This window comes from Sapajus apella, unplaced genomic scaffold (assembly GCF_009761245.1).
Source record: "Sapajus apella isolate SASKATOON/1434 unplaced genomic scaffold, GSC_monkey_1.0 scaffold4, whole genome shotgun sequence".
Classification (NCBI taxonomy): Eukaryota; Metazoa; Chordata; class Mammalia; order Primates; family Cebidae; genus Sapajus; species Sapajus apella.
Window position 1 is genome coordinate 11495135 of NW_022436944.1, and position 72089 is coordinate 11567223.

Below are 72089 nucleotides of genomic sequence, written 5' to 3' on the forward strand. Positions count from 1 at the left end.
CAGGGCCATGCTCCCTCTGAAGACTCTAAGTCCCCGCTTGCTTCTTCATAGTTTCTGGTGGTTCCCAGCAATCCTTGGTGTTCTTTGGCCTGTGGCTGCATCACTCCGGGCTCTGCCTCTGTCTTCATGTGGACTTTTTCTCCGTATGTGTATGTCTTCTCTTCTAAGGATTCCAGGGCCCAGTATGGATACCCTAACCCAGCATGTCCTCATCTTAACAAACTACATCTGCAGAGGCCCTTATTTCCAAGTAAGATTACATTCTGAGGTTCTAGGTGGACATGAATTTTGGGGGGACACTAGTCAACCCTTTCCAGTGATACAAGAAAAATAATAACCTGAAGTGGACTTTTTAAGAAATTTTCATTTTGAAATAATTTCAGATTCACAAAAAAGTTGCAAAAATTGTGTGATGAATTTTTATATATCCTTCACCTAGATTCACCAGATGTTAACATTTCAACACACTTGCTTTTTCACTCTTTCTCTCTGATGTCTTTTCTGCGCTGTTTGAGAGTAAGTTGCAGTCATTGTTTCTTTACCTGTAAGCACTTCAATATATATTTCTTAAAAACAAGGACATTATCTTGCATATCCACAATATAATTACCAACGTCAGAGAATTAACATACTGACCAATACTATAATCTATGAACCAGATATGCCAATATTGCAAATACTGATCTATTGATCAAATATTGCCAATTTCCCTATTAGTGCCCTATTTTCTGGTCCAGGATCCAACCTAGAATTATACATTGTCTTTAGTCGTAATCTTTTTAGTCTCCTTTCATTGGAGTAGTTCCTCAATCTGTCTTTGCTTTCATAACCTTGACATTTTTATTTTTTAATTTATTATTATTATTATTTTTGAGACTGAGTCTCACTCTGTCACCCAGGCTAGAGTGCAGTAGCACAGTCTTGGCTCACTGCAACCTCTGCCTCCCAGATTCTCCTGCTTCAGCCTCCCCAGTAGCTGGGACTACAGGCACGTGCCACTACACCTGGCTAATTTTTGTATTTTTAATAGAGATGGGGTTTCACTATGTTGGCCAGGCTGGTCTCCAACTCCTGACCTCGTGATCTGCCCTCCTTGGCCTCCCAGAGTGCTGGGATTACAGGCCTGAGCCACCGCGTCTGGCCAACCTTCACATTTTTAAAGAGTGTAAACCAAACTTGTCCAATCCATGGCCCATGGGTCACATGCAGCCCAGGGCGGCTTTGAATGTGGCCAGACACAAATTTGTAAACTTAAACATAATACTTTTTTGGGATTCTTTTTTTTTTTTTTGCTCATCAGCTATTGTTAGCATAGTGTATTTATGTGTGGCCCAAGACAATTTTTCTTCCAATGTGGCCCAGGGAAGCCAGAAAACTGGACACCCCTGTTGTAAACTGACGATTTTGTAGAATATCTTTTAATTTGAGTTTGCCCTATGTTTCTTTGTGATTAGATTTGGGTTTTGTGTATTTGGCAGGAGAAATACAATAGAGGCCAGGGTGTGTCCTCAGTGCCTCATTAGGAGGCACACAGTGTTAATTTGCCCCAGTAACCAATGGTGTTAACTTTGATCATTGGTTAAGGTGCTGTCTGCCAGTATTCTCTATTAAAATGTTACTATTTTACATTTTGTAATTAACAAGTATCTTTTGGGAGAGATACTTTAGATCACATAAACTTTTTTTGTTTTTTATTTATTTTTTTGAGACAGTGTCTTGCTCCAGCTCCTAGGCTGAAGTGTAGTGGCACAATCTGAGCTCACTACAACCTCCGCCTCCCTGGTTCAAGCGATTCTCCTGCCTCAGCCTCCCAAGTAGCTGGGATTACACATGCCTGCCACCACATCGAGCTAATTTTTTTGTATTTTTAGTAGACATGGGGTTTTGCCATGTTGGCCAGGCTGGTCTCGAACTTCTGACCTCAGGTGATCCACCTACCTCAGCCTCCCAAAGTGCTGGGATTACAGGCGTGAGCCACTGCACCCAGCCTAGATCATACGAATAGTACTTCTTAATTAACTTCTGCCTACTAATTCTAGCATCCATTGATGATTTTTACCTGAAATAATTATTGAAAATGATTTTTAAATTTCAGCATTCACTCTACATTTATTAGTTGGAATGCCACTGTAAGAGCTTTCCCTTCTCCTTCATTTATTCATTTGTTTATATGTTTCATTATGGACTCATTCTATGAAGCTATAATCCATTACTGTCATTATTTTGTTACTCAAATTCTCCTAGATGTGGCCAATGGAAACTGCTTTAAGATAGTTCCTGTGTCCTTTAAAATGAACATTTTAAAGGCTTTTCCTACATGTGTACCTCTCCAAAAGGTTCACACCATTTGTGCTTTCTCTAGACATGTATAACCAGAAGCTCTTGCGAAATGAGCTCTTGAGAACATCAGCACTGGCATTAGAAGGGATGAGGTAACTTTCAAAGATCAAGATAACTACCTTGCCAATGTATAGGGATTCTCATGGCTGGAGTTACCAGAATAACTTTCCTTTTGGTCCAGGATAATCTTCCCCATTGCTATGATTTGGATATGGTTTGTTTGACCCTGCCAAGTCTCATGTTGACATTTGATCCCCAATGTTGGTGTCAGGGCCTGGTGGAAGGTGTTTGGATCATGGGGTGGATCCCTCATGGCTTGGTGCCATGCTCGAGGTAGTGAGTGAGTTCTCGCTCTATTAGTTCCTGGGAGAGCTGCTTGTTAAAAAGAGCCTGGCATCTCCTCCTCTCTTCTTGCTTTTTCTCTTGCCGTGTGATCTCTGTACACACTGACTCCCCTTTGCCTTCTGCCATGGGTGGAAGATTCCTGAGGCCCTCATTAGAAACATGATGGGTGCCATGCTTCTCGTACAGCCTGAAGAACTGTAAGCAAATAAGCCTCGTATTCTTTATAAATTACTCAGCTTCAGGTATTCCTTTATAGTTACACAAACAGACAAAGACATCCATGCACCATCAGTTTCCATGCTTTCCTTGAGAGTCATTCAGTTTGCATAGTCAGTAGTAAGTGCGTAGGCCACTAGAGGTCACTCTTTGGCTATATGAGATACAAGATTACGCTCCAAGTTTCACTTCAGCTGATTGGCAAACCTTATTCGGAACACAATAAAGACTTGCCTGTTTCCAAAGGAACACTAATGTCTTTAGATACATCCGTTTAAGCTTCATTTAGACCCTTAATCCAGACTTGAACCTTTGGTAATAACTAAAGGTGCATGGCTTTGCTAGGCTCTGCTGGCAGAAGAATAAAGATAGCAACCTTCATTTATATAAGGACTATGTGCCAGATACCATTCTGCTTCCCATATATTAACTCATCTGACCTCTCTCAAAAACCCTGTGGTTGGAGAGAAATCCATGAGCTAGTGATTTCACACAGCTAGTAAGTGGTTGAGCTAGGATTGTTTGTTGTGGAGTCTGTATACTTAACCACAATATGTATCAACCTGCAAGGCTTTGCTAGAGACTCTCTCCCATTTTTCTTTTTTTTCTGAGACTGGGTCTCCCTCTGTCGCTCAGGCTGGAGCACAACAGCATGATCTCAGCTCACTGCAACCTCCATTCCCAGGTTCAAGCAATTCTCTCGCCTCAGCCTTCTGAATAGCTGGGACTACATGTGCTTGCCACCACACCCGGCTAATTTTTTGTATATTTAGTAGAGACAGGGTTTCACAGTGTTCACCAGGATGGCTTCTATCTCCTGACTTCGTGTTCTGCCCACCTCGGCCTCCCAAAGTGCTGGGATTACAGGTGTTAGCCGCCGCACCTGGCCTAGAGTCCCATTTTAATCTAATCTTCCCATGCAAACCTGGGCTCACTGGTCTCCTTATAAAGCATCCACATAATGAGGTTTGAAATCATTAAAAGTCTTTTAAAGCTTGGCAGTAGATGCTGCTTGCCAGGTGTGTGCTATGGGCAATGGTCCAGCAGAGTCACGCACATGCCCACACCTAAGCCCAGCCTGTTCCTTGTGGTTGCAAGCTGTCCAGGTCCAGAGATCAACTCCAGTAACCCAGTGGCTCCACCTGTCATCCCATTCAGTGTTGTGCTGAAAGAACCTGAGGGCTTCAGCTTTCCCCTGCTTGGCTATTGCTTCCTAGAAGCAGTGCCAGCTTGCTTTGGAAGCTGCTTCAAATTAAGCCCCAAAGTACCTGATAAGAGTTGAGGCCTTTTCTCCTTGGGAGGGGGTGGTGAAAGACACATGGGTTCTGGGGCCTGCATTAGAAGTCTAGTCCTCTTACTCAGTGGCCATGTGGCCTTGGACAGAATTGCTTAACCTCTCTGAGACTGAGTTTCCTCATCTGTGGGTTGACAATGAAGAACATTTCCCTTGTGTGATTGTTGCGAGAGTCAGTAATGTATATAAAGAGACACTGGCACAGAGTAGGAGGTACTTGGTACATATTGCTATTATCTCTCCCCTAAAGGCACAGCTCAATTCCTAGCAATCAGAAAGGCTGACCTGGTATCTTGTCCTAGGTGGAGCTCTCTTTTCCTAAACACTAGTGCCCCTTATGGCCTGTGTTATTCCTTGAGCAATTAAAACACGTCTCTCTATGCTGACAAGTGTCATTTATTGTGCTTGGCCCGATTCTCCAAGTAGACTCCAATCAGAGCCAGAACTGTCCGTTATGCTTCCTTGTATCCTTAGACTTAACCAGGGATCAAAAACCGTAGGTGCTCAGTCAATGACTATTGATGACAGTTATTAACTGAAGTCAGTTAACAAATATTTATGGAGTATTTACTATGTGTCAGGCAATGGGCCAGATTCCAAGAATACTGAGGTAAAAGAAACCCAGCCTCTCTCTCAGGGAGCTCCTGCTGTGGCTAAAACTTTTTGCTGACATGAAAATCTAATTCCCAGGGAATGACTTTATTGAAGTAATCTGGTTCACTGTGTCTCAAACAGAAGGCAAAAGCCACGTATGCAGCCAAGAACATTTTTACACTGGGGAGCACATAGCATAGCATTTAGTATCCAAGGACGCTGGGGCCATTCAGGACCCTACAGGCTGTTCTTACCTCCTGCTCCTGAAGACTAGCACCAACAGCTCTCATTCCCATCAGGATAACAGGCTGTGAGGGTAGGGGACAACTTGCTGCTCTCCTCACCATGAGAGGTCAGTGCAAGACCTTGTACAAACCCAGTCAGTGATGGATTCCCCTTGTGAGTCATTCTAGCAATACATTATCTGAATGATTTGTTCTGGGGTGGAAAGGATGAAAGGGAAAGAATGGGTTGGAAAAAAGGAAACCATTTGTTGAACTCACGAGTGTCACAAGTCATGAGTTCAACCAATGTTTGACTGACAAGTATTTTTAGCACAAATAAATAAGGTAATTTGAGAGTTTCAGAAAACCAGTGCTGTCTGGAAGCCCAAATAATAATTGAAGAAATAGTACACAGTAGCAAAAAGCTTTACTCTCTCATTTGCAAAAGCAAAATGACATTTTTTTTCCCAGAATAAAAGGAAGTCTTTCAGAAGTTAAAAGAAATGCAGTTTACTGACTAAACACCCTTCTGCAACAGAATAAAGAACCTTCCCTCTTATCTGGGTTTGAAACTAGCAAGCAATCTCGATGTGGGCACTTCATAAATATTCATTGATGATGAAAATGTCGACAGTGCAAAGGAACCATTTTGTCATTTCAAGAACCCTTTTGAAATGCCAATGATTGAAGTAGGATCTTGACTATCCTTTGCAAATCTCAAACAAGAAAGGCCCAGTTCAGCTGGTCACATGGAATGAAACAGAACAAGGACACCGGATTAATCTCTACTGGAGTCTCGGGTTGTGACTGTACTTACAAAGAGCAGAGCAAACTGAAACAGTGGGTAGGATTTTTAAATAACCACGCCCAGACATACAAGCAACTGACATTCAGCAGCTCCACTTTGTGGGCAAAAACCACCTTGTTTCATTTTGCATTGGATGTGAAGGCTGTGCATATAAACAGAAATAGTTAAAGCATGAGCAGGGTGTGGCAGTTCATTTCAGCCACCCTAGACCATCCCAATTATGCCGTATCAGTCGAGCTGAGGGACATTCAGAGAGAACGTGGTGAAACCAATGCACTGGTTTGTTGCCTGGTCAAAGTCTGCTTGTTTTGGCCCTGGTACACCTGGCCTTGGCCCATGGAATCTTGATAAACAGAAATGAATGCACCTTAGTAACCACTGCCCATACAGCCTGTGTTGGTGAAGCCAGGTTATGGCTGAACTGGGCCAGTATGGCCTGGGGACCCTCCATCGGAGGCCTGGGCTATATCTGGCCCTACAGAGAACTCTTTCTGGGTTCTAAGAGACAACTTCCATTTGCCAGTGGTTGACGCAGGCCAGGGCAGGGGTGGGACAGCCACTACTTTGGTGTGGGTCTGGGCTATCTTAGGCCTGGAACAGAACAGCCCCATTTCCTCACACTAGCCGCTGGCATCCCACCATCCACCCCCACACCACAGCCACCATCAAGGAGTAGCCTCAAACCTTTCACTGCACTAGAGGGGGTTGTCAAGGTAATGCCTCTCTGTCCTCTGTGCTGCTTCTAGTGACACACACACATACTGATGTCATGAGCCATTCTGCAGAGTTTGGTGCTGGTCTTCATCTGGGACTCCAGGCCTTTGGGTGAGCTCTGAGGCTTACATCATGTTACAAGGGGCAGGAAGGCCTCAAAACTCATATCATGGACTCAAAGCCCCCAGGCAGCATAGTGGCATCTCAGCGTCCAGGAAAACCACCGCACTTAGCCTCAGCCCTCCGACAGCCTTCTATAAACACTTCTTATTCTCAGTCTCCCCTCACCTCCTGCCACTCGCCTGATCAAAGTCTGCCCTTTCATTCATTCTTCAGACATTCACTGAGCACTTACATGTCCAAGGCCTACCTTTGCTGAAAGAGGTGGGCTGGAGTTGTCTACTCACAAATGAAAAAGGCCAGGGAAGAAAGGAACATTAATTGAGTCCTTGCTTTGTGCCAGAAACTTTAGATGCATGCCTCCCTTAATCCTGCCTTCATACCTGAGAGGAGGGCCTCATTATTCCCCTGAGTACCAGAATGGTGTAGAGGTGACATGCAGGGACATTGCTGCCTGACTGCCTCACTTCAAAGTCCAGCTCTGTGACCCTGGGCAGAGGACTGGACTTACGTGCCCACTGCACTGGCAAAATGGGAACTGGGCTGTTGTGAGCATTAAAGGAGTTAACTTATGTACAGAAAGCATTTTGAATCACTAGAGGGAAATATTAGCTATTCTTATTACAGTATTAGCTGTTATATGTCAGAGGTGAGAAGACAGAGGATTATTGCTCGTGTGTAAAGACTGGGTTCCACTGTGCTCCACAGCAAGTGCTCCCCCGAACTCCAGGCTGCTTCTCTCCCACTGTAAACCTTCCAGGGATGGTTACATTTAGCTTATGGCCAGGGCCTTAAAAGAGTTTTAGACCAGTGTGTGGGAGAGAATTTGGGAAACCACCTGAGTCTTGTTTGGACCCCAGAAATTATGTCCTCATACAAGAGGGTTGCCAGTGACCAGCGGTAGGTCCTGACTGTTCTGGAGAGGGCTGGTGGCATAAGGCAGTGGCCCTGGCGCCTGCGCCCTCCTCTTCTCAGAACTAGGATGAGGGCCCATGAATCTGACCCTAACTTCCTTTCTGCCTTTCCTTGTCCCTATGCCCATCCTAGAATCTGGGTAGTTTTTCCTGAAAATATGGCAGAGGTAGAATTTAAATCCAAGCCTGCCTGGCTCCAAAGCTTACGTTCTCTCTGTTCTTGGTCAGTTGCCCCACAGCTGCTGAGACATCTGTGGCAGACAGACGAATGAGGCCATAGGGACTGACACAATCATGACTTGGCCTTTGTGTGTGGTGGACGAAGGGGGCAGAAAACTGGCGCAGTGGCCAACTCTGGGTGCAGGCATATCCATGCATAACCAAGTTACCTGATCACTCAATTTATAAGTACAATCAATGGAATGATCATATACACTCACGTAAAGTGATGCAAGGGACTCCCTTCCGCCCCAAAGCAGAAAAGTGTCCAGAGGTGTCCTTGGTGAGGCAAACCATAGTTTCAAGGGTGTAACATTTTCTGGAGCTCACATCATGCCCTGAATCTCCTAATTAGCTTTGTGATCTTGGGCAAGTCTGTTAACCTCTCTGAGCCTCAATTTACTAATATGAAAAACAGGGCAAATAATCCTTACCTCAGAGGATTTTCCACGTTTATGAGATGATGTATACAAAAATGCCAGGGACTGGTACACAAAAGATGTTTATGAAACATGAGTGTTCCCAGACAGTGTGAGAACCCAAGCATGATCTCACTTAGTGTACCCCAGACATGGAAGATCGGGAAGAAGGCTTTCTGCACACTGGCTCAGGTCCTCGTTGGTAAGAAAGTGAGCCTGTGTGTCACTTCATTGCACTGTGAGTGTTGGAAACCCTTCTCTACCCAGTATTTTAGAGGGGGTGTCCAACTGCCTTCTGGGGTGCCCTAGGCTTCTGTGCCTGTCCACCTGCCCTTCCTCCACTGCCAGATCCTCACAAGCTCTTCAGTGTTGTGCTCATTGGTTTCATCAAAGCAGGACAATACTTGGCACTAAGTCGACAAAATTCTCAGTTTGGCAGTGAGTCTCTAGATGTCCACGATCCTGCCTTTTCGGGGCGGGGGCATGGGGCTGGAGGGACACAAAGGGCAAGGCTGCATCCTAGTTACAATGCCAGGAAGCCACGTCTGAAAGAAAGCTCCTCAGAAGCCTGGGCATAGGCTGTCAAGGAGGTAAAGAAGACATCTGGAGAGATGAATATTCTGAAGGAATCTCTGCCAGAGGAGAAGGGAAAAGGAAAGCAGTTATCCAGGTCCAAGGGCATGAGTTTTTAAGAGATTATTCATCATGACTAGAGGATGACTGTTGACTAGATTTATTCTACAGGTGTGGAAGGAAAAGCCTTGATACATTTTTTTCAGCATTTCCTGCTCTCCATATAGGCTGTCTCGTTCTGCAGGGCTGGGGCTCACCCAGTATTTACCGCCAAGCCCTTGAGGTAGTAAAAGGAGCGAGGGGGCCGGACGTGGTGGCTCATGCCTGTAGTGCCAGCACTTTGGGAGGCCAAAGCAGACAGACTGTTTGAACTCAGGAGGCCGACCCCAGCCTGGGCAACATCGTGAAACCCTGTCTCTAATAAAAATAAAAACATTAGCCAGGCATGGTGGCGCATGACTGTGGTCCCGCTACTCTGGAGGCTGAGGTGGTAGGATTGCTTGAGCCCAGGAGTGTGAGGCTGCTGTGAGCTGTGATCACACAACTGCACACCAGCCTGGGTAACAAAGTGGCAGACCCTGTTCCTTAAAAAAAAGAAAAAAGTGAGGGGTTTGAAATCAGAATCCCTGGTTCAAGCTGTTGCTCCATCTAACCAGCATATGACCTGTCATATCCCAAGTTCCTTGTCTGAAAACGAGGATAGTTCTGCTTCAGGGTTGTGGCGAGTGGTTGGCGAGATTGTGTCTGAGGAAGGAGACTGTAATGAGGAAACACGGCAGTTATTACTCACTTATTTTTCAATATGCAGGAGTTCTAATTTCTCTTCAGACAACCGGTCCTATCTCAGTGAAGGAAAAGATAGCTATTAAAGTGTTTTGTAATCTTGAGGGACCTGAAAAGATTTTAAAGAGCTGAGGAAGAGCAGCCAAGTGCTTTCTTACCTGTTCCTCATCCGGGCCCCATAATGTTGGTCAAATAGGCCCTTTTAGGGGAGCTTCAGCTAGTGGCTGCCGTTGGGCCTCGGGCAGGCCCCCCCTGCAGGCATACAGGCGCCGCCAGCAGCTGGTTGGCAGTGGGGAAGGGCGCCCTCGGCGCCACGCTCACCTTGGGTCTGGGCCCACATTAAGCACTTTTTTCTTCATGCGCCATTTTCCTCCATCAAAAAGTATTAAAATTATATTTTATGGCTGAGTTGATGAAAAGTGAATGTATTCCAGTCTGAGTTCATGACTATATATTCATTATTATTAATTACTTTCATTATTTATTTTTCCTTACGGTAATAGAAGTGTAATTTAGTTTCACAGCAAGGCATGATGAGGCGCATTTTGGCCACTAGGGGGTGGCATGAGGTCACTCGATGCTCACGGGAAATGGGCGGGGAGGCGGCTGGTAAACAGTGGGGAAAGACAGCAACAGCCACCACCTCTGACTCACAAAGGGCTCTTGCTTCTCACGGCTGTTCCTCAGAGAGTGTTGTGTTTGCGCCTCGCCACATGAGGCCCAGAAAGCCAGCGGGTGGGGCAGGAGTTATTGCCCCACTCAAGGGCCAGGAAAGGGAGGCTCCCCCTGGGAGGGTCAGTGTCATGCGGGGTCACACGGTGGCAGAGGCAGGCGGACCAGAATCTCCTGGCTCCTGCTGCAATGCTCCTTCCTCTGAGCCCCAGACAGCCCGGATACTCTCAGCAGACGGGACAGGGACCAAGAAGCAAAACCTCTCCTCATAATGCTGCCCAGCTGAGCCCCTCCATGAGTGCCCCAAATCATCGCGGGGGAGCCCCGCAGACCCCAAAGCACCGCTCGACGTTCCACCTCCGGGTAGAATAGACCCTGCATTCCACGCCCGGGCCTCACCCCAGCCTCCCTCGGGGCCAAGCACGCCTTTGTTCGCTCTCTTCCTGACCACACGCACGAGCCTCTAGGTGGGAGAGACGAGACGCTCAGTTCCCTCCTTTGGCATATGCAGGAGCTGAGCAATCACATCAAAAGGCATACAAAAGGCAATTCACTGTGCAAAGGGAACAGAAAGAAACACATGCTGTATGAGCTCTGAGCTCTCGGTCAGGAGGTACGGTAAAGAAGGAAAGGCCAGAAACAAAACACAAGGCATAAAATGATCCGATCTCCGGGAGGCAGTTTTCTACCTCCTGGGAGGAACACCCAGCGTGTTGCCTGGCAGAGTGTACTGGGCACATCAAGAACAATAGGCCTTTCTCTCCAGCAGCCGAACACATGCCCAGGAGAAAAGGAGCCCCATCTTAGGAAGGCTAAGTCCACGCAGGAGCAGGGGCAGTGTAGGAAGCTAGTTTATAACACAGATGCTTGCATTGAGCCTCTTCCTGAAAAGGTGAGGGGGGTACATAAACCCATGTGAAAAATAAAAAGAAGACTTTTCTTATTGGAAGAGAGAAAAAAGATCGTTGAGTTTTTTTAGGGGAAACATAAGATGCCAACTGTCCCTGAAATAGATGTGTCAAAAGGCAACCTGGGGCGGTTTGTTCTCTTACAAGGAGAACTTTTGTGGTCCAGAAGGTGCCAAAAACATCCTGGGGATAAGCAGTCCTTGGTAAAGTGGGGCCAGTCCTGAGGTGGGGGAGGTGGCCTTACACGGAGGCCTTGGAGAAGTGAAGCAGGTAGGTGGGGGCCCCTGGGTGCTATGGGTGCTCCAGGGACAGAGGTGACATCCGCCCACTGAGCAGGGTCACTGGATAGGCAGGAATCCTTCCCCACTCACACGCAGACTGACCTGAGTGCTGGTCTGGTTAGGCAGGCCCGACTGGAAGAGGAATGACAGACCTGCCACATGGATGAGGAATAGAGTCACAGTTCCATTTCTGTCTCTCCTCCATCCCACCCCTGACTCCTCCATGGGATTGGTGAGTAGAGGTGACAGTCTAGTGTAGATTGGGAAGAGAGAGACTGAGAAACCAGACCGAGAAAAGGGAGGGCGCCCTTGGCAGAATGCCTGGCATTCCTGAGGCTGTGGATTCTGTAGCTTCCTGGGAGGAGGAGAGGCACAGCAGTCACAAGCCACGGTTATCCCCAGCAGAGCCAGCCTGGCTGTTGGCAGGAACTCTGGTAGAGGATGGCTGACTTCAGAATTGAAGAGGACTTTTAGGATAATCTGATCTTCTCCTGTTAGTACTGGAAGGGACTCTGGGGAAAATGCAGTAAAACCCTGATGACTCCCAAAGAGATGATATGACTTGCTGAATGCTCCATTTCTGTCTGATTGGAGGACAAAAGCAGGAAGCCCTGGTTTCTTGATTTATGGCTCAGAGCTCTTGCTGGTAGATGACACTACCTCAGAAATGGACAATAAAGGTAGCCTGGAGGAGTCCTGAGGGAGTTGGACCCACAGGGTTGAGGGGCAAAGTGAACCTTAATTTTAAGGTCAGACCAGAGACGGAGCTGGACCACCCAAACAATGTGATTTATCAGAGTAGTTGGAAAACAAAACACAACCAGCCCGAGAGGTCACAGGATAGGGAGGTTGATGAACAGGGTTTATGACATTGTGTCTCAGGTTCCTTTCAGCTCCAGCGTTCTGAGACAGGCTCCTCTGACAGTCTGAGGCTCCAGGGAGATCAGAGGGAGTCTATGATGGCTTGAGAAGAGTAGGGCTGTGAGGGCCTGACCATGACTCATTCCACTGAGGCTTCCCTGGACCACTGTGTTAGCTCTGAGTCAGCAGCCATTTCTGTGGTTCTGGTTGGCACAATTGCCCAAGGCCTTCAGTGGTGACTCAGCAGAAAGGGACAGGACAACTCATTGCCCTGGTGGAGAAGCCTCTCAACCCGAACCTCCCACCAGTGCCTTCCTTGCCTCTCTTGCCCCTTGGAGAAAGCAAAGGGCTGCTTGCCTTACTCAGATGCATCCACCATTCAGCTGTCAGAGCTCTCTTGCCCCAGGGATGGTGGAGGCCTGGCAGTGTGCATTAGAAGATCAGTTGGGGTTCTTGAGATAGCCAGATTTCTTCAAATGCTTATTTTGCCAAAAAAGAAAAGGAGCATAGTGCTTAGATTTGGAAGGGACTTTAGGGACAGCTAAGGCTATAATTTCACAGATGAAGAAACTGAAGTATTAGCAGATTGTGTGCTTTCCCCAAGATTACACAGAACCTCTTTCCTCTCTGCCACCATTATCCCTGGCTAACCCACCTTCTCTCATAGGTGAATCACAGGCCCAGCTCATGCACCTGGGCCCCTCCTATGAAGGCAGAGGATGGGTCCCCCAAAGACATCCACTCTCCAATCGCTGAAACTTGTGAATATACAGTATTACTCTGTATAGCAAAAAGGACTTTGCAAATGTGATTAAGTATCTCAAGATGAAAAGATTATTCTGGATTATCTGGATTACTGGGGGAGTCCAACGTCATCACAAGGGTCCTTCTATGTGAAAGAGGGAGGCAGGAGAGCCAGTGTCAGAGAGGAATTTGAAGATGCTACCCTGCTGCTGGCGGGGAAGGGGCCATGAGCTGAGAAATGCAGGTGGCCTTTGGAAGCTGGAAAGTAAGGAAACAGATTCTGCCCTAGAGCCCCGAGAAGGAATGCAACCCTGCTTCCACCTTGATGTTAGCCCAATGAGACCCAAAGTCATCTTTGTGTGACTGTCTATCCTGATATGCTGAGCTTTGTTATAAGATTTGTTATAGCAGCAATGTCCCTGCACCTCCCCACCCCACTGCTCTCTAGTTTGTGGTTTTAAAGAATATGATTGAAAACTAAGTCACCACCCATCCCCTGATTTTTGCTTAATGAAATATAAGAATAAACGATTTGAAAAATTACAGGAAAGACACTGAGTTCCTTTCATTCAATAATGAAAGCAGTAGAAAATTGATTACATTGGACCCGGTTTGATACAAAAAGTAAGCAACTTAATTCTCTCTTATTGACCTCTTTTTAAGCCCACTCTGTTGAATTATTCTTCCACTTTTCTGGATGAAATGCCAGGCATATCCCAAAGCTTTTCTGATCTGGAAAATTCAGTCCAGACTCCCATCAAAGCTTCATTGTCTCATCCAATATAAAGCTTTTCTTTTTCTGCCCTAATTTGGGCCTGATAAAGCCCCCAAACCTACAGAAGTGAAGAGCGGGTGCTGGGCAGCAAGGTGGTCAGCTTCCTGACTAGTTTCACTCCTTATTCTTCTGTCACTCACTCTGCTGCCTTTGAGAGTAGGAAAGGGTAAATGGAAGGGAGGAGAGGTAAGGGGCAGGTAAGACTTTATTGACTCAGCGTGTGGCTCTTCACTCAGGGAGCCTTTCAGAGACATCCAACCACAGACTTCACTGGCAGGCCCCTAACAACTCTCCCCTCAGTTCCTACACCAATAGTAACCCCTGCAAGAACCCGATTTTCTGTTGGTGTTATCTCACTTCAGCAGCTAGTCTTCTTAGGTGGGGACCCCTTCGAGATGACTCACCCAAAGCCTTTCCCTGACCCATGGCAAGCTCCTCTCTTTGCTGTGCTCAGCTCTGCAGTGCTCACCACACTCAGTCAGCCCCACTCTTCACTCCTCCATCCCAGGTAGCTCCAGCCATCTCTCACCTTAGATTTTTTTCAGGTTACTTAGCTTCAGCGTGATGAGCTGTCCTATGTTGTTTTGGTCAGCCAAGACCATTGGATTTTTTGTGATAGATAATCGTAGCTGCTACTATGTAGAAGGAAGATGAGGGTTGGTCATTCCTCTATAATTCTGCTATTGGGTTATCATGAAAGATCCTCTCTCCTTGCATGAAAGGTTAATTGAGGGCAAATATGATGATAGTGTAAAGGCAAGATTCAAATAAACTGGAGGGTTAGCATCAGACAGCCAGATTCCTTTGAATCAGTTGCTGGTTATAGGACCATTTAAGGATCAAGCCTTGGGTGGCTTTATGGGTTTATGCTACAGTTTATGCTTTAAGGGTTTATGCTACATACATAAATCTATGCCCAATTCATGCAAGTGTGAGGAGAGTCTTTCAAATATTTTGAACACTGCTTATTTCACAACATGAAACCTATTCTAAGTATTCCTTATGCTAATTAGCAAAGCTTCTGGTGTTGCTCAAAGGTAAAGATAACCTTATACATCCTCAGAGTAGCTGCCTCTGGAGTGTGGGTAAGAGTGCAGCTTAGCAAACACACACAGTATCACCCTGTCTGTGTTGAAGCATGTCAGATTACATCACAGGCATCATAAAACTCAGCCTCCAGTCTTTGTTTTCCTAAACTCCTGGGACACAGGGAGTGTAGGACAGAGAGTTCTTAGCCCTCCTAAGAACCCTCTGCCCACATTCTTTCTTTTCCAACTTTTATTTTACAATCAAGGGTACATGTACAGATTTGTTGCAAAGGTATATTGTGTGATACACCCCTGAGGTTTCGAGTAGGAATGAATCTGTCACCCAGGCAATGAACATAGTACCCAGTAGGTAGTTTTTCAGCCCTTGCTCTCCTCACATTCTGTCTCAGTCCTGTGATGGCTTAAGGCTGAACTGTTTCCAGGGCTCTGAAAAATCCAGCCAGGAAGCAAGCTGTCAGTATCACCTCCTGGGAACCATCCTACCTTCTCTGAGTGGCTCTGTTCACTTGGATTAAAGAGGATGATTCATGTTCTCAGTATACTGACAACTCTCTTGAAATAAATCCCCTCCTCTCTAGTCCTTATCATCCCCCGCCTTCCCTCTGTTGCACACCCCTGAGGTAGGTGATGGGCTCCGGGTCACTGCTCTGCACAGGGTCTGTGCGGATGGTCAAGCACCCCTGCATAAAATGTGTAGTGGGCACATAACACCCCTTGTTTTTAGTTTTGAGGAATCAACTGAAACTCTGCAGCAATAGGAAAAGCCCCCCTTAACATCCTGCTATGGAGAAGTGGAATTTGTTGTGTTTCCCTTTTTGCCTTGATCACCAAGGCTGAGTGTAACACTTGCCTGCATAGCTTCTCCTTACCCTAGATTTCAGAACCTACCTTCCCTCCTTGCTAACTAACTCACATCATCTCTCCCTTCTGCTTCCTCTCCCACTTTCATGATCCGCGGTTGTTCTTTTGCCCTTGTTTTGACGATTCTTTTGCTTGTTCAGTTGCTGAAAGCTATGCAAAGTTATTTATAAGTACATTATGAAAAGAATTTGTGAAGTTTTAGTGTAGATTTCCTGGAGGGTAGTTACATGCAGCCCACTGAGGAAAGCATCAGTGCTTTTTTTTTTCTGTGAGAAGTTAAAATGCAAAGACACAGAGATGGCATTTGTTCCACTAGAAGCTACAACAGTGTTTCTCTTTAATCACACGAAAGATAGATTGTGTGAGCTTAAAAAGTTCCACATAATTTGGAGAAACACTGAAGGTAAATGTTTAACGCCAAATTTCTTTATTTTCAAAAGAGAATATTGATGGTTGAAGGAAGCAGGAATAAGACTCAGGTGCTCATGTGAGCACTATGGGGAGTTCCTCTATAAGACAGAGGGGGAAAGAGACACCGCTGCCTCTGAGAATGTCGGAGCCTCACATCAGGGATCAGAGCAGAGTTACACAAAGTCACCTAGAAGGTGCAGAGTGTCTCTATAGCTTAGAAAAATCAATTTAAACCTCCTTAAGTATATAATACAAGTGAAAAATTGTGCTGATTATGCAAAAAGAGGCAGGCTAGTGGGAGCAGAGAAAATGGAGCATAACCAAGGCAAAGGACAGCTGGTATCTTTCAACATTTAATAACAAAACTTCTGATGAGGACCTGGCTTTCCCTGGGGCCAGGAGAGGATGCACTAATAAAGTCACAGCATATTATACTCCTAGGGGACACTAGCATACTGGAGCTATACTGCCCCATGTAAATGAACAGATAAGCCCTTTAGGTTGGCATCAATCTTTATGCCTTGGGTTTAGGATGAGACAGTCTTGCAGGGCACTGCCTTCCTTTAGAGCAGTGGCTTGCAGACTTTCTTGGACATCAGATGACGCAGAGGACTTATTTTGCTGTGCTCTATTCCCAAAGTATCTGATTCACTAGGTCTGGGGTGGGGCCTGGGTATTTGTGTTTCCAGCAAACAAGCTCCTAGGTGATACTAAGGCTGCTGCTCCAGGGATGCACTTTGGGAACCACTAAGAGCATTTAAAAACTTCCTTCTCCTACATGCCTAGGAGACCAACTGAATCAGAATCTCTAGGAGCAGAACCCAAGCATCAATATTTTTATAAACTGTACAAGTGATTCCAAAGATGGCCCCACTACCAGGTCTACCATTCCAAGTGAATGATTTACAAGTGATAGGCAATGTAAAAGCACCACCATTTGGGCAAGAAAGCAGCATTTTTTTTTTTTACCCTGCAATAAAATAACAGTGGGATATAAATGGGTAATGATAGCTAACAGTTGTTGAATACTTATATTGTGCCAGAATTAACTGATTTGCTCCAAACAACTATCCCCATCTTAAAGGTGATGAAACAGGAACCCCATGAAGTGTAGTAACTTGTCCAAGTTCATGCACTAGTAATAGAGCTGGAATTTGAATCCAGGCCTTGCAGCCTCAGAGTCCCTGCACATGGCCTGAACTATAGGGTGCCCTATGTAAACAGTCTGAGGGAGTCTCATTCTCCCTGGGCAGTTTCTGTAGTGAACATGGAATGAGCCCCATCATCTATCCAACTTGGCAAGAATCCAGGATTCACCACTTAATAGTTGCTATGGTTTAAATATTTTTGTCTCCTCCAAAACTCATGTTGAAACTTAATTCCCGAGACAACAGTGTTGGGAGGTGGGGCCTAATGGGAGGTGTTCACGTCATTAGAGCTCTTCCCTCATGCTTCTTCTGCTGTGTGAAGAACAGTGTTTCTCCCTTACAGAGGATGCAGTGTTCAAGGTATCATCTATGAATGGAGACAGCCTTTATCAGACACCAAACCTATCAACATCATGATTTTCAACTTTCCAGCCTCCAGAACTGTGATAAATAAATTTCTGTTGTTTATAAATTAACTTGTCTTTGGAATTCAGTTACAGCAGCACAAAACGGACTAAGACAACAGTGATACAATTTGAGCAGCTCTTTTGCCCTTCTGAGCCTGTTTTCTCATGGGGAAAATGTGTATGAATGTGTCTACATCAGAGGCCTGCTGGGAAAGCTAAAAGAAATTTGCCAAGGAATAGGTACAGTGCCTAGCACAGAGCTGAGGTTCAAGAGATATTCATTCCCTTCCTCTTTTCCATCAGCTTATCCTCTAGGGTCCTCAGAACCCAAGGGAATTTTTCCCAGTTGCTTCTTGGGCATATTTGTAAATACAGCTTTCTTCGGAATTGGCAGACACCTTTGACTGAAGAAATAAATTTTGGGGAAATAAAGTTTTCCTGCTGGATGAAAGGAAGCACAGATGTTAGGCTTTGTTGAAAAATGAGTTCAGCTCATGACAGTTGAAAGTAAGGAAATCTGTGCTGCTACTTGAAGGAAAATAAGAACTGACTCATGAGCTGTGATGTCCCAGCATATCTCAGAGCAGCTGCATTGCACCGACCGGGGTTCTGGGTATCAGGTGGGGCTTTCACAGCTGCAAGGTGTGCTGTGAGTCAGTTGTTACTAATAAAAAAAAGTACTAAAGCTTGTGAGTGACTCACAAAATAGTAATGCGTTAAACGAGATATGCATTGCTGTTTGAGTACTTTTGAGAGGGGCAGAGCCTCAGTGGCTGGCATTGTACACAATTCTTGTTAGGCCTTTGGTAAGGTAACTTGCAAGTGAATGTCAACTGAACCAAATGCCAAAACTGAGAATGATTGTATATGCTGTTTAAAAGCAGATTGAAAGAACATTTTGAGGAAGTCTAGAATAAATTTTATATCCTCCCACTTCTGGGACCCTTTTAGGGGAATCATAAAAAAATTTTAGGTACCTTAAAACAAAGATGGGATAAATAACTTAGAGGAAGAAAAATCCGATGGTGGTTGGGGGAAAGGGAGATATAGGCTGGGAACTATGTCAGAAAATGTAGGCTAAGGAGGATCCTCGAAATTAAGTTCTGATTCCTAAGCATAAAGAATGGTCCCGTGCATTCCACAGGTTTCATTAACTGATAAAGAAAACATAGGCAAACTTCATTCTAGTACTAAAGTCCAAGTGGAAATTGGTTGCAAGGTATTTTTACACTAAGTAACATAATGAATATCTATGGCCATTTTACAGATAATTTAAAGTAGTTATTCACCCAATTATTTCTTAAAATGACACTGGGTAAAAGCTAAGGGGCATAATGGGAAATGATGTAAGCAAGCACTGTATTAAGTACCAGAGTAACTGAATCCAGGAGGAGACTTTTGTGACTCCAAGGAGGAAAAAGTTTAGAGAACTGCAAAGTAAACTACATGCTATTCTTGCTGTTTGGGCAGCATCTAGACCCCTTTTAAAATGCAAAGATAAACTTTAAGAGCACCATTTAATAACTCTTTAATAAAACTCTGTTTAACCTGAATAAGTTGGTGTGTATGCAAGATACTGGAATTGCCTTCTGTGGAAGGAAAGGCAAGTACAACTTTGTGCTTCTACTTGGATAAAAGATGTTGAAGTGAAAGGCATTTGCGCAAATTCTGAACAGATTTTCAAGTCTAGAAAAACAAAAATCTCAACTGTGGATCAGGTTCTATTTTGTTAAAAAAAAAAGTTGAAATAATTTGCTTTAATTTCAGAAGTTAAAAAATCTTTTTTAACAGCCAAAAAATGACCTGTTTTGAATTTAAAAGAAGTAGAGTGAGACAGGTTAAGAACAAAAGAATTATCATCATCTTTCTAATATTATTATTGTCGTAATTGTCATTAATGTAATACACATTAAGTGTATTCGTCTTTCTTAAGGGTAAAGAGAGCTTTCTGATGGCCAAAATGTACTACTAGTCACTTAATCGTGTCCCAGGACACCCTTCAATAAAACTTGGCGTAAAGAAGCTTCAAGTTCTCTTGAGAGTCGAGGGCAGAGTCTGGGGTTCAGCCCAAGCCACCGGCATCCCCGAGGGGGCAGAAGGGCTCCTGACTCCAGGACCTCCTGGCATCCGGAATGGATGACCTCTCATGCTTGCTGCAGCACCTGCAATCTCCCCGGGGCTGCTTGGATTGCTGAGCAAACACTTGCTATTTGCGAAAGTACAAGGTTCAGTCTGTCAAACAGGGAAAACCAAACACCGAAGCACAGGAACAGCTAAGGGGGCCAAAGCTGCGGGACTCACGGGTGAGCGGAGCCCAGGGGCGGGGCCCGGGCCTACCCAGCGCCTGGTGGCTGAGGTGCACCTGTGCAGGCCACGCGGTGCGGGCAGAAGAAAACAGCTGCATAGGGCGGGAAAGCTCTCTCGGCCGCTGGGCCGCCCTTTCTGGCCGGACACGCTATTGTGAGCTGCGCGGCCGACGACCCGCCTGGAACCCCTTCCTGCCTCGGCCTTGGGGGGCCAAACACATCCCAAGCGCGGTTTCCACCTTGCAGATTCTTGCAAGTTGCTGGTCCTACCTTGCTTCCCACGGGCTGATAGCCCACAACGTTCCCAGTGGGCAGAGGGCTTGCCACCTGCTGCAGAGCTGCACTGCAGGCCTCCCTCGCCTCCTGCGGGACGTCCAAGCCCAGAGAGCAGAGGGGCCTTGGGCCCCCTGGTGCTTCCGCCGGGAGTCACTCCATCTGACACTCATTTTTCTCTTCTGCAAAATGGGACTGACACCAACAATCATTTTCTTACCACCTGAGGGAGTCTTGAGATTCCGTGAAATACTGGTATGAAGATACTTTTAAAGTGGAAATCTTGGTTGTTACTCATTTGTGAACCCCACTTTCTTCTTGATTCTTTTCTGAAGAATTGATCATTGTCACTGGGTTGTTCTAGCTACCCCTCCCTTGACTCTAATTTTAAATTTATCTGTGCTTCTCATTGCAAAAATAAACAAAAAAAATCACTTGACCTGTGGTTTTATACATGAACAAAAATTCTCTGAAAAGGAATTTAGAGGAAATAGACTTTATTCTGATGAACAGTTTACAGACAAGAAAACATAGTCCTAAGCGTAAAATAAGAGAAAATCCCTACCTGGGTTCCCAATCAGGTCCACGTATGCAAATGAAAAATTCAAACTGGCTTGGTTCTGATTGGTCAATTCGCTGAGTCCTGATTAGTTGATGGAGGTGGGGGCACAGCCTATTCGTTGGTTCAGGCCACATGAATGGGAACAGTCAGCTATGAAATCCCCAGTGTTAAGCCAGCTGTGGGTTTTCCGGGAACTCAGAGTACTGTGTAATCCCTAGTCAGTAAGTGGCCGTTTGGCTCTATATTAAATTTATGCTCAATTAGCCACTCAGGATTCGACTTGAGGGATTGTCTCTTTCAGATTCACACATGTTTCAACTCTGCTGCTTATAAGTCCTCTATCTGTTTTACAGGCCTAGAGGTCCCAGGGCCAGATATAAATTTCTCTGGACAGAGCCTGCTCCAGAACCACCTTCATATGCTGTTATTCAAACATATAGAATTGGGTCGATGGTGAAAACAATTTTAGGTACTTTAACCCAATTCTAAATATTCTAATTTTAGGTATTTTAACCTTAAAATAATATAATTTTTTTTCTTTTTTCCGTGTATAAAAAGGCATACGTAGTTGATATGACACTATGTAATGTAACTCACAGGTTCCCTATGTAATTTTGTACCCTGTATTCATTCAGCATTTTAACATGTATTAATATTTTCCATATCATTTAACTCTGTATGTAAAAAACATTTGCAATAAGCATTTTTCCATTTAGTAGGCTACCTCATATTTTATTAAATTGGTTTATCTCCTTAAAATAATTCTGGATCAGAGGTTATGAACATTTTTCAAAACACCTTTGATGTCATGATGGCAGTAAAATAGTTTGGAGCAATTGGGATTTCACCCAAATAGCCATAGTTATATGTGGAAAGACAGAGAAAATAAGGCCATGGGAATCTTTCTAGGGCTTTAGGGCCTTGTTCTGATAAAATATATATATATATATAATATATATTATATATACACACATATACTATATATGTATATATAGTATATGTGTGTGTGTGTGTGTGTATATATATATATATATATATATATATATGAAAGGAAAATAAATCTAGGGGCCCCAAAATCACTAAGGGAAAAATCAAGCTGGAAACTGCTTAGGGCAAACCTGCTTCCCATTCTGTAAAAAGTCATCCCTCTGCTCACTGAGATAAATGCATATCTGATTGCCTCCTTTGGAAAGGCCAATCAAAAACTCAAAAGAATGCAATCGTTTGTCTCTCAAGTATCTGTGACCTGGGAGCCCCCTCCCTGCTTCCAGGATGTTCCCTGGTGACATCATCTTTGAACATGAATATGCGTGTTACTGAGGCATTTTGAAACTCCACTTTAAGTTGGTGTTCATCAGAACAGTAAAGCCATATTTCACAGAGATTTATCTCATTTGCTGAATATCAATTTGCCTCCTATTTTTAGTTCTTCAACTAAAAAGAAGCCTATGTTTATTCTGCTAAACCAATTGCTTATGATGGAACTCTTGCTAGAAACAAATGTTACATTTTTACATTACATAAATGTATGGAAGTGTTTGTGTAACTTGTATAATAAGCTAAGGATATAACAGTTAAATTGTCCTTCAAAAATTTGACATGAAAATTTTAAGAACACCCCCCTGTCCTGCCTAACAATGAGCTATTTCACTTTTCACTGCTTTAACCCAAACGTCTTTAGCCTATTTTCTTTCTCCATCCTATGTTAGACAGAAGAATTAGTGAGAACTGGATTTGGTTTCAGAAGACCTGGGATTGAGGCTTGGCTCTGTCATTCACTGGGTGTAAGCCTTGGATGATCATTCTTCTTTGCCCTTGTGCCTTCTCATGAATACAATGAGGGCCTGTGTAGCATGACATGACTTTATCATGAAGTGCATTTAAAACTGTGATGCTGACCAAACAGGATATGGTTATTTAACCATTATTAAGCACCTCCTGTATGTCCAGCCTTCAGTAGGAAACCTTGTGGGAATTATAAAGCCCTGAGACTTTTGTAGAATAACTTGGAGTCTAGCTAGAAGATATAAATCTCATGCATGAGGAATGACTAGGACCAATTTCCACCTGGGAGCTGTAATAAGTCCAGCCCAACTGACTCATGTAGGAAATAAATGGGAACATTTAAGAAATGGCAATCATGGAGAAATGAAGGGGGATTGAAATTCAATGCCCTACCCCTTAGTGCTTTATTCCTTTTCAGTCTCTGACACAAAGTCTTGGATAGTAATAACATGACACAAAACTCCTTCAAGTTAGATAGGGCCAGGCAGTTTTCTACCAGCACATTCCAGACCTTTGTCTGTCCATGTCCTAAATCTTTATTATGTTGCCCTGTTTTCAGCAGTCTTTTGCAAGCTTCTGGCTTTCCCCCACTCCTATTTAGACCTCATGTGCCTCCGATAGCTCTGGACAGAGCCCATACTGTGTGGCGGATGCACAAAGGGGACACAGTATGCAAATGGCAGTGTAGGAAGTGTCGAGGCAGGAATGTTTGAGCTGTGCCACGTCATAGATAGTCTCTGAAACAGCAGTCCTGAGCTGTGAGTCACAACCGTTGGCAGGGGGTGAGCAGCTGATGAGGCTGGTGTCAATTTTTGTCTGACCCCATCCTAAGAGTAACACCCCAAGTACTTCAATTGCCCATTTGTAACATTTTTCTAGCAGAGGAGAAAGGAACAACAGTGGCAGCTCATACAGTGAACCTCAAAAGTAAAGCTCTCTGGGATGTGAAGATAGAAGAGGAAGTTTGAGAGACTCACAATGAAAGGGTTTAACAAGAGCTGCCTGTGAAAGTGTTGACTTAGAAACTATTGGAGCATTGGAAATGATTTCCTTAACAACAGAAGGAAAATTGACCATGGGCATGAGTGTTTCATTCATTTTTCAGATAAGTATAGCAGCATTGCCAAGAGAAAGAGAATGACTGCCCTAGCACAGAGTTTCAGCCCTCACCCCAGCCACTGACTTCCTTTGTGTTCCTTTGCAAATTATCCATCTCCCTGGGTCTCAGTTTATTCATCTGTAAAATGAGGAGTTGCTCCAGGTAAATCATAAGGTTCTTCCTGGCTGGAACATCCTGATGTGATGCAAACCATAGGGAAGGTTGCTAAATTATGCCTTGCTCCATGCAGAGAGGTGTAACTTAACTTCGTGCACAAAGCGTACTCATTGAGTATCTAAGTGTAGCTCAGGCACTTCCCTGCTCTGTGTTGTGCTGGGAGTCTCTGCCCAAGGGAAGAGAGAGCTATTTTGAGGCAGGGCTGATTAGAGATAAGGTGTCTCATTCTTACTGGTCACCAGCCCCGACTCACCCAAAGTTCTTGGGTTTAAAGCTTAACCCTTGATAGATGAATGTAAGCTAACCCCTCTGCTTCCCTATGAAAATGGCACCCAGTACACTGCTTCTCAAGCCCCAGCTTTATCAGTGTCCATTAAGAGAGTTCTTTGACCCCTTTTTGCTTAGCCAGCTTCTCTGAAGTGCAGCGCTTGCTTGTAACCTCTCTCCTTGACATCTGTTTGCTCTTTCTTATTTACAGAGTCTTCTGAGTTATATAAAGGGGAACGTCTCAGTAATCCTCTTAACAGCAAAGAAATCCAGCCACCCCTATTAGATAGGGGGATGGAAATGTCACAAGATGCTTGAAAAAGGCACTGGACAAAGCAGCAACATACTTTTTCATGGAAAACCCCAGAACATGAATGGGACAAAAGACCACTATAATTATGCTGCTAGGAGAGACAAAATTAAGCTACAAGGCACGGTTATCCTAACATTTTAATTTAACAACTTTTTTTTTAATGAATATGATTTTTTTAAAAGATACCATGTTACTAAATGGTTGACTTTTTTGTTTGTTTGTTTTTGAGGTTTTTCATTAATTTCCAGTCTTGGTGTGTTATCTTTAACTGGTTTATTTTTTTGGCTTGGGAATGTTGAAAGCACCTTGTGACACTTGATAGGGCAGGACATGGCTTGGGCTGTGCCTGATTTTATACAGTTGCTTTGTTCCTAACAAGCTGGATACATATGGAAGTTTAAAAAATCTGCCATATTTCAAAGACATTTGAAAGAATTTACCTCTTGGATAAAAATGTGCACCAAAGTCCTTTTTAATGGGAATAATCACCTCTCTGTTCTTTAAGTTTCTGAATTTTAAATTTTCCTAAAGTAAGGGACATAACCCAAGGTGGCAAACACTGTTTTTGATAGAGCTATGGAGTCATGATGACCCTAGACCTTGGGGTAATTATATTCACCTCTTTGAAGTTCTCTTTCTTTACCTGTGAAAATAGGATTTTGGGTGTGTCAAATTAACAGTCATGGAGCTGGATGATATAATAAAAAAAGGCCCAACAGGGCTCAACAAGGCTGAGCTTTGGCTCTGTCCCTACCAGCTGTGTGACCTTGAAAACATCACTTAGTTCTCTGGACCTTGGTTTCCTCGTTTATAACACAAGCAGGTTATACAAAGTGACCTTTAAGTCCCTCTCAATTCTGATATTTTAGGATTTAAGCAATTTATTGTTTGGAAGCAACTACGAAAGAGAAAAGAAGTTGGTGGTGTTGATTTCAATTTAAGTGATGTAGCAGTTTTGGACACCTGTGTCATCTTCTAACACTAACACCTGTCATCATCTAACACCTGTGTTAGACCTTGTCATAGGATATAACATTCAAGCATTCATTTACTCAGCAAGCACTTAGGAGCACCCCCTGTGTGCCAAGAATGGTACTACATAAGCATCAGGATACAGATATGAATAAAACCCAGCACCTGCAGGGAGCTCTCAGTGACACAGAGGAGATAGGCATATAAAAACCCACTTAAAAAATAGATTATTTATATGTTTAATCAATTAGACTCAAAGATTCTTAATTACCAAGTAATATCCTAAAGGGACATTTTTATTTCACCTCTTAGCTTTTACCTCATGCCTCAGAGTCTCTGGCTGAGTTAAAGCCAAAGTTCCTAATGATTGTTTTCAATATCTTAGCATAGGCGGGGCATGGTGGCTCCCACCTGTAATCCCAGCACTTTGGGAGGCCGAGGCGGGTGGGTCGCCTGAGATTAAGAGTTCAAGACCAGCCTGGCCAACATGGTGAAATCCCATCTCTACTAAAAAAAGCAAATACAAAAATTAGCCAGTCATGGTGGTGGGCATCTGTAATCCCAGCTACTTGGGAGGGAGGCTGAGGCAGGAGAAATGCTTGAACCTGGGAGGCAAAGGTTGCAATGAGCCGAGATAACGCCATTGAGCTCCAGCACGGGCAGCAAGAGTGAAACTCTGTCTCAAAAAAAAAAAAAAAAACCTGATAGAAATTTTAAATATGTCAGACAGAGAGTACATAGCCTATGGAAAACTTGCCAGCATCAGTAGTTATCAATTTGTGAGCAATGTTGTTTAGTCTGTGCCTTCCCTCATCTCCAGGTTATTTTGAAGCAAACCCAAGGCATCACAACATTTCGTCTGTAGATCCTTAAGAACATATTACTCCAAAGCTGCTTTTATAATGAACATGACTATCCTGCTTGCAATAATCTCTCTCTCTCTCTTTTCTTTTTTTTTTTTTCTGAACCGCAGGCTGGCAATCAGGTGTTTTCTCTTTTAAAAAACTCTTCAGTTGTACACATATGATTTGTTCTCTTTTCAGTATATACATTATGCCTTAATAAAAGGATGAAACAAAATGTAACAATACCAGTATCACACCTGAAAACTTAACAGTAATTCTTTAATACTAAGTCTTTGAATAGTGATGAAGAATTTTAAACAATGTACATTAAATACTCAGCAATAAAGACAGGCATGGGCATGACGTAGAGGCCCCTTACCCTGGCCTGGAGTTGGGTTGGGGGACACCCCTGAACTCCTAGAAAGTGCCGTGGTCAGTTGCCTCACAGAGGTGTCCGCCTTGTAGCCGCCACAGGAGGAGCATCCACAGGTGCAAGCACTGGCATTCACAGGCACACACCTAAAAGCTGAGCTTTCCAGAGGGACTGACCATGCCTTCAGAGGGCACAGCCTCTGGGAAAGCTCTTAGCAGATATTTGGAACAGGGAGACAGTTCTACGGGTTAGCTAGGGAGGCCAGGGACTCAGGAGATTTGGTGAAGGATTTCATCATCTGTCATAGAAGGACCACCTGGGTGCTTAGCATTCTCAGAGCTGCTCCATGACCAGCCTTCCAGCACCAGGCCCAGGCCATGTGGGTGGTTGGAGACCTAGGCTCACACATGTGGCCATTCTGAGTGATAAGAGCAAAGATGCAAGAAAATGTACCTACTGAGAAAATTTCCCACTAAGTGATTTTCCTTCAAATGTGCTCACATGCCCCATAGTGTTTGTCTGGAATCCTTGGAAAGGCTCCCTTCTTTTTTCCAACCCTTGTAAGGTCTCCGTGTGTTTCTGAGACAATCAAGTATTTTGCACCTCCCCTGCCATCACCAAACAACACCATAACCTTGGGTTTTCAGCTACCTGTCCTGTTCACACTGGTGAAGGCAGCTCCCTACGTTCATTTCTTTTCTGCTCTTCTCTCTAGTTTAGGCTTTCCTGTGGCCACACTCTGCAGCTGACACTCAAGAAGGCTACTTGTTAAGGCCACAAGAGTCCCGACCACCTTGGAAGGGATGACGTAGGCCAAGCACTTACTATGTAAGTCTTAGTGTGAGTTTTTGCTATTCATTCTTTCTTATTATTAAAAAAAAATCCTACTGTAAGAAATTTGAACATCCACACAGTAGATGATTACAAGCCCTCATGTGTTCATCACCCAGCTTCAGCCATTCCCAACTCACTGCCAATCTCATTTTGCCTGTGTCTCAGCTCTCCTCTCTCCCTGCCACATCTCCTTCAACAGCTGAATTATTTTGAAGCCAATCTCAAGGATCTATTTACAATTTTAACATTTTTGTTATTTTTGAATGGGTAATATTGACATGACTCAAATTCAAAAAGTTCAAAAGCTAAAAAGAGAAAAGTGTCTCCCTCCTTCCATCTTTCCTGCCCTGCCGTGAGGTAGATTTAAACAAGTTATCACAATATTTAGTGAGTCCTCCCATGAAGAAATGGAATCTATTTCTCTGCCTAGAATTTGGGCTTGGTCATGTGAATTGCTTTGGCCAAAAGGATTTTAGCAAACATCATGCAAATAAGGGTCTGAAAGTGTTTGTGCACTGGGCTTGCTCTCTGGCTCCCAGGAACTCTGACACTACTCTGTGAAGAAGGCAGGAGCAGCATCCTGGTCCTCAGGTGCAGAGGCCCCGCCACCACAGTCAACCCACAGAGATGTGAGCTGGATGAATGGGGGTTGCTTTAAGCTACTAAGTTTGGGCTGGGCTAGCATACACCCCCTCCCATCGCTCACACCCAATCCCAGCACCCTCCTTCCTGGAGGAATAAAATATTACTTTCCAAAGATAGTTTGGGCATAAACAAGTGCATAAATATATGTTCTCTTCCCTTCCCCACTCTATCTGCCCCCTTTTAAAAAATAACAAATGATAAAACACAGTTCTAAACCTAGTTGTATTTGTTTGATGTAGCAATGTATTTCGGAGGTCATCCCCCATCAGTGTGTGCAGAGCTTCGTTTGAAGTACACCATTGTATGCACAGACTGTAAATTATTTAATCAGACTTTTATTGATGACATTTCAATTGATCCTAGTCTTCTGCTATTTCAAGCAATGCTACAATGAACAAAGTTGTACCCTGTCATTCTGCACAGATGTATTTCTGAAAGTTGGATTCGTGGCTGTGGCTCACAAGTCTGAGTACGCTGGGGCTGCACATGGAATGTAATCTGCAGGGAAGGAAATGCTTTCTGCTCCTCTGGCTCTCCATTTCTCTGGACCCCAGCTGTCCACCTATCGGACACATGCCAGTGTCCCTGCTTGTCTCTTGCTGACAGGGTGCCAGTGCCAGGTGTGCACCCTCAAGAGACTGGAGCTCCGTTGGTTCTCTGGCACCCCAGGATGAGGCCTGGCTCCCTGTGTGCCTGCCAGCTCTCTGGCTTGCAGTCTACATGGTCTGGAGGAGTGGTCTGACCCCTGCCTCCCTCTGAAGCTCTAGAATGTGAAACACCAATGTGAGAAGCTTCTGCACCCTGCACCACTGTGATTTTGGAGACAGTTCAAATAGGTTATCATTTACTGAGACACTAGCAAGTCCAATAAAGGTAGTAGTGCCTGTGCAGAGAAATAAGTGGCTGGAGCTGACCCTAGCAGGACAAAGAGGCTCCTATGGAATAAATTCTAATTAAATATTCACCCACTCCCATCCCACCCCTGGCCATTAACCCCAAAGAAAACTTAAGCCAGCTGACAAATTCAAACAAACCATAATTGCTGTAGAAATAAAGTGTCCTGGCTGGGCATGGTGGCTCATGCCTGTAATTCCAGCACTTTGGGAGGCCAAGGGTGGGTAGGTCACCAGAGGTCAGGAGTTCAAGTCCAGCCTAGCCAACATGGTGAAACCCTGTCTCTACTAAAAATACAAAAAAATTAGCTGGGCATGGTGGCAGGCACCTGTAATCCCAGCTACTCGGGGATGCTGAGGAAGGAGAATAGCTTAAACCCAGGAGATAGAGGTTGCAGTGAGCCGAGATTATGCCATTGCACTTCAATCTGGGAGACAAGAGCAAAACTCTGTCTCAAAAAAAAAAAAAAAAATGAAGTGTCCTTTCTGATTATGGAATATGAGTTTACATGAAGCAGCTGGTACCTCTGCCCAGGTACCCAATAGCAAAGGGTCTACTACCTCTCTGGTTCCCAGCTCACTCACTCATTTCCTATTCAGTCACCCTAAGACTCATTGCTTTAGATCTCAGCTGGATCTACATGTTCCCTGGGAGGAAAAAAGTTCCCAGAGGAGACTAAATCCCCGTCATGACCTGCTGTTCCTTTGCTAGTGTCCCCATGAAGACCTGGGCTGGGGAGGTTGCTGTGTCTCCCCAGCATCCTCCTCCCTCTTTCCTGCTTGGCAGAGCATGGCATGGCATCTGCTCTGTTCTTTGTCGACACTTATGTAAACCTCACCCTTCCTCCCCGATTCTGGGCCTCATGGCTTCGCTTGCAGACCCCTGTGGTCATCCTGATTTGGCAGGTGACCAGTGTATTTAGTCCCAGAGGTGCCTGGCCCTCCTCCACCATACCGGATGGGGCCTGGGTGTGGGGAGAATCCTGGACTTGCAGCTCCAGGAGCTTGGGAGACGATTCTGTCCACACCTGATAAGACTGACGCCAGAGGTGAGGTCAGAACCCAGCGAGGAGCCGGCTAGGCCCGGAGACAGATAACCTGAGGATGCTCTGAGTCTGCAGCGGCTCTTGGGAAGGAAAATACCTGCATGAGCCAAAAAGCAAACTCTGGAGAAGTGGGGAAAAGAACAGTGCATGGATACTAGGCCTGTGAGGGGTACCTGTGATGCAGCGCAGTTGGGCCTGGCCAGGGGACCCCTGGGACCTCCATCTGCCCACACTCACCGCCCTTATCTCCACAGTTGCAGACACCTAGGAGAATTTTATCTCTCGCTTCTAGTATCTTAGATGCTTGAGTTGTTGGTGACTTGTTCATTGCCATGGGTTTTATTTACTCCCTGTCTAGGTCCCTAACTGCTGGAGGGGGTGGGCAAGGTTTTTCTCACAACCATTATCAATCCTACTTAAAAATAGATCTTTAATAAATGTTTATTAGTTTGTGGCTTAATAATCATGACTCCACTTCTTGGGTGAAATTTATTTTGGACAATAATAATGGCTACTATTGATTGGGCAACTAGTGCGTGCCAGACATCCTGCATATGTTACCCAATTGAACCTCTCTGCAGGGTAGGTACTGCCTCCATTAAACGACTCTGCACGTTAGGTACTGCTTTCATTTAGTGGGGAGAAAATGAAGTCTCAAGTCTTAGGGAGGCTAAGAGCTGTGCCCAAGCTCGTACAACTTTAAGAGGTTGAGCTGAGATTTAAACCTTGGCCTGTAAGACTCCAGCATTCAGGGTTCTTTCCTTTAGCACCCAAATGCTTCTTCCAGGTCAAGAAGGAAAAACACAGGGATCAGAAGTAAAGCATTGGTGGGAGACCAAAACTTGCATTCCTCCTTCTCATCTGTGCTGGTTGTGGGCCTGTGATCAACCCCTGTGCCAGGGCTGTGTGGAGGGCAGCTATCAACAGACCACTGTGCATAAGAACCGAGCAGGGGCCATGGACACCTGGTTTTGCACACACCAGCTGCTCCTGGGAGGTTCACCAATGGAAGAGTAAATGGGCACAAACCACTTTCCTACTCCCCATGAATTGTGGCTGGTTGTGTGTTAGTGAAAAGGAAGCTTATGCAAACACTGGTCTAGTTTTTCTAAGGCTACATCAATGGCACAATGATAATACAAATAATAACAAACTGTTAGATTTTTCCCTTTATTCTAATCCCAAGTCTCTTACAAATTGTGTGATTATAGGCAAGCTTGGTAAGTTCCTTAACCTCGCTAAGCCTCATCTTTTCACTTTTAAAAGGGAAAATAACTGTAATGTGCTATAAAATCGAGTGCCTAGAACAACGTTTGGCACATAGAACAGCCTCAATAAATGTTTGATGCTCAAATGAACAAAATATAGAGATTGTGCTACTTATTTTGCATCTCCTGCAACATGTTTTGAACTGGTGTGTCATTAATGAATATTTGTGATTTGGGATTGTCTTTGTGATTAAGAATAAGGACATGCCCCATAAAACAAAGCAAAACAAACACTAGCTCCTCTTAAACACGGAGAAACTCCTGTCAAGAGAGCCTGTGATTTTACTGCACGGACCCATGGGGAGTTGTGGTATTGGAATTAATAATAAAGATCTGTTAATTCTCTGCCTTTGCCCAGGCTGCCTTCCAAGGCGTGATGTGGAATCCTGCTGTTTCTACTCCAGATAAATCAATGATAATCTTCAACCCAGTGAGGGGCAAGTCATGGGGGTTGCTGTTGCAACTCCCGTGTCAACAGCACTGCTAAAAATCAGATTTCTTGGAACACATTCATGAGCAACTTTGAATTTGCCAGATTGCTTGCTGAGCCTAAAATACTGCATGCATGTAGCGACCTCGACTTGGTTGTTTCCATGAACTCTCTTTTCCCTTAAGCCGTGGGCAGCATTTCCAAGTGACATGCAGGGATACGACTTCAGTCCCTGGCGGTATTTTCACTAATGTCTATGGTCTAGGCCTGGCCTGTTCACTGTGCACCACTCAATTCCTGGCACTGATTCTGCCCCAATAGGAGCAGACAAGGCTGGGGAAGGAATGGGGAGGGTGGGGTGTCTATGCCCTCTGAGGACTGGTACCTTTCTTTTTCCTTCCTGATGTCTTCTCTGGGGCAACTTTTGAGTAGGAGAATTTTTTCTCTGACTTTCTATTTACTCATCCATTTGTTTATTCCTTTATTCACGGCTTATTTAACATTCTCAAAGTCAGCCCACGCTAATGGGAAGCACTTGGTGATGCTGGGGGAGCATGGAGAGGTGAGATGTTGATGGGCTGAATGTAAGCAGAGAAAAAAGACATCAATCTAACAACTGCTAACACCCCCAAATGCTAAGTGATTGTCTCCAGATAGCAGAATTATGGGTAGTTTTAATTTTCTTCTCTTTATTTATTTATGCTTCCATTTTTTTCTTCAGTGACACACATTAGTATGTATATAATAAAAGTTATTCAAATAGTGAGTACATGGTCAACAGGTGTTCAGTGCATGGGGAGGTACAGGTGAAGACACCGTGAGGGTGGAGAGGAGGAGAAGGCTATTTCCAGTCCCGGTGGAGCTGGAGAGAATTCTGGAGAACTCTTTGTTGAATTGGGCCTTAAAGCTGGAGGGAGGCCTTGCTGGGATGTCTGAGGGATTGTCTGCCTACCACTCTCCTCTCACATGAAAGTTTCCTCTCCACACAACCCACAGGAGCTGCATGCGATGCTCTTGCCCTTGCCCCACTTTGCCTGATAGTCCAGTGGTGGGTGCCTGACCAAGGCCAGCCACTCATTAGACTTACCTGGGATTTTCTGATTTACAGCTGGCAGCATCTTTAGCGAAAGCCTACAGATGTTAAATTCAGGAGCTTCGTGTACATGTGTGGCAGGGAGGGATCTGGGCAGCCGTGTTTCCTGCAATGTGGAGGAAATCAGTACGCCATGAGAGAGAATGAAATAGGCACCTGGAGAGAAGTGGAGAGAAGAGATGAAAGTGGAAGAGTCGCAGTGAACTCTGAGGCCCTGACTTCAGCTATTCCCAAGTATCAGCTGTGCCCTCCTTTTCACTAGCTCCTATGAGTTGGGCTCCGAACTTGCAACCAATGTATCCTCTCTAAGACAGATGTCACTAAGTGAAGAGAGGTGGCAAAGGACAGAAGTAGAAAAGCAAAGGACATGTAGGGAGCAGCTGGCTGTTGCATTTGGCTGGAAAGTGGGTGGTACGTTTGTGTGTCTGTTGAGTGGTGGTGAGTTAGTGTGTGGTCACCTGCAGGGGTGACAGTGCTCATATTTCAAGGTTTGAGCTTCTAGCCCCTTGCAGCATCTCATGCTTCTCTCAGACCTCAAAGGACCACAGTTCTATGACCAGCTACCAGGACCAATCTGCCTCCTCCAATGTACACCCCAAAGAAACTGGAGATGTAGTTACAGTGAGATCCTAAGCCACAAAGTCCCTAAGTGAAGTTCAGCCTTACATGTGGACATCAGGTATTTGCTTCTTCCAGAGGCCACTTAAAGTTGGGAATGCAGGAACTGTTCCCACTTCTCCTCTTTTACTGCAGCTTAGACTGAATTTCAGTCCCTCTCCATCATCTGACCACCTTGTGAGCTGTCACTGTGGCCAAACTGGCTCATTTATGTATGCTCTCTCCTCTCTCCTTTAGGACCAACTCTGGTGGGCCTGCTAAGGGAAGGTTAAGAAAAAGATGTAAGGAAGGCCCTAGATAATGCATTACTTAGCTAACCCTTCCCATGAACAAGAGAAAATCAGCCACACAGTATCACATAGCTCTTTAAGAAGGCCCTTGTCTGAAGGTTGGAGGGTCCCATCTTGGGGTACAGCAGGAAAGCTAGACACAGTGTTCAGACTTGAGGCCATACTTCCAGCCCTCTTATTCTACAGATGCCCTGAATAAACCAAGGATATACCAAGAACCCAGGCCCTGGACAATTTTAGCCATGTCACACTGACGACTGGTATACTCAAGCAATTTCAATTCCTCATCATCTGTCTCCATCTTCAACATCTTGTCTAAAAACATACCCAGGAGGAGTGTTCAGAGAATACAGGCTGCCACACAGATCAGGTGTTTCTCTCCAGGCTCCAACACAGATGCTCGGCCTGGATCAATAACACTGACTGCGACTCTCTGGCCAGGAAGGGAAACTGTCTGGGCACACAGGTGGAGGCAGCAAGACCCCATGGGCTGTTTCTGTTTTATGCTTACCCAGTTACCTTAGCAACAGCATCTGCACCAAGATACAAGAGGAAGCAAAGCACCACCTACCTATGTCCCCACTGAGAGGCGTGGGGAGTAGAGGAAAAACCGGCCTGGAATCAGGAGGCTTTGGTTCCTGGCCTCTCTGCTGGCTACTGGCTGGCTGCCCCTAACAAATCTCCTCTCCTCCTGGGCCTGTTCTGGGAAGAACTGGGGCTGAGGACTCTTCAGCTGGTTCAAGGATGCTGCTGAGGAGCATAGTGTCAGGGTGAGAATATCTTACTGTTTCTGCTCTGAGTGGCTTCAAGCACAGGCAGCGTGTCAGCAAACAACTGTTTTTCAACTGGTCTTCCACAACTTAACTTTTCAGTCATCACCTGTGATGCAGAAAATGTTGGCTGACCAAGCAGATGATTGAGCTGCAAGAAGTCATCACCAGGAGGGACATTTCTTCAGCTGAGGTAGGAGGTGAACCTGGCTTTGATCCTTGAAGGCTCATGGAGAAGAAAAGAGATTGAGGTAGTCAAAAATAACTGTGAGCACTTCAACTCTGCGATTTACATGCAGTAATAATAATGATAATAAAAGTAGGACCTCTAGTATGCTCTCTTTATGTCTGTTCTTGTCACATTCTCATAATCAGCTGTGAGGAAGGGAAATCAGAAACTACGACCTTCTTGTTGCACTGGAGGACACCGAGGCACAGGGAGGCTGAGACCCTGGGGCCGCCTGGGTAATGGCTGAGCTGGATCTGGACTGTTTGTCCTTTGCCTCCTGATCCCAGAGCCTTTTTATTGGACATGATTCATGACAGCGATTATGAAGCAGGAACATCTTCCAACTTTGTGCAACCATGTTTAAGCTTAATGCATGTCAGAGCACCTCTCCAAAGAAAAAGACAACTAAGATGGATTCATTCAACAAATAATTGTGCTGAGCACCTGCTCTGTGCCAAGCTCAGGGCTAAGCACCAGAGATTCAAAAATGAACAATATGTGATCTCTGCTCGCCGGCAGTTCAATTGATTAGATCAGTCTTTTTGCTTATTTAAATATCTCATTTGGTATTACCTAGAATCACCAACCAAAGGGACACCCCCCATCCTGCAGCTATTTTTGTATCCCTACGGAATTCCACTGGGCTGCATCCACTGATAGGAGAAGGCATACCTCTAAAATTAGGAGAGGGTAGGAACAAAGACGAAAAACCATAAGCAAATGCTAAAACCACCACTGGCTCTGAGAGCGGGGTTGGGCCGTAGGGACATGAGAGAGGCCTTTTGGTTTGGTGCAAAAGTGCTTCCAGGAAAGAAGCTGGGAGCCGCTTCCTGGACAAAGGCTGAGGGGCTGACAGGAAGTCAGAGAGGCAGCCCCAGGAACCACGACACTCCATAATCAGATGTGGGAGGAAACCAGAAGCCCATCCTTTGAACACACACAGTAACTGAGGTCCTGTTTCCACAGATGAGAGTTTGGAGCCACACCCCATCCAGAGCAAATCATTTTCTGAATTGATGTGGTAGAATCTTAAGGCAGAGGCTTAAAGCTCCAAGCTAGCTTGACAATGGGGATTCCTGTCACTAAATCTCAAGAACAACTTTTTAGCATTTTACCTCTTTCTCTAGACTGGGCCCAACCATGCCTCATCCTATGAACAGGAAAAGTATTCAAGCTGCTCTGTTAAAGCAGCTTTTATCTCCTCAGTGAAGTGGCAGTTTTGGGACAAATTTCCACATGAAGAGCCCCAATGTTCCAAGCCTAAATAGGGTTCTAGCAACACATTCTTAACTCACAGAAAACAACCTCTAACTTAGATTTCTGCTTTCCTCTGCAGAATTTGTACCCTGAACACACTGTGGTTTTAACTCCACAGACCTGAAGACACAAGCAGAAGAGATTCAGAAAAGCCAAGAACTGAGTGAGTTCACAATGCAAGCAGGAACATAAGAAGGCAAATTAGGGCCCACATGGTTTCGGTTTTAATGTAAGTTGTTTTGTTTTGCATTTTTCTTTAGAGATAGCATCCTGCTCTATTGCCCAGGTTAGGGTGCAGTGGCTGGATCATAGCTTACTGCAGTCTTGATCTCCTGGGCACAAGCAGTCCTCTTGCCTCAGCCTCCTCAATAGCTGGTACTATAGGTATGTGCCACTGAGCCTGGCTTCTTTTGCTTTCTAAGACCACATTTACATTAGCCCATCCATTGTTCAGAGCCTTGCTATGTTGCTGAGATCAAGTGATCCTCCCACTTCAGCCTCCCAAGTAGCTGGGATTACAGGTGTGTGCCACTGCATCCAGCTTAGCCCATCTGTTTAGTTTAGTTTAGTTTAGTTTTGTTTTGTTTTTTTAATTTTGCTTTAAGTTCTAGGATAAATGTGCAGGATGTGCAGGTTTTTACACAGGTATACATGTGGCATGGTGGTTTGTTGCACCTACCAACCCATCATCTAGGTTTTAAGTCCTGCGTGCATTAGGTATTTATCCAAATGTTCTCCCTCCCCTTGTCCCCCACCTCCCCAACAAGCCCCAATATGTGATGTTCCCCTTCCTGTGTCCATGTGTTCTCATGGTTCAACTCCCACTTATGAGTGACAACATGTAATGTTTGGTTTTCTGTTCCTATGTTAGTTTGCTAAGAATGATGGTTTCCAGCTTTATCCATGTCCCTGCAAAGGACATGAACTCATTCTTTTTATGGCTGCATAGTATTTCATGGTGTATATAGGCCACATTTTCTATATCCACTCTATCATTGATTTGGGTTGATTCCCATCTCTGAAACAATAAAGAAATGCTGTACGAGAAAGACCATTGGGGTACAAGTAGAGGTGAATTATCTTCATGTTACAAACAAAAAATTAGATCCAGAACTTGAAAGAGGGCTTACAAATAATCTAATTTACTGACTATATTGATCTGCCACTCAGAATCCACCACTGGGTAAGGGTCATGTAATGGTTTGCCAGGCCTGCTGAAATAAAGCACTGCAAACTGGGTGGCTTAAACAACAGAAATGTATTGTCTCACATGTTCAAGGTCAAGGTGTCAGCAGGGTTGGCTCCTTCTGAGGGCTGTCAGGGAAGTATCTGTTCCATGCTTCTCCCTGCCAGCTTCTAGCAGTTTGTTAACAACCTTTGGCATTGCTGAGCTTGTAGAAGCGTCACCCTGGGCCCCGCCTTCATCTTCACATGGTGCTCTCCCCGTGTGCATGCCTGCCTCTGCGTCCAAATTTCTCCTTGTTATAAGGACACCAGTCACTTGGGATTAGGGCCCACCCTAATGACCTCATCTTAACTAATTATATCTGCAATGACTATTTCCATATAAGGATCTATTCTGAGGTACTAAGGTTAAGACGCCAACACATGAATTCTGGAGGACACAATTCAACCCGGAAGTCTACCTACTTTGTATCGGGTCCTCATGGCAAGGCTGCAAACTTGGTGAGTTGGTAGCCCAGTCCCACATCCCATGAGCTAATGGATGTGGGTAAGTTGTTTAACCTCCTGTGCCTCAGTTTCTTCATCTGTAAGATGGGGCTAATACAGGCCAACAATTTTGAAGACTTATACAAAAAATTAGCTGGGCATGGTGGCGCGTGCCTGTAATTCCAGCTACTCAGGAGGCTGACGCAGGAGAATTGCCTGAACCCAGGAGACGGAGGTTGCGGTGAGCTGAGATCGTGCCATTGCACTCCAGCCTGGGTAACAAGAGCGAAACTCCGTCCAAAAAAAAAAGCTCCAAAATATGAAAAAATATTTTTATAACTCATTTGGCAGCAAAACCTGACTTGAAACAAGCACATTGAATAAAAGTATCCTTGTGTCTTGAGTTGACACAAAGATACTTACAGTCTTTACTTATGCAGCATATATATGTGTCACTACAGAAACTAGAAACATTAGTATGTTTCCTAACAGGACGCTGTTGCAGATGCCATGAGGTGTTATGAAGCCTATGGTACGTATTCCTTAAATCTGCAAGTTCTGACATGCCAACCACTGCTGGCCCCAAGCAAGGGTTTGAATAAGAGACGGTGGCTCTTCAGTGTATATATCACAGGGTTATAATGAGGATTAAATGAGTTAATATTTGCACAGTGCACAGACTATTATCTGGCACATAGTAAGCACTATATACATATTTGTTAAATAAAATAACAATAGCTGTCTTGTCTAAAGTCACTCAGGTGGAAGGCTAGGGAGGAACGTTCTTTGAGTCTCTGAGTGTGGGAATGCCTGCCACCAGAAGCTGTGCTGTCTGTGCATGTCATGCTACCTCTGCGACTCCAGATCTGGGGCTCATGTCCTTTGGTTCACAAACCAGCCTAGTTTATATAATAGGTTGGAGCAATCTCTACCTCCTGAGATGACTATTAAGTGAAATCAGGCTTCTGTTTGTATTAGTCAGCTTCACTGCCATAATGAAATACCACAGACTGGGTGACTTAAACAACGGAAATCTATTTTCTCACAGTTCTGGAGGCTGGAATCCTGAGATCAAATTGTCCACAGGGTTGGTTTCTTCGAAGGGCTCTCTCTGTGGCTTGCAGGCAGCTGTCTTCTCCCTCTGTTTTCACATGGTCCCCCCTCTGTGTGGGTCTGTGTCCTAATTTCTTCGTATAAGGACACCAGTTATACTACATTAGAACCCACCCTGTGACCTCGTTTTAACTTAATTACTTCTTTAAAGGCCCTATTTCCAAATACAGTCACATTCTGAGGTACTTCGGTACTTTGGGTTAGGGCGTCAACATATGCATGGGAGCAGGGAGGGGGGCACAGTCCAGCTCCTAACACTATTTTTAGAAACTAGATAAATTACCACTCACAGCAGATGAATCCCATATGCTTGCTGGCTTGTTTCTGCCCCAGCATTTTTCAAAGTGTGGTCCAGGACCACCTGCAATCCAATCACTTGGGCTTTTAATAAAAATAAGTCTGCTCCAAGCCCTTAAGTCTGAATCTGGGGCAGAGGAGCACAGGGCCCAGGGATAAAGCCTACTTGTTCTTTACATTCATACGAAGGTTCGGTTTAATTAAAGGGACTTGGAAAAAGCCAGGTAGTGCAGTATGCCGCCCCCCAACCCCCACTGCAACCCCACAGCCACTGCAGTCTCCCAAGTAAGGGCATTGGAAAGAAGAGCATGGGAGGGGGTGGAGGCAGGCAAATGTGAGTCTGAGCAGGGAGCACTGTGCATTTGGGGCTTCCTCTAGTGTGGCTCACCAGAGGGCCACGAGAGAAGCTCCTTTCCACTCAAAGCTGGTCTCCCAGTACTAATGAATGCCCCACCCTCACCCTTTTCAGTAGATACAGGGGACTTTGCAGTGTAGATGCCAGGAGAGGCCTCAGGGGAGGTCACCTACCGAGAAATGCCAGACTGTATTCCACAGCCTGACAAAGATTCTAGTCATTTCTCTTGGGCAGCATTCCCCTGCCCCCAACCCCCAGCTCCCGGAAGAACTCAAAGTTCCCCCTGCCCCTCAGAATGATGGAAGACCTGAGCCTGGAAATAATGTTTAAGAGACAGGCAACAGTGGCATGTTTTCCCAAGCCAAATGCTGAATGAGGGAGCAGAGGTTGAGATGGGTTCACATGGTCACTGACTCCTCCAAAGCTTCATGTGATGTAGGTAAGCTGGGGAGGTCATTTGGCTTCCTGCAAGCTGATGTACGGGAAACGGTTATCATACATATGGGTACAGCCTTTGAATCACGTCCCAGACAACCAACGTGAGCCCTCTAGAGTGGGTGTCTGCCGCAGGTGTACACGTGTGTGCACACCCGTGTCCCACGCCTATGTTAGGTGGCCACAGACTTCCATGTCAAAAATTCCAGCAAAACAGCTGGTGAGTGGGACTCTAAATGATAGTGATTTTCCTAGCACCATGACAACAAGACACCATCAAAGCTAATGGCGCTAATCCATCCCTCGTCTTTCTCTGATGGTTCCGGCTTAGATTTTGTTTCTTAAAATACTTGACTGGCTGGCAATGCAGTGACTCACCTGTACCAGGACTGAACAGAACAGGCAGGAGGTGCTTTCTACTGAAGACCTGTCAAGAGCCAATATAGCACCTGAGGTCTTTCATTTCACACGTTGTTCCTGTCAAGGTGGAGGCATTCTTACTCTGTTGTCAAAGTTGGAGATGCCAAAGAAAGCAAAGTGGTTAGAATGTGTCAAACTTTGGCACCTGTATGAAACAGAGTTTGAGAAAATCATGCAGGTTTGACTGAGAATCTCTTCCTCATCTTCTATCCAGTGCAAGATAGGCCACACTTTTACAGAGAACTGTCAAAAATGAAAGTTCACATTAGAGTCACTCAGCTCCACATGGGTCCTCCAGTCACATCTTCCTCAATGTCAAATCCTGATTGTCAGGACTCCATGAATCCTGAATACTTCAATGATTTAAGGACTCTTCCGAAGCTGGTAATTTGGAAATTGCATTGTTGGTAAATTTGAGCTAATAAAAAAGCAAAGTCACGAATTTCATTGGCAATGAAACTGTGTTTACTGGTCATCTCTTAATTCCATTTGAATTCCACAGGCCATGAACTGTGGTATGTTGCAAAATACCCTGAAGTCAGGCTTGGATTCACATCCTAGATTTGCTGCTTATTAGCTGTGTGACTTTAGCCAAGTTACTTTGCCTCTCTAAGTATCCATTTCCTCAACTGTCAAAGTGGGAATGATACCATTTCCCAAATTATATTGCAGTGAATATAACAAAAGATCATGAGTGTGAGAGATACCAGTACAGAGCCTGGCCCATAAATGCTAATGTCATTTCCTGTCTGTTTTGTTTTTTGCCATAACTTAAATGAGCATAATTTCTGGCTAACTAATGTTTTAATGTTGACACATTTCAGTAGATGGTTTTCTATACTTTTAGAATGTCATAAATAATTCTCCAAGAAGTAGAAATGACTGGGATACAAACTCTGAGACCAGAAGTTGCCAAAGTCACAAGAGGTGATTTGCCTGGTTCAGACAGTGAAATAGGAGCAAAGCCTCCATTCTGACTTTCAGAGATTTGGGAGCAGAGAGTTGCAGTGCCCTTTGGAAAGATCAGTAGAAATACTCTGTGAAATGTGAAAAGCTGGGTGCTATCTCCAGGAGTGCCAGGTGAGGCCCCACTGGGAATCTGCCTCCTTCATCCCTGCCTCCCTGTCCTCAGCAGCAGCCTTTCATTTTCTAGTTAGATTGATTCAGGTCCCTGCTGACTCCTGGATGTCCAGCCACAGACATCTGTCTTTGTCTCCAGAGGTCTTCATATTTGCTGTTTTTTTTTTTCCCCCTGTCATTATTGTATTTGTTTTGGTCTTAGTTTTCTACCAGACTTTAGTGGAAAGAGACCAGGTTTGTGTCCAGCTGCACCCCTTATTAGCTGGGTTATTAAAGACAAGTCACTTCACCTCTTTGAAATGCAGTCTTCTGATTTGTATATGGGGATCCTATATGATTAGGTTGTTGCTCAAGAGCTAATGTGACTGAAATTCACATTGAAGTATTTTGTAAACTGTAAAATGCTGAGAAGAAAAGATAATTTCAAACTCCTGTTAGCATGTATACTTTACTGTAACATATACATGCTCAAAGATAGGTGTTATTTTTTAATTAAATATATTTGCCACAAGAATGCCATGAAATTCTCAAACACACCAGGGGTTGTTCTGAGCATCTGCAATGGTTCCAGTGGGTTCCCTGGGTGGTTTCTGAGGGAATTTGCCACTTGCTGTGTATTTGCCATATCCAGGCTCATGCTTGGGAACATCCTGTGATTCCCATGAGGTGAGTATTAGCCAAGTTTCCCCCATCAGGTGTGATGGTTAATTTTGTGTCGACTTGATTGGGTTAAGGGGCACCCAGATAGATTATAAAACATTATTTCTGGGTTGCCTGTGAGGGTGTTTCTGGAAGAGATTAGCATTCGAATCAGTGGACTGAGTATAGGAGATCACCCTCACCAACGCAGGTGGGCAGCATCCAACCGGCTGAGGGCCAGAATAGAACAAAAAGGCAGAGGAAAGGTGAATTTGCTCTCCCTTCTGGAGCCAGGACATTATCTTTTCCCACCTCCAACATCAGAATTCCAGGTTCTTTGGCCTTCCAACATGGGACTTACATAAGCTGTCACCTATGTTCTTAGACCTTGGGCCTCTGACTGGGAGTTACAGCATCGGCTCCCCTGGTTCTGAGGCTTTCAGTGTCAGACTGAATTATACTCCCAGCTGTCCTGGTTCTCCAGCTTGCAGACTGCATATCATGGAATTTCTTGAGCCAATTCCCATAATAGATCCTCTTCCACAAATCTCTGTATGTCCTACAGGTTCTGTTTCTCTAGAGAACACTGTCTAATACACTATGCATACACAAATAAAGTCACATCAAGACTAATAATCCAAATGTTAGTTTGTTACCACCATTTCTCACTTTGAACCTAGCTCCCTGCAAAGCACCTTCTACCCTGCACTTTTGGGGAGCTCCTGGGGTAGGAGGTCTTACATGTGCTCATCAGCAAATCAATGCCCAGGAACTGTCCCTTTTTTGGCTTTGCCATCTCACTCTGGTAAAGTTGCACTCTGGATTGTCAAGTGGAGATGCCTTTTTCTCTCTTATGCTCATTTATAGGGGTCCCATCTCAGTGACTCTGTACTCTAGTGTCTTATGAAGTTACTAACAAATAGTCACTTTTGCTTTTAGTGACAGCTCTGCCCAGGAACCAGACAGGGGTCTGATATGGGGTAGGGCAAAGGATGGGGTCCCACCACTGTTACCACAGTGTACTCAAAACGACCCCTTCCTCCAGTTCAACCCTTCGCCTCTTGGTGAGCCCACTGTACTTAGCTCCCTGCATTTCCTCGAGAGGGAGATTTCCCAGGTCCCTATGGGGTTTCCCCACTTGTCCACTAGATGTGATGGAATCCTAGCACAGACTCCAGATTGCACATTCCCACTCTACAGACAAGGAAATGAAGGCTGAGAGGGTTCAGAAACTGACCCAGGATCACACACTGAACAGGTGACAGTCAAGAGCCAAACTCAGAGCAAAGTCTAAATCCCACGTTCTTTCTAACCCAAATCGTGTGATCAAAGTGGCAAAATGACAGGTTGTTCTGACCCTGGTATTCATACAGGAGGGCACACTGTGCTGGCCACTGTTTACTATACATACTTTCTCCTCCCCAGGGGTTTATTTAAGTTTCTTTCTGCTTAGTTTCTGTTGAGAATTACACTCTGGGCATGAAAAACTGGGATTCCTTGCCATTTCACCTTCCTTCCCATTCCTAGCTGCCCTCTCAGTGAACTTACAGTTTATTCCATTGTTACCTGGCTTATGTTTAAAAGAACTGTGGTGGGCATGGGCGCGGTAGCTCATGCCTGTAATCCCAGCACTTTGGGAGGACTAGGAGGGTAGACCATGAGATGAGGGATTTGAGACCAGCCTGGCCAATATGGTGAAACCCCGTCTCTACTACAAATATAGGAATTAGCCCAGTGTGGTGGTGCATGCCTGTAGTCCCAGCTACTTGGGAGGCTGAGGCAGAAGAATCACTTTAACCTGAGAGGTGGAAGTTGCAGTGAGCTGAGATTGCACCACGGCACTCCAGCCTGGTGACAGAGCAAGACCCTGTCTCAAAAAAACAAAACAACTGTGGTTTTTACACAGATGACAGAACAAGCAAGTCCTGGCTATGGCAAAGATACACCTAAGCCAGTGTTGGTAGATTGAGAAAAACACATATTACTTGACTTGATTCCAAAGGCCCTGCAACCTGGTTACCCTACACCAACCCTCTGCTCCAGTCTAAAGGTCTACACGTGACCCTAAGTTCTCTTCGCTCTCCTCCCAGCTGTAGCCTGATGCCCACTAAAGATGCGGCCTGTGCCCCATGTGCCCACTCCTCCTGGTCCATTCCAGCGACGTGATGTCTATGCTCCATTCTGATTGTCACTCCAGCTGGACTGTATTTACCCAGTCCACTCTCACGGTCAGGGCCTTGACCTTCTATCTTGGCCTTGCCAAATCTTTCCTTTAGGGAGCTGGATGCTCTTCTTCCCCAGAAGACATTGCCTGGGGACTTGCCTACATCTAAACAAACCTTCCCATCATTCCCAGAACAAAGGACTGTTTCCTACCCAGGCATGCTCTTTCGACTGCTTCAGACTCTGGCCGTACCAGCTCTACTCACCATATAAGAAAACTCTTGGGGTATGGAGGAAGATGCACACCAGGAACTGTCTTGGCCCCAACTGGCCAGTTCCCAGAAACTCTGGGGCAGGTGGCTGGCCACTTTCTTTACAGGGCTTCTAATGCCTCACCAGCCGTAGTTGTTGGTGCTCAGGTAAATCAGGGCGCTGTCTTCAGTTTAGACTTCTTAAAGACCCCATTTCATATTACATTACCCTCACCCTACAACCCCTGCTTTCCCATTCTGTTTCCTTTCTCTACATAGTGTCAATCAGCATTTCGATATACAATATATATCAAAATATATCGCTTACTTCAGGAGTAAGCTCCTTGAGGTTTTAGTCTGCTTTGCTCGAGCAGTGTCTGGTAGGTGCTCAATGACTGCCTGCTGAATGCATGACTGGAATGACCATGACCTTGGACATCAGCACCAGAGTACACATTCTTCTGAGTGTGTCGGAAGGACAAGGAATTCTTGTTCTCTTCTGTCACAGAGCTCAGCTGTCAAAGATTTCCAAACCTCCTCCATCTTAGCCACAGCAATAAATGGTCTACAAGTACATTCTCAGCACTGCACTGAGCACCGTGGGAAATACAAACCCTTCAGGCAGCTTATGATCCCAGCTCATCTCTGAGCCACCATCCCCTGGAAAATGAACTGTTCCTCCTGCAAGCCCTCATTATGCCCTCATACCCCCAGCACAGAGCTTCGTGTTCTCCACCTGTCTCCATTCTTCTCAGACATGAGCCTGTCTTACTCATCTTCACATCCCCAGTGCCCAGCACAGTGTGGAGAAGCTATGAAGAGTGTGATAAATATTTGATGCATAAATGAATACCTGGGATCCCACATACAGAGAAAGCCAGCCCCTTCTGAATTAATTATGTGACCCAGACACTAGGGCATGATGAGTGTATTTCCCCTTATTATGATTAATACATTTTTTCCCAAAGAGTTCTTCAATCCTGAGATTTAAGTTCTATATATTGTAAATATCAAGAAATCCTTTATGAAATAAAACTCTTTCCAAAAGACAGCATACATTTTGGAGTAAAATTGATGACTATGTTTCCTTTTTCTAGACTTTAAATATCTCCTTTTACTTAGGGCTGATTTTTAAATCATGTACATTTAAAAATTTATGTGGAAGCTTCTGTGACATTAAAAATAAGAGTCTGTGAATAAAAGCTGATGATACCTTTACTTTTGTATCTGGAATAATTAAACTTTTTGTTTATTATAAAAAGCTTTTTTTTTTTTTTTTTTTTTTTTTTTGCTGAGTCTCACTCTGTCACCCAGGCTGGAGTGCAGTGGTGTGATGTCAGCTCACTACAACTCTGCCTCCTGGGTTCAAGTGATTCTCCTGCCTCAGCCTCCTGAGTAGCTGGGACTACAGGCGTGCGCCAACACACCCAGCTAATTTTTGTATTTTTAGTAGAGACGGGGTTTCACCATGTTGGCGAGGATGGTCTTGAACTCCTGGCCTTGTGAGCCACCTGCCTTGGCCTCCCATAGTGCTGGGATTACAGGCATGAGCCACTGCCCCCAGCCTATAAAAAGCTTTTTTAAAAAATAGGCAATAAACTAATTGTGCAGTTTATCTTGGATTTAGGAGAAGTTGGTTCTATTTTTTTCTTTTTGTGGAGACAGTCTTGCTCTGTCACTGGAGTGCAGTAATGCAATCATAGCTCACTGCAGCCCCTAACTCCTGGGCTCAAGCAATCCTCCTGCCTCAGCCTCTCGAGTAGCTGAGATTACAGGTATGAGCCACCATGTCCAACAAGAGGGTGTTTCTTAAAAAAGAGAAAATAATACACAGAGAAAAAGTAAAATAGTTGTCTTCACATTAATAAAGAGGGAGACTGAACATTTCCTAAATGGAATTATTTATAGACTGGACTAAGCTTTAAACTATACTAGATATTTAGTTGATTATACTTCCCAACTCTAACTATTAAAATTAATTTAATCATTGTGGGAAGAAAATTTAAGAGGGGACAAAAATCTGCTTTATGATTTTCAAAGTTAGTTATCTACACTGATCAATGTATGAATAAGTGCCCAGGTGCCAATTCATTTCCTGCCATGGAGATACTGTGCTTTCTCAATGTTTTAGAAAGTCAAACTCCAGGAGGCAATAGTGGTGTACCTCTGTTGTGCCTGCCTGTCCAACATCCATTACCCCATTTTTCTGCTCACAGCCTCCTGATTTTCTTTAGAGGAGCCACCCCTCACTCTACTTTCAGTTCATGAGGCTAGGAATAGTCATGTGACCTGGGCTTGACCAATCAGGGTTTGGTTTAGAGATGGGTACATTACCAAAGCTGAGCCAACTGGAGCCTGACTGGGATTTTGCAGGCACTAGTAAGAAAGATATCCTTGCCCTTTGGTACTGCTGATGCTTGGAGCTTCTGCCTGAGAGTGAAACTAACACAAAAGAAAGCAGACAGATGGTAAATTCAACTCATACTGCAACTTGGATGTGCCAATAAAATGTAATTTCTCTAGTTTGTCCATAATCAATGTGGTCCTTCACTATTTAGGGTTTAAATCTTGATTCAATCCAATAATTCAATATCCCCATTGAGCACACGCTCATTTTCTCAGATAGCTTCCTCTTTCTCCTTCTTCTTCCATAAAGATTCCATCTGGATGCATGACCAATATTCAACCAGGTACATGGCATTATGGCTGCCCTCATTGATAAAATACTAAAATATGCATGGAGCAGTTGGTTAACAGGCTCTGCTCTGAGGTCCCTGCTCCTCATAATCCATCAACTAAAGGGTTAACTCTGGACATAGTAGGGCATCTCCATTTAGACACCTCAGTGCCTGAGCCTGTAAGGATTTTTAAATGTTTCGATCATCATCCCTGTAGGGCCTATTGAGGTGGAGGTAGTATGGTGGTGTGTGTCTTTTCTGTGGCCTCATGGTGTTGAGAGGAAGGGAACTCTTGTCCTTGTACTGGCCCTTGAGCATAGCTGCCTTGTGTGTACTTATTTTGGGACAACATCCACTTTTTTTCTGTCCTGGGTACACTGCAAGCCTCTGATATGGGGGTCTGTGGATGGGGAGATTGTGGTTCATCTGGAGCAATCTGAGGCAGTGCTCCCAAAGCTGTTCCCTGACTGGCTTAGCTTCTTCTCCACTCTTCCTGCTGCTGCAGACTCTGACTTCTGTCCATGACTTCCTATCAACCCTGGTCCCAGGGGTCTCCTTGGCAGCCCACACCACTGAGTCACCTCACTACAATGATCACCTCTGGCAAGCTGGCTACAGGCTTGTTGCTATGTCTGGGTAGAGTCTACGCTTCTTAGGGACCTGGCACAGCCTGAAAAGTCCATAGCAGGGCCTCCTGCTGTCCCACCAACACTGAGCTCTTCATCTCATAATTCTGGAGGAGATGTAGGGGAAAGAGCTCACTCTGCCCTTGTGGTTAATCTTTACTTTTCCAATACAATCTTTCCACTCAGGCCTCTTGTCTTATTCTACTGCTTCTGTCCTCTGATAATCCCTACTTTCTCCTGGTCTAGACGTTCTGAATATAATACCCTAAGGTTTAGTCTACCAAGCTCAGTTCTTGACCCTCTGAAGAGGAAAGTAATGGAAGGTACAGGATATTTTCTCAAGGTAATAGCTTGAATTACGTGGTTGTTGCCTTGCTGCAAAATTTGTTTTTGAATGCCAGAAACTGAGTGTTATGTTTTCTTTCTCTGCATACTTTCTGGAAAGAACTTTCATCTCTTCCTAGGCAGATAAATGCCTTGAGTAGACTAAGTTCATATGCTTGAAAGGCAAAAGAGAAAAGTACACTGATAATTTTAAAGCATTATGCATGACAATAGCTTTAAAGCACCTGAAATTTAACTGGGCCTAAAGCCAGTCTACTCAGTTTAGTAAACCCATGGATCCCATGGTTAGAGCTGGGTTTCAGTCACTTGCTACTCTTAGTCCTGACTGACATGGTAATAACAGTATCCATTTCACATTATTTGAATAGCACTGGACACAGCTCCACATGCAAATGGGGCTCATTAAATGCATTTGATGGTAGGATTACTGCCAGGGTAGATCCTGACACAGACAAATCTTGCTTAAGGAGCATCCCAAGTCCATTTCTAAACCTCCCATGTACGTTTCTTCCTTTCCAATGGTAGGAAAAAAGAACCAAGGAAGAGGATTCCTTCCTTTGGATTATCTGGGCCCAGAATCCCCTCTCCTGTCACTCACCCTGTGGTAGTTCTGGATATTGTACTGAGGCTCCAACTTACTTCTCCTTGCTGACCCTCCTGTTTCTCTTTTCCTATAAGCATGTCTGTTTCCCATAGTTGCAAAAACAAAACAAAACAAATGAAACAAAACAATGATTTAAAAAAAAAACTCTCCCTGCCTCCTCTTTTAGCTGAAACTTCCCCCTTCCTGCCCAACCAACTCTCTTGAAGCAGTGATTTATACCTACTACCCCCTACTACCTCTTCTCCTCTTCATTGCCTCCATTTTGCTTCTAACCTAGTGTGATTTGGTTTCTGCCCTCACATCCCCACTAAAACCAATGTCTCACAAGTAATCAATGACTTCCTCATTGTCAAACACAATGGAAACATTCCAGTGCTCATTTGCTTGACATCTCTGTGGCATTTCCCACTCCGGACCACTTCTTCAACGTGGAGAGTCTTGATGTGAACTGCTTGATGCCACTTTTTTCTGGTTTTCTTTCCATTTCTCCATCTGTTCCTCGGGATCTCTTATTTGATCTTTAGGAGCTGGTGTCTGTCAGGGTTTGGGTTTCATGCTTTCATAATCTTCTCATTCCGCCTGCTCTTCTGGACCGGAAAAGGAGGCGTACCAACTCCCCAGGACAATCAGGGAAAGAATATTCAATTCTACCATCAACACCCAAAGCTGAAATTCTATATTAAACTACTCCCTGAACTACTAGTAAATTAATATATATATTATTTGATGGCATAACCGTAAGGTACTCTAAAAGCATACACGATTACTCCACCCCTATGTAATTAGTACATTAATGTTTATCCCCATGAATAATACATAGTACTACACATGCTTAATCATACATAGCACATACAGTCAAAACGTGCATAATATATCAAAGGACATGCTTACAAGCCGCTGCATGTGGCAGCCATGGCAGAGCAAGTGCCCATCCAGAGGGAAACAGCAGCAGCCTTCCTCGTCACTCAGCTGCATCCGGCAGTCCTCACAGTGGTAGCACTCAAAGTGATAATCCTGGTCCATGGATATCACCCTCACGATGTCCTCGCAGCCCTGGCTTTAGTGACCATCTTTATGTTGACTGTTCCCCAGTGGGCACCTCCAGGCCTCTCTCCTGTGCTTGGAACTCATGTTCCTAATTCTTCCTGGAGGTCTTCACCTGGAGGTCTTCACTACAGGCACATGAAACACATGTTCAAAACATGCCATCTTCCTCTCAGATCAATTTCTATCCTTCTACTTGCAATCACAGTAAATGGTATCAACATTCATGAAGCTGCACAAAGAACCTGAGAATCTTCCCAGATTTCTATTTCCTTTCCCTTTTTGCTGCCTATTGAGGCAGAACCTTTTACCTGGCAGTATATTAGGTATCCACCCAGAGTAGTGTGTGTGAGTGGATGAATGAACTATGGTGATATAGAGCACTATGGCTCCAACTTGAATCTGAAACTTGATGTCATTTTGCCTTTCACAGTTTCTCACTGCTTCTTCATTAACGAGGGAGTCCATCCAGATGATCTTCAGCTCTGAGATCTATGATCCACACAACTCCAATTTGACACCTTAGTCACTTATCCACTTAACCCCATTCCTTTTTCCTGTGCCTATCCCACCTAGGTAAAGAGGAGGGCGGCCGCTGTAATAAAGATCGACTTAAAACATAAATTATGCCACCTTACAGAACATATTTTTCCTGATAAGAGGTCCCAATATCTCTCTGCAGCCACCCACCTTGAGTCACAGTGAGAATTGGAAAGGGAAACAGACAGGGTGCACAGGAAGGGCGGGAGAAGCTGAAGGAATGATTAACAGAAGTCATTTCCTCCTTTCCCTGTCATGCCACATGCTGTAACTGTCTGTGTGAGTATCCCCAAGCACGGCACACGGGAAAGCACCGTCCCTCTTGTTCCGCATGACTTCTGTCTGTAAAGGAGTACCGTGACTGTCTCCTGAACTCCTACGTGCCTGGCACTTTCTACTTCTCAAAACATTGCACGAATATTTATTTGAGTGCCTTCCATGTGCAGCCACTGTGCTTAGCAATGTGCACCTTATCTCATTTAAATCCCACCACCCTCGCCTATTTTTATCTCGGTTTTGCAGACCAGAAAACTAGGGCATGGAGCCGTTAACTGCTTCACTAAGGCTATCCAACCAGTAGTGTGGTCCTGCAAATCATCAAATCAAACCCAGGTCCGATTCTATGCCCGAGTCCAGGGCAGCAGTGGCTACAACTGCTTCTGACGTATTTGTGGTTATCTTTCACTGCCACTCAGACACTGAGTACACAGTATCCAGGAGTTTGATAAGTGCTCATTGAAGAAGTGCTTAAACCATACCAATAAGAGCAGGATCTGGTCCCAGCTGCCAGAATCCAGAAATGCAGCTTTGGACCTTTCCCATCACCTCTTTGGGCCTCAACTTCCTCATCTGCAAACGGGACGCATTATGCAGATGCCTTCGAAGGAGGCTGTGTCTTTAACATTCTGTCTCTTCTAATGGCGCAGTGTCCCCAACGTGCCGCCAAGAAACGGCACTGACCGCAGGACCCAGCAGTTCAGCTCTCCCACGCGGCGCCAGCTGCACGGCTGACGCATGCGCCCTCCACCCTCCGCTCTCCGCCCTCCGCCCTCGCGCCCCAGCCTGGCGCGGAGGCAGCTCTTTTCTGCGCACGCGCAGGCCCTCGGCGCCTGACCGCTGGATCCCCTCGCAGCAGGCGGGTGCTGCTGCCTCCCCCGACGCCGGCAAATCAGTGCTCCCAACTGGGATGGGGGTCGGCTTGCCAGGAGCCACTCGGGGCCGACGGGGGAGCCGCCTGGCCCTCGTTAGGCAAGACCCCTGGAAAGCTGCCCCCCACGGGAGAGCGTGTTCCCGCCCGCGCGCTGGACGTGCCGGGCAGCACAGAGAGGCTCCTTCCCGCTCCCAGCACAGCTGGAAACGCTCTCGCTCTGCGGCCTGGGCTGGGAGGCAGGGGAGGGCCCCAGAGCCCTGCCAGCCCGCAAAGCCGGGAGGATTTTCCTCTCAAAAACGATACCGCTGATTAAACTGAAAACTTCTAAGGTCACGGAGGACGTTTATCCGGGCTGGGGCGGGGAACGGGAGAGCTGGAGGCGTCACCTGATGTTATAAGCTACTAAGAGGCTGCGGACTCTGCCGGGAAGCAGGCGCTTCATTGCCGCTTAGGGATGAATACAAAAACCTGGGCAGCTATTTTTACACAGGCTGAAACCGGGAGCGTGTGTGTGGCAGGGGAAAGGACGCAATCAGCCCTCCCCCATTCATCCCCTGATCTTCTCCCTCTTCCATCTGGAGAGTCTCTCCTCAGAACCGAATCATTTTTTTTAAATTATTATTTTATTTTTTGAAATCAGGGAAGGGAAAAGGAAGCGGATAAAAACGTTTCCTAAATGGTTAAAATAAATGAGATAGCAGCATTCTGAATTTTCACGCTTTGGTACTCTGTCCTTCCTCCCCTTGTGTGCCTTCTTTTGAAGTCCAAGGTTGTGGGTCTGAGTTTGTCTTTTCCTGTTCAGGGAACATGGAATGGCTTCTGAAAGGTTTAGGCCCACGGAGAGTTGGAGAAGACAGAGAAAAGAGGAGCCTTTCTGCCAAAAATGCATTCTGGAGCCCGACTTGTGCCTGTGCACTGTCGAGTGTGACTTTGTCCTGTGAGGACTCAAAATAAAGTTCTGCTTCTTCAAACAGGAATTTTCAGGCCATGACAAGCACTGGGAAAGCAGAAGGCTGTCCAGGAAGGGTGGTTGCTTTGCATATTCACCTGATTTAGACCAACTGGAGCCTTGCCTGTGCTTTCTTGTCAGAATAAATTTGGAGCTGAACTAACCATACCCAAGAGGGAGATGTGCTGGGGGAGGGCCGTGAGCTGTATGCTGAATTCTTGCTGACATCAGTCCATTTCAGATCACTCAATTTACTTTGATTTCAACGTCATTTCATTTTCTTTCCAAGTCCTAAGAAGTCTGGATAAGGAGACACTGAAAATCATTGAAAAATTTAAGGCATGAAATGAAGTATCTCCTAAAATTAAAGTGATGTTGTAGAGATTCACTATCTTAAGGATTTGCTTAGATGACCTTTTAGCAATTTTTCATTTGAGAATTATGGAACTACACACACACACACACACACCCCAAAACCCTACAAAAATAAAAGTTCACCAAGAAGGAAAGGTTACCTGGAAAACTCTTCATTCAATGTGTCATTTCTAAGATTCACTAGATTGGAATGAGGATATAGAGTGGGAATGTGTGGGGTGGGCGAGAAGTAGGGGGTAGGGGGAGTTTTAAATGTGTTTCATCCATGACTAATGTCTCCAACAATGGGAATAAAACACATTTTGCCTTTTGCAAAGGGAAATTGGAATTCAAAGTTGTGGAGAAACATTCCTACCCTGGGAGCTATGACAGCCTGACAGCCTCCTAGGGTCCAGCACAGCTGGGCTCTTAGAAATTCACCTACTTCTTCCAAAGGCAGGTCAAAAGAAGGTGCTGCTTCATTGAGATAGTGCAAATAAGGGGCTCTTTCATAGCAGAAAACCCCCATACACCTCTACTATTTGTGTGCCAGTAACTTCCAGTCAAGTTTGAGGAAAGATCCAAACCATTGTTATTATGCTTTGTTTTCATATATGTTTGTTTATTCGGTTTTGCTTTTTAAAACATAGCAGAACTTCTATGTCCAAATGGATGCATACCCTGAGAAAACTTTCAAACCACTATTTTAAAAGTGGGAGCAGGACCATTCCCTTACATCCCAGAGGACAATTCCAGGCTAACCCCCTTCTCTATCCCCAACAAGTTTAAAGACAGTATATCTCACCTGTGGGCAGGCCACTCCCCGTCCTTCATTTCCTTTACTGGCCTGTCACTCTGTATCCATAGCAACTCGACTCGGGTCTGAAAATCAGGAAACCTGGGTCGTGAAGAGGTTAGGTCTCATGAGGGATTAAAATCAAGAATCTGTCTTTTTAGATATTCTGTCAGAGATCAGATTTATTTTTAAGAAGTAGCATCTAAGCTGTCCGAGTTCAAAAATCAGTTTCTTTTTTGTAATATAGTACAGAAGAAAGAGTTCCGGAAGTGGCAACTTAATTTGTATCTAATTTCAGCAAAATAATTGCAGACTGCTTCCAACTTGAATGAGCAGTGAGGTATAGCTCCAAGTAGTTACTTATTTTAGTAGCACTCCCTCAGGATGAATGCTAGCTATTTTCAGTTGCATGTGGGAAAACCAAAGGCGCTGCCAAGCTGTGGCAAGTTGGCATCGTGTGTGAGCTGTCAACCAGGATACTTACTTCCACTCAGACTCATTTCTAACTTGCAGTTGGCGTGTGACCTTTTTCTTTATTCAGTTTGGGGTCCTGATCACTTCCTTTCTCTGCCACCCTACCTTCCCACTGATCTCTACCCCAACAGGCAGCTTTTGGCTGAATCCATTTAATAATAACAGTGTGAGTGCCAAGTGGGTTGTATAAAATCCTTAGGGAGAGCTGTGACATGAAACACATTGTTCTTCAGGGCTCCTAAGGACCAGAATGTACCCATCAACAAAAACTAATATGCAATAAAATTATATGTCTTTCTGTATAATTTATGCAGAGTGGGATAATGCTGCGATGAGGCCATAAATAGCTCTTGGTATATGTGGAGGCAGCCTCTACAATGGCCCCTGGTAATCATCACTTCCTGATATTCACTGTCTCGTGTAACCTCTCTTTCAACGTAGGCTGGATGGACCTGGTGCTTGGCTTTAAACAAATTGAATACAGCAAAACTGATGGGATGCCACTTCCAAGATTGAGTTACAAAAAGTCTCTCTTTCTAGCCAGCTGCCATGTTGTGACCTGCCCTATGGAGAAACCCATGTGTCAAGGAACTGATATCTCCAGCCAGCAGCCACAGGAGTGAACCTGAAAGGTCGTCTTCCCTTGGTAGAACCTTGAGTTGACTTTGGTCCTGGCTGACACCTTGATTACAGCCTGTGAGATCCTGAGCCAGAGGACTGCTAAGCTACAGCTGGATTCCTGACCCATGGAAACTATAAGATAACACATGTGGATTGTTTTAAGCTTCTCTGTTTTGGGGTAATTTGCTATGCAGCAGTAGAAAACTAACACAGTGTATTCCCCCATTTCTATGCAGCAATAGAAAACTAACACAGTATATTCCCCAAAGCAGATAGATCCTCCTGCTCCGGTAACCCCACCAGAGTTCTGTCTCCAGATCTACCTCCTGCTACAGCCTCTCTATCACCTCTGGGGTCACTTTTGGGGCACATCTCACCCTTAGGTATCTTTTTAGGAGCTATTTCTCCTGCTGAAATAATCAGCCTCCTCCTCTTCACAAGATAAATTCCTGCTCACCCCTTGACACCTGTATCAGACTCTGGAGAACCTTTCTAACTCAGCCAGGCAGAGCTCCTGCATCTGGCCTTGGGGTCTCCACAGCGCTTTGCCTCTGCCTGTGCTGCAGCATATCCCATTGCGCTGTCCTTATGGGTGGAGCTGCTGGGCTGCAGCTCTGGGAGGGCAGGGAATGTTTCTTCGTCTTCCAATCCCTGGTGCCTAGCACAACACCATGGTTAAACATCATTCTTGGAACAGATTGCTGTCTTGCAGGAGCAAGGATCCCAGGCAGAAGAGAGCATCTGGTAACCAGATCCACTCTCACCTGATGCAGGGATCTTACTACAGCATCCTCAAAGCGTTTGGAAGAAGACTACTTTGGTTAATTGGAATATATGGCACTCAATCAACAGATTAAACGCTCTAGCAGCCTGCAGTTGTTTGAAGCTCGCTTGATCTGATCCCAGCCCCTTGATGCATCACTTATCATGGGGCCTTGAAAGTTGACAGTCCTATAATCTAAGTTATCATCATTTCAATCCATGACCTTGAAGTTGATATGTCTCGGGCATCATGGAGATGTTTTACTTCATTTTTAGAGAAAGCTAGAAAGAAATCATGAAGGCATCCCAAGGCACAAGTTAAAGGGACATCCTTAGGGAGAAGCCTGAAAGAGGGGAAGGTTGTGCTTTTCTCTCAGATGGTGATCTAGCTCATGAACAGAGAGGCTCATTGCCAGGTAAGGCTGTTGGAAGATCTTACAGGAATGGAATATGTTGTAAGCCTGTCTACCTCATCATCATCTTCCCTCCATTGTTCCTCTCCTAGACTTCAGCTCACCAGTAACAAACAGCTTCTAACAGGTCTAATGACATTTAGTTATGATGTTTTCCAAGTCGTTCGCCACAGGGAGATGGAACTCTTTCTGAAATGCACATTGGATCACATCACCTGTCCACTTAAAGACTTTAATGGCTCCCTGTGCATGGCTTGCCCTCAGCCTGGTTAAAAAATCTCACCTCCTTGCTGTCTTGCACTCAGGTCACACTTGCCATCTTTCATGGCCTTGAGTACACATGCGCAGCCCCACTCTAGGGGTTGCCCAGGACCCACTGGGCTTAGTTAATCCTATTGTTCCTTCTGATTTTATGTCACTCATCATTTCCTCAGATATTTCCCTGACATCCTTTATTAAACCAAATCCCCTCATTACATACCCAGGGACTCACACATTGCAAATATGTTAATTTGTATGGGTATTTGATCAAGGTCCTCTCCTTTTGAGGGAAGGAACCATGCTTGTCTTTTCTGATCCTGTATTCTTCGTACCTAGCATAGCCTGGTAAAAAGCAGGCATTCAATCAGTATTTGTTGAATAAGTGAATGAATAAATGAATGAACGGATGAATTACGGGTGCTCTTTGAAGGTACCTGGAGGAAAAACAAAAATGCAGGAAGAATGAGAATTTAATGGAACCCAAATTTGGGGCATAGAAAAGTAATTTGAAGTACACCACCATCCTAAAATGACTGTTGGACGTTCTTTAGATTGAGTGTGAACAACTTTTACAGTTAGATATAACTCCATTCTACCCAGGCTACAACAGCCTCAGGGAAAACCTCGAATTTCAAGCTGATTTCCAGAGCCTTTGGCTGTGCCTCCTATCCCTGCCAGCCCATCCAGCCACTCTAGCCCTCCCTCCCTTAGGAACTTATGCTGGCTCTCCTCTGGGGAGGGGAGGAAGGGTAGAGTTTGGGGGTGGATGACGCCTCAGGCCCCCTTACAGAGAGTCTCCATATGTTGCTGCCACCCCTAGCAGAGCCCCTACAGCCTTTTTTCCAGGCATGATCTGCTCGTTGCCCATGACTCCATGATGCCGCACAGGGCGCCTGACAGCCACCATTGCTGTGACTGTCCTTGCTGGGGCTTCTACTGTTGGTGGTGGGGGATTTGTTTTCCTACAGGTATGGAAAGCTTTTCAGTGAGCTTCTGGTGGAGCAGCAATTGATTCCCCTTTTCTCTCCTTTAGATGATTCCCACTCTTCCTTGATTGTCATCTCTCTTAGCAGTTTTGTAGCAGGCAAATAATTTTCCCTTATTTGTTAAAAAATCTTAAATCTAGGAGTATAGGATCTGCTAATGGTTTTTATTTCCTAATTTCTGTTTCTTTCAGGATTCAGGGAGGACCGATAAGAATAGAATTGACAACCATTCATCCAACAAACATTTCCTGCATGAGGAAGAGAGGTGATCAAGGCACTGCCCTTGTCCCCCGGAAGCTTGCCAGCACATGGGACTCTGTGCAGGTGTCTTCACCTCTGGGTTAGGTATTTGACTGTCAGGCCATGGCTGAGCATCCATCCTCTCTATGCTAATTTTTGCCAAAAGTCAAGAGTTTAGAAGAACACTAATTTGTTTTTCTTCCAGTCTTTCCTACATAAATGACAATATCATTATCCTCAGCTTTTAAAGTGCAAGTCTGAACAGAGATCCCAGAGTCAAGGAGGGTGCCTGAGTCATTTGAGATAATTACCTTTTTTTTCTGTCTGAGACTTGCATATCTGTGAATCAGCAATGTGGAAACTGGGCTACAACAAAACTAAGGGAGGCTTGAAGTGAGCAAAGCAGAGCAGAGCGTTGGCAAGAGCTGAGTGCTGCCACAGCAGGAACATGATGCTGATCATCATCTAAGGGAGCTCATGGTGCTGTCTGCCTCCTCTTAGCAACATCCACACAGGCTGGTACAGTCAGATCATTGTGACTTGGACAGGGACAAAGATACCCAGCTGGCACCAATAGCTCCCAGCACAGCCAGGGTATTCTGGAGGTGTGTGGTGTCAGGACAGCCTGTGCGCCCTCATTTGTTTACCTGAGTCATCTGAACAAAGCAGTGACTGGCTTTGTCTCGCTCTGGCGAGAACTCACAACAAACCCAAAGCCTCTTCCCCTACGGCCTTTGCTCCTGCAGCACAGCACTGGCATCTTTTTAGCATCATAGACACTGTCACGTGGTAATCAATGACAGATGAACTGTCCCTTCACTGGGCCACGAGCTCTTCTAGGCAGGAACCTCAGCCCAGTTTCTTCCATGTCTCCAGGGCCCAGCATAGGGCCTGGCTTCTAGTTAGTTTCTGATGAATAAATGAATGGCCATAGAGATGCACTCTTGGAAACACAAGGGGCTTCTGTAGTGGCAACATGTTCAATAGCACAGTACTCTATTGGTTCTTTACAGCTTGTAGGACCCAAAGATGAAATTATTTTTGTTTCTCAGAAAAGGTGTACCTCGTGGGGGCACTGCTCAAGGGAAGGTGCCCACAAATTGGGGATGAAGGGAGGCACAGGTTGATCAAGGCCCCAGGAATTGAAATGGAGGTGTTCATCCTACGGAGGCTCCAGAACATCTGAGGCAGAGCCCCGACTCTCCAGGAAATAGACTTTGCCGGAGAACAAGGCTGGGAGAGGCAGACTGTCCTAGGGAAGAAGTTCTATTTCAGTCCCACGGAGACCCCCAAGGCGCACTCCCATGCTTGACCCCGACTGTCCACTAGGGGGCAGGCAGAGGCAGGAGAAGAGGAAAGAGGGTGGCGGGTCAGGCCCAGTACACCCAGCCTGGCATCCTGCACGCTGCGCTGCCTGACTCAGACAAGGCCAGGCCGCTCCTCCTGCCTGTTGTGGCCTCTGTGATTTTATATGGTTTGGCCTGTGACATCAGATACCACGCGACCGTGGTAACCAAAGTATACAGCCTGGAGTGAATGTTAATAAACAGGAAAGAAAAGATCCCTGGTGTCTTACTTTACCCACACCATTTGTGGTCATGCTATCCACGCCTAGTGTCTCCTTTATTATCCTGAGCAATCGAGGTGTACTTGAATTCAGCGACTTTTTAAAAATGAAAAGCTAAATTGGGGGAATGTGCTTTGGTATCCTTGTTTATCTAACTTTGAAAATAGTGCCATGAGTGACCACTGCCTCTTGATATCCTGTTCAACGCTCCTCTTATATACAAAGACGTAATTTCAAGGAAAATTGTTTCCTTGATAGTCCCCACATCCCTTCAAAAGTCATTTCCTCCAAAGAAACGTCAGGTGATGGGATCCCTTAATTGGTTAAAGTTTTTTCCAGTATCCTCAAGGATTGAAGAAAAACAGCACAACTGTCTTCCTATACAAATTATCATCCTATGCAAATTACCGGGCCCAGAGACCCAGATCTAAAACAGACTATGACTGAGTATAAAGGAATAAATGTTTTACCAGGTCATATCTCAGAAGTGAAAATTTTCGTGTAGAGATGAGAGTTGCTTCATACAACATCAGAGAGTTTGAAGGTTATAGTTCTCCTGCCTACCAAGACTATCTGATTAGAAGCATTTTAAACTTTGCCTTATTGAAGTTAAAGACTCTTTAATAAATTGTATCTTTAATGAGAATAAGAACAAAATAATCATATTACAGGAACCAAGAGAATGATAAAACAGTCCTATAAGAAATGGCTTTCTAGTGGTATCAGAATTCATATGCAAACCTTTTCATGCTGCAGACTTTTTTGAATGCTACCCCTGATTTCATTCCAATAGTATTCACAGCTGAGAAATATATTTTAAAGGTATAGCATGATATCAAGTTACTTTAATAGTTTGCAAAATGCTCTCAAGAATTACCTAAAAATATGCAGTTTCTATGATACTGTAGATTACTTCATCTAAAATTGTTTGATCTTCAATTAAAAACATAAACAGTCTTGGATATATTTGGACACAGATGTTGCCAGGGTTTCCAGATTTCATTGTTCAAAGGTATTTCATAAATATGACAAAATGTGTTGCGATGGCGTCCATCTGATTGGGTATTCAGGCTTACAAAGAAAGTAATTACAGGGGCAGAGCCTGGGAGTCAGCCCTCATTCATCGCAATTCTCTTTCACATAACAGCATAGCTTGACCTTGATTTTTTTAGATGCAAGTAAAGGACATTGATGTAATTCAAATAAATTAGTTTTTTTCACATATCCTGAGGAGTCTGGAATCAGATATGACAGACTTGATGGACAAAAGCCTGAAGGAGAACCAACTCTGAAGTAATCATAGTGGTTCTAAAAGCTGTGTCTTTCCTTCTTATTGACCTAAATTTTCATCTTCTTTCTAGGGAACATTTGCTTGCCAGGTCCTTGGAAAAGGTCCACATGCCGGCTTCTTCTCTCCATTCCTTCTCTTTTGCGTTTTCGTCTTCCATTGAGATTCCCACCAGGGAATGTGGCTGCCGCCACGGCAGCCTCTGATCAGCTGAAGTGACCTTCAACCTTCTTTGCCTTTCTCTGAGGGCAGGGGCCTTGCTTCTTCTATTAACAAAACACTTTCGGTCAACTTTTAGGTTTCTTCATGGTTGATTAAACTGTGTTTATTTAGGACCCTTCTCTTCTTTCTGTGTCCGGCTGCTGACCTTTCTGCTGGTTTGTTGCCGGAGGAGACAGTCTATCTGACTGCTTGTTAGCAGTTTTGGTAAAGATTCTGTCCTGGAAAATGTTTGGGCTGTTGAAATATCAGTGCATCTTCAAAACATATGACATTTTGCCTGGACGGTGTTCGGAGTTGCTGTTACAGTTGTGAGCTGTAACTGCTAGCATCTCCCTCGAACCTGGGCATGTTAATCATCTTGCCATGAAGCTCCAGAAGGCTTCACTTGGTACATTGTGTGTGGTTTTCTTTTTTTTTTTTTTTTTTTTGAGACATCTTGCTGTGTCACCCAGGCTGGAGTGCAGTGGCACGATTGTGATTCACTGCAGCCTTGAACTCCTGAGCTCAAGGGATCCTCCCACCTCAGCCTCCCGAGCAGCTGGGACTATGGACATGCGCTGCCACACCCGCCAGTGTTTATTTTTATTTTTATTTTTTTAGAAACGAGGGTTTCATTATGTTGCCCAAGCTGGTCTTGAATATTTGGCCTCAAGTAGTCTTCCAGCTTCAGCCTCCCAAAGTGCTGCTATTATTACAGGTGGGAGCCACCACTCTTGGAGGTTCTTAATAAGAGTAGATGGACATGGTTTTGTTGCTTGGAAATGGGAAGAAGAGAGAAAATGAGACACAGAGAGTTTTGTTGAGTTGCTAAAAGATAATAAGCCAGGGCAAACATCTTAAGCCAGAACCCCATTTTTGGAGATTCTTATCTGTGGGACCATGAACAGCCCTGCTGCCACTCTGCCCTAGGTTCTCAGGCAGGCCCAGCTCCCCAGTGGCCCCGCACTCCGAGGCCCAGACAAATGCCAGAACACATGCAGGCATCAGTTCTTTCTGTAAGCTCTGTGACATGTACTTGCTGTACCTCTCCAAATGGTATTTTTGTGTTTTGCTTATTTGTGTATGAATCTTATCATGCTGGCTTGATTGCAAGTGCTTGGAGTGTGAGAAATGTACCTCTGCATGCCCAGAAGGATGTGGTACATATTTTGGTGAAAGCAAATGGATAAACGGAGGTGCAGATGAACACTGTCCCAGTCCTTTTTAATGCCACTTGCTCGCCTGGATAATGTACCCTCCCCATTCCTCACAGTGTACTCAGCTCCCAGATTCTGCAGTTGGTTTGGCCTTATTCTGTAGTTTGGTTATTTGTTCTTCTCACCTTTATATCTCTGCCTAGTCATTGTAACCCATCTTAGTTGATAAACTCTTAGGGTACTGAGATTCCGCTTAACTCCCTTTGCCTACCACTTGACAAAAACACAGTGCATGACTAAACGCTTAATGGGCTTCGGAAGATGATCCTTATAATCAGAGAAGTGAGTCACTGGAGCTGATCACCTGTCCTTTCAGAATGAAGGTTGAATGGTCCAGGACTTTGTGAAATTCTCAGTCACCATTGCCCCTTTCCTCAACCTTGAATCTTCCCCGTATACATTTTGTTTAGCTGCAGACTAAACTAAAAATAATATTTTCTTATTCTTAGAAAATAAGATCAGAAGACTGCCTCTAAAGGCCACGTTTCTCAACAGCAGCATGTTGACATCATGAGTTGGATAATTCTGTGGTGGGGGCTGTCGTGTGCGTTGCTGGACATTTAGCAGCATTCCTTGTCTCTACACATAGATGCCAATAGTATCCCCCATTTGTGGTAACTGACACCAGTTTTAGACATTGCCAGAAGTCCCCGGCGTGGGGTGGGAGAGCAAAGTCCCTGGCTGAGAGCCACTGCTTTAAGGAATAAAGGTGAAAGAGGGAAGCCATGGAGGGAAGGAAATGATGGCCATAACTAGGTGTTTCTTCTTCTCTTTGGAGGTTTTTGTTTTGTTTTGTTTTGTTTTAAAATGAAACCGGCATAGCATTCTGCTCTGACAGTGGGGAGAGGAGAATCTTCCAAATGCACTTAAATTATACAGCATTTCACCACTTTGCCCTTTCCCTCCTTTTAGGGGCTACTTTTTTCATCATTGCCACTAGGTCGAGCCTGCTTTCTGCGGTTTGAGCCCATCTTGTTCTAGGAATAGCTTTCTGGAAGCGCACACAGTGACTTGCTGGGAGAGGCTGCAGTGGGGCTTCTTGCTGCCCCAGGACCTGGACCCTGCCTCAGGAGGATGCTGTGTTTAGGACTCTGCTCCTCCACTTTGCTGATCTAGGAACTAGAGCTTTTTTCCTTTTCCCTGTGAATTAGTAAGCCACTGGGAGCAATAATTCACCAAAACTGGAGTCACCAGACACTGGGCTACACACCAGACTATTACAGTATGGCTTTAAAATGCATATCCCCAGAGCCCTCACCCAGAGCTGGAACATGGGCAAGCAGCATGAAATGTGGCAGAGAGAGCACACAGGGCCCCAGGCCAGTGGGCCCCAGCCTTGGCCCAGGTGTCTGGCCCTTTCTTTCTCAGCCGCCAAGGGGATGACCTTTGTCGCCTCGAGAGGGTGGGGCAGGGAGAAAGCTGGGATTTAAGAGAAGAGTGAGAGCTTAAAGATGTGCATGATTTTTAGAAAGAATTTGTAGTGTCTGCTTCAGTGAATCTTAGTGTCCTGAGGCAGAGTGCCAATTGTTCCCAGTGGACACCTTTCCAGAGTGGCCTTCGGTTATCAGGACGACCAAAGAACTGCGTTAGCTGTGGCAGGGGTGGAGTCAGGACAGAGGGCACTGGGTGATCTCAGGAGCTATTCTCGCCAGGTTGTGGGAAAGCCTGATGAAAATGCTCTGCTTCTGTGTGGAGCTCATCTCCCTAGAGATGGACATAGCCAATTCTGCCCTGAGAGGGGGCTGCTCTCTGGCTGAAGGAGGTTGTGCCTCCCTGGCAGGTTCTGGTTCTGCAGATTCCCCGGCCTTTCCTCCCTTGTAGACCTCCCTTCTCTGAGATCACACTCTGTTATCACATGCCCTTTCAATTAATTAATTAGTTTATTTATTATTATTTTTTAGGCAGAGTCTCACTCTGTCTTCCGGGCTGGAGTACAGTGGTGCAATCTCGGCTCACTGCAACCTCCACCTCCTGGATTCAAGAGATTCTCCTGCTTCAGCCTCCTGAGTATCTGGGATTACATGTGTACGGTACCATGCCGGCTTTTTTTTTTTCTTTTTCTTCTTCTCCTCCTCCTCCTCCTCCCTCCCCTCCTCCTCCTCCTCCTCCTCCTCCCTCCCCTCCTCCTCCTCCTCCTCCTCCTCCTCCTCCTCCTCCTTCTTCTTCTTCTTGTTCTTCTTCTTCTTCTTTCTCCTCCTCCTCCTCCTTCTTCTTCTTCTCCTTCTTCTTCTTCTTTCTTGTTGTACTTTCAGTAGAGATGGGGTTTCACTATATTGGCCAAGCTGGTCTCGAACTCCTAACCGCAAGTGATCCACCCACCTCAGCCTCCCAAAGTGCTGGAGTGGCCTCCCAAAGTGCTAAGTGGTTAGTGAATGCCTTTGGAAAGTTCATAGTTCTCCCAATAGAGAGGAAGGGAAAAGGAAGGAACACTGTTTTCAGCCATGGAAAGTAGAAAGCCGTCTCTTTTTCTATGCTGTTGGGGTGCCTGGCTCTGTCTTTTGAGCCCTGCCCATCTTTTGGGTCCTGGACAGAGCACACCTCTGCTGTGTTGGCAGCGGGTCCTCCGAATGTGGAACTGTATTGGCTGGACCTGTTTTTGTGTCACAAATCAAGTGTGGCAATAAGCTAACCACACGGAGAGGCCCTTTTCTCCAACTGAGTCATTCTCACTCCCATTGCTGGGCCTTTGTCAGAGAGTCCTTTGTCACTTTTGAAAATGTTATTTCTTAGGAAATAAAAGAACAGTATGGCCATGGTAAGTTTTGCTGGTAAGTTCTATTACTTGACACACATTTACTGTAATAGAAAAATGTGAATCTGATCAGTGTGTTAGGAGATCTATTACTACCAAAACCATTATCTTTGTCCCCGAACGCCACGATCCTGTACTTCAAAAGCATGTTCTTCTAAAGCGATCGTGTTGGGGAAACAGGACGAACTGTGCTCATCTAATGCTGATTTCCTTTACAAACGGAAAAGAGGAGAATGAAATGAAGCTGTGCCGTTCCAACAGAGCTCTCTGCAAGTATTTTTTCCATACTGGTGTGTTTCATCACTGATTTTGGTCAGGGATGTTCAGATTTTCTGTTTGCATTTAATTTGCATTGCTTTTTGTTCAGCCCTGTCTACATCAACATTCTTTACACTCATTTAAGTTAAATGTGCCTCCTTAAAAGGTGTCTCCAATCCTCAGTGCTTTGAAACTTGGTAGGAGCATCTTCTGAGGACAAGAAAAGATTCAGGCCAGGGATTTGACAATGGGGTTTTGAACTTCAAGGATCAGCAGGGAGCAGCTTTCTGGATCAGCAATTCTACTCATAAACTTTTGGGAAACGTTTTTATATTAAGTGGTGGTGTAATAATAGAGTTGAGTGCTCAATGTGCATGAATTTTAAAGATAATGTTCAATGCTTCAAAAACATTTAATGCTTATAACAGGTGCCATGACTGATCCCCTCTAACTCCTGAAGTGGGTAGAATTATGAGTCAAATTGTGTCCCCCCAGAATATGCTGAAGGACTAATCCTATCTCTCAGTACTTCAGAATGTGAATGTATTTGGGAATAGGGTGATTGCAGTTGCAATTAGTTAAGTTCACATGAGGTCACATGGGAGTAGGGTAAGCTCTAGTCCAATATGGCTGGTGCCCTTATGAAAAGGGGAAATTTGGACACAGCCATGCACACAGGGAGAATACTATGGGAAAATGGAGGCAGAGATCAGGGTGGTGCTTCTACCCGACAACGAATGCCAAAGATTGCCAGAAAACCACCAGGTAAGAGGCCTGGAACAGATCCTTCTCTCACTGCCCCTAACTTTAGACTTTCGGCCTCCAGAACTGTGAAACAGTCAATTTCACTTGTTTTAAGATACCGGTTTGTGGTGCTTTGTGACGACAGTTCTAACAAACTAATAAACTTGGCCATTCTCTTCTTTTACTAAGGATGCTTTATTGACAGAGCTTGAGGAACACTGAACTTGGTCATGGAAAAGAGCTTAATTTTGGAGTCCAGAAACTGAGCTTTGGATTCTGACCGTGCCATCTACAAGTCATGTATCCTTGGGCATAAATCCAAATGTCCCATTGTGAGCATAAGCAGGAAGGTGCGTGTAGTAACACCAAGAATGGAACCTGGCAACCTGGTGGGTTCTCAATGAATGCTATTTTCATCTTGCCTTTCCCTTCTGAGCATTTGTCTAAGAGATGAAAAGCTCAGCCTGGAGAAGTAAAGTGCCTTGCCAGTTACACCATGAGCCGCTGAAAGACTGGATATCAAGTCAAGGCCACCTGATGTCACACCTGTTCTGTGGTTACCCTTGATGTAGTCTTTGGTGATCCTCATGTCTCCCTTATAAAAATTCCCCACATATTGTCTCCTATAAAGAATTATAAAGGAGAATCCCTAAGCCTTGGATGCTGTTTCTACTATTAAGTGAAATGCACCTGCTCCTGAAAGGTTCTTGCAGTACCCAAAAAGCCTTTGTAACAAAATAAGTGCCCCAATATCATTCTTATTTTTTACATATTCTTGATATGTAATTGCTAGCATGAGCTAATGATGGGTGCATGAAAACTTATATTTTATTAAAACACGTTTTGCAATGTTCCTTATAGGAAAAATGATTTTGCATCTTTTAAGAAGGAACCAATTGGAGTCAGAGGGCTGATGGTGGTTGTGAAAACTGCAGAGGCCTGTCCTGCAGGAACACAGCCTGGGTGCATGGTAATGAAGCATGATAAACAAGGGATTCAACCAAAGCCACTGGTGGAGACTAACTCCAGGTGTTAGGTGGCATGCATGCATTACGTCTTTCTAACAAAATAAAGCCATGGAGGAGAAATCAATTTGCAGATTCAGCAATGTTGCCTGAGTTATGTTCTAGTATTGATAAAGATCAAGGGCTGGGGAGTCCAGCCTGCGTGGATCCTGCCTACCCTGAGGAAGTCAGACACACTCTGGAAAGAGCTACAGGTCCCCATCTCCGAAACATACCCCAGTACACCTCTCTACAAAATGTTTCAAACGACTGCCAGGGGTTCAGCCCTTCTCCTAGGCTCCCAGCTCACTCTTAGGTCCCTGAACTCCAGATTAAAAACCATCTACATTTCCCTTATTGGCCTCCTCAAAAAACAAAAACAAAACAAAAGAAAAAGATAAAGAAAAAAAAAACCTATGTGCTAGTTTAAAGGACATTTTATGACTTCTCTTTTATTTAGTGACAGAGGTAACTCAGAAAAAAAAATCATGTGACCTGGAGCAAAGAATAATCATCGATAAAGTAGTATTGGTGGGCGAAACTAGAAACCAGGGTTTATTGGATGAAAATAACTCTCAGAGTCTGCAGGCCCTGGCTGGGTTTTAGACTCTATCAAACGTGTGGTCATGTAAATGTGAGTGAACTTCTCTCAGCCTCAGTTTCTCTATGAATGCCTGCAGAAGTCATAGCACCCACCTCGCAGCTGCCTGTGAGTAATAAATAACATTGCAGATCTCAAGTCACCATGTGAGTTGTCAATGAATAGAAAGCGGTATTATTCATTTGAAAAATAAACTTAGTGACAAAAACACTTCAGCACTTATGTTTTTTAGAACTTTGTTCTAAACTTTGAGAATTTTAGTGCATTCTAATAAAAAATATATTTCATGAAAAAAACAAGACAGTGAAAGATTTGGTCCTATTCTATCCGTGTTTCAATTTTTATATCTAGAGGGAAACCCTAACCTAGAAATTGCAAACCAGCCCACAAGTGTGTTGTTTCATCTGCAGGGTGTTAAGCAAACTTTGCTTTGTTTGTTTTTTAAATCAATTGCCGACATTTAAAACTAGAATATTTTCCTATTAAACAAACCCTGAGCCAGGTGTGGTGTTGCACACCTGTAGTCTCAGCCATTTGGGAAGCTGAGGTGGGAGGATCATTTGAGCCTAGGAGTTCTAGGCTGCGGTGAGCCATGATCATACCACTGCACTCCAGCCTGGGTGACAGAGTGAAACCTTGTCTCAAAAACAAACAAAGAAAAACCACCCCAAACCAAAACAAAAACTCTGGATTTTCAGTTTCTTTCAGAAAAATAAAAGCAGAATTCATAGCACAACTGGTTGGTATTTTCTACAGCCCACTGTGCCCACTCCTGGGCTGTTTGCTACCGTGGGCCAGCCACAGACAAGGTACCTCCTGGTGTCACTTTACCAACAGGAGGCCTAGAGTTTCAGGTAGTTCGCTCGCTCCCTCCCTCCCTCCCTCCCTTCCTTCCTTCCTTCCTCTCCTTCCCTCCTTCCTCCCTTTTTCCCTTTCTCTCTTTTCTCCCCCCTCACGCTCTCTCTCTCTCTCTCTCTCACCATCACCAAGGCTGGAGTGCAGTGGTGTGATCTCAGTTCACTGCAACCTCCACCTCACAGGTTCAAGTGATTTTATGTTTCAGCCACCCAAGTAGCTGGGATTACAGGAGTGCACCACCACACCTGGCTAATTTTTGTATTTTTAGTAGAGATGGGGTTTCACCATGTTGGCCAGGCTGGTCTTGAACTCCTGGCCTCAATTGATTTGCTTGCCTTGGCCTCCCAAAGTGGTGGGATTACAGGCATGAGCCACCGTGTCTGGTCTCAAGTGGCATCTTTCTAAAAAATATTAAACTTGTAAGGAGACAGCCAATGCTTGAGACCAAACATGGGGTGTGTGGTCCCTTGCCCCCTCGGCTTTGTTTTACCCTCAGGTAAGCCTCCTTGGCCCAGATGTAGGTGAACAGTACCTGGATGGAGGGGCCTCTTTCTTGTAAAATGAGCACAAGATCCTGTGAGGATTAAATCAGATGACATATGTAACATCTTACAAGAGTCAACATTCAGGAAATGGTAGTTCAGAGCAGGGGTGTCCCAGACCACTGGGGGCCTCACAAGATTCTGGAAAGTAATCTGTAGCTCCAACTTGAAGGAGCAATGGTCACAGCACCACATCTGCTTGCCATGGTCAGCTTGAGGAAGAAGGTACCACTGAGACCACAGTTTCTGAGAACAAGGACATAGGCCAGGGACTGGAGCCCAAAGTGTGAACAAACCTTAAGTGCTAACACGGATGCCTTTTGCCTTTGGTGAATCACTCCTATGTCACCACGAGTGTTAGAATGTCCAGGGAAATGTCCTGAGCAGAGCTGTGTCTGTTTTAACAAGACCACATGTAGCAGAGTCGTGTACCTGAATTTATTCCAAAGAAGACATTACCAGTGATATTCTGGTGCATTGGCCCCAAGGGCTCACTTCCAGAGCAAATACACAGCCAACTTCCTACAGAGAGCCCATGGCCAGAAGCCTGCAAACCTAAGGAGGCCTGGGCTTCTTTGGGGTAGGAGGGAAGCAGTTGCCAGGTGCTGCTATGAGCCTGATTAGCATTATCCTCAAGGAAATCACCAGTCTCCAGAAGCCATGCCCAGAAGTGACCTCACTGCTTTCTTCTCCCTGCCAAGGATTCCACCCAAGCCCGTTTTATAGGAAGTTGCCTTTCTTTTGAGCAGAAGGGGACCATCCCTGTACTGAGCAAAATGTGAGTAAATGATTACTGGCAACTGTAAAAGGATCTCATGAAACATTTCTGTGATCCCCAAAAGGACATGATTTTTATACATTTGCCTTTTTAGTTCATTTTGTAAGTACAAGGCTGTTAAACCCATTTATTGATGCCAGGGGTAAGGTTCACTTTAGGAAATGGGGTATCCAAGGATTTGAGATTTCCCCATACTGTTTCTTTCTCCATCTCATGAGCTGACAAAAGCACTCTGAGTCACATACCACGGGACTTGTACTGAGAAAAACAATGCATATTTATTTGCTATTATAAACTAAGGTGGTCTTCACAAAGAAAACCAGGGCTTCTGCCTGGGTGGGCCCTGCCCTGGAGTGGGGCAGATGATGTGGCAATGAACCCCACACTGGGGATGTTGAGAGAAAAAAGGGGGAATTTTTGATAGGAAACATGAGGTCATCTAAGTTCAAGTTGTAACCGAGGCAGAGATTCTGAGCCAGGGTGGGAGAGTCCACAGGCTGCCCAGAGTCAGGGAAGTCTGGACTGGAGCACATCTTGGCGGTCACCGATGGTCAGGATCCCCAAGGAGAAACTCTGCCTGCCTTCACTCAAGGCAATCTTTTTCTCTGTTGAAAGCCTGAATTTCCTAAAGTGGCTCCAGTCTCCAAAGATTCCCTGGACAGATATTCTCTCCAGATGAACTTTGTCCACTGACTTTCAACAATCATAACTGTTCCCCACATCTGCTTCTAGGAGATCTCGCTGGCTGGGGTCTCTCAGAATAGAGATGAGAATCTGGACCTTAATAAATCTTGAGCTTGGATGGCTTCCTACTGCCCTTTAGGCCTGTGTTCCTCTATCCCCCAAGACTACCCCCTTATCTCTGGGCAATCGAGTCTGGACAATAGTTACTCTCCCACCTCCAAATCTGGAGTACTGCACCCTTTAGCAAATGCATCAGGTTTAAAAATCCTGCCACTTAACGTAGGCTTACTCTCTGTCTAAAATGTGCAGATGTTTAATTGTCTCATCTGTGGAATGGTGATGACAATAGCTTATCTGGGTGGACCAGACAAAACTGAACTTGAGCATTTCTCAAGATCTCTTCCATCTCTAGAATCCATGATTCTGAGATATTCTCAAATACATGCACTAAAAATGAGTTTTTCTAAAACCAAATTGTGATTCATGTGAATTAATAATGACTGAACCAAGTACGGCAGTTTATTTAGTTCTGGCCTCAGAAGAAATTTTCTTTTTTGCTTTTGAAACAGGGTCTTACTCTGTCGCCCAGACTGGAGTGCAGTAGCACAATCATAGCTCACTGCACCCTCAACCTCCTGGGCTCAGGCAATGCTCCCACCTGAGGTGATTCTCCTACCTCAGCCTCCCGAGTAGCTGGGACTAACGGCGTGCACCACCACACCAGGATAATTGTTTTACTTTTTGTGGAGACAAAATTGTGGGCTCAAGAAGTCCTCTCATCTCAACCTCCCAAACTATTGGGATTACAGGCATGAGCCACCACACCCAGCAGGAAAAACTTTATAATTAACTTTTAGGTGAAAAGTCTTTTCCCCACTAAATACTGCATAAAAACGGCAAGATTCTCTACTGAATATTAACGTGACCAGAGCTAGCAAAGGAAAATACTATAAAGGTCTGAAATTGAAATATGTGGCCCACTATTCCAAATAAGTAAATGCCTCCTCCACCCTAGTGTACCACGTGGCCTAGGGCAAGCCACAGAGGTCAGCCCCTTAGTTTCTCTCCCACCAGGCAGAGTCCCTGCCTTTGCTCACTTTCTTCCCTGAGTTTTCAGAGCTCCCGGTCCTGCTTTGCCTGTGTGAGGTTTCCTCATCCCTGAAGTCCCCATAGCTCACATCCTACTTTTTTCTGAAAACTTCATACAGCCCACCTGCCCTCTGGGCCGGCTGGAGCTCATCTCTGCTTCTCAGGTTCCCAGTTCCTTGTATGCTGTGACAGCACTCACCACCCGCTCCCGATATTGCATTGCGTGGTTGGTAGACGCTTGTCTGTCTCCATCGCTGGACTTAAGTTTCTCGAAGGAAGGGACGCTATTTGTCATCATTCCCATGGCCCTTACACGGGTTAGACATCCAATACATTTTTATGAAGTTTAAATGAATTGAAGAAGGATGAAAATTTTCCTATTCAGATGTGTATCTCGACCACTGATTATTGGAATGGACTGTAGTGTGAAAGTGGCAGTGACTTAGTGTAGTCAGTGATTCTGAACGTTCGCACCATGGACATTTGGGTTGGATAATTCTTAGTTGTGGGGGCTGTCCTGTGCTCTGCTGAATATTGAGCAGTATCTTGGCCTTTTTCCAATGGGTGGTAGTAGCACTCCTCCTCCTCCTCCTCCTCCTCCTCCTCCTCCTCTTCCTTCCAAGTTATGATACCCAAAACATTGGCAGTATCTCCAGTCATTGACAATGTCTCCTGAACTACTCCTGATTGAGAACCACTGATGCAGGTGATTCCCAAAGGAGGCTGAGAGGAAGAACCAGACGTGATGCTCAGTGATGACTGATAGTGTTCTCACTCCTAGAGTCACCGTTATTTTAATACAATAGTGCACAGCAGCCATGTACACCTCTGGCCAAATTTTTCTCCATGACAGGCTATCACAGTGCCTGCTAGTCAAACGCTGGAATTTTCTTTCTTTTTTTCTTTTTTGAGATGAAATCTCACTCTGTCGCCTAGGCTGGAGCGCATGGCAAGATCTTGGCTCACTACAACCTCTGCCTCCTGGGTTCAAGTAATTCTCCTGCCTCAGCCTCCTGAGTAGCTGGGACTACAGGCATGCATCACTACGCCCAGCTAATTTTTGTATTTTTAGTAGAGATGGGGTTTCATCATGTTGGCCTGGCTGGTCTCGAACTCCTGTCCTCAAGAGAACCACCCATTGCAGACTTCCAAAGTGCTGGGATTACAGGCATAAGCCACTACTCCCAGCCCAAATGCTAGAATTTTCTTAAAGG

General features: G+C 44.9%; 3 long non-coding RNA genes across 3 annotated transcripts; 1 reads left to right on the forward strand and 2 right to left on the reverse strand.

Moving 5' to 3' along the window:
• Positions 1 to 36287: 36287 nt before the first annotated feature.
• LOC116539547 lies at positions 36288 to 58850 on the forward strand. The gene is made up of 3 exons (XR_004264109.1): positions 36288 to 36409; positions 37597 to 37757; positions 57244 to 58850. It is a non-coding gene; the product is annotated as an uncharacterized LOC116539547 (long non-coding RNA).
• On the reverse strand, positions 38690 to 51205 carry LOC116539550. Its single transcript, XR_004264111.1, has 3 exons — positions 50437 to 51205; positions 40275 to 40373; positions 38690 to 39170 (listed from the first exon to the last, which is right to left on the reverse strand). It is a non-coding gene; the product is annotated as an uncharacterized LOC116539550 (long non-coding RNA).
• On the reverse strand, positions 44419 to 49392 carry LOC116539541. Its single transcript, XR_004264108.1, has 3 exons — positions 49317 to 49392; positions 48848 to 48856; positions 44419 to 44429 (listed from the first exon to the last, which is right to left on the reverse strand). It is a non-coding gene; the product is annotated as an uncharacterized LOC116539541 (long non-coding RNA).
• Positions 58851 to 72089: the final 13239 nt, after the last annotated feature.